We start from the raw sequence: 71,724 nt of genomic DNA on the forward strand, positions 1-71,724 counted from the left end.
GTGTCTGCCTTCCTGTGTGCCATGGAAAAAAACAATTCAGGATTGGTATTGACATTCATGGAGCAGCTGCACACTGTGGACCATTGGTATGGAGCTTGGTAAACAAGCACTGAGTAGTAGGATCACATCATGATGCAGGTTTGGGATGACGAGAAGTGGCAGGAGAACTTTCAGATGTGCAAATCCACCTCCTGGAACTGTGTGCAGAGCTCACCGCTGCCCTCCAGCACAAGGACACTGAAATGAATGCTGCCCTCATGGTGGAGAAGGGAGTGGTGATTGCTGTGTGAAAGCTGGGAATTCCGGACTGCTACCGATCAGTCAAGAATCAGTTTGGAGTTGAGAAGTCCACCGTGTCAGCTGCAGTGATGCAAGTGTGCAGAGCCATTAGTCACCTCCTGCTACAAAGGACTGTGACTCTGGGCAATGTGCAGGAAATAGTGGATGGCTTTGTGGCAATGGGATTCCCTAACTGCGGCGTGATGATCGATGGCATGCATAGCCCCCATTTTGGCCCCAGACCACCTTGCAATTGACTACATTAACAGAAAGGACTACTTTTCTATGCCAATTGTAATCCTGGGAGACCCAGCCTATCCCTTGCTCCCATGGTTCATGAAGCCTTACACCAGAAACCTTAACTGCAGGAAGGAGCACTTCAACAACAGGCCCAGCAGGTGGAGAATGGCTGTTGAATGTGCCTTTGGCAGATTAAAGGGTCGCTGGTGCTACCTTTTTGCCACGTTAGACCTCAATGAGGAAAGTATTCCCATGGTTATAGCAGCCTGCTGTACTCTGCATAACATTTGTGAAACTAAGGGAGAGACATTTCTGCAGGGGTGGAGCATTAAGGTGGATCAGCTGGCAGCTGCTTTTGAGCAGCCAGATAGCAGGGCTGTTAGGGAGGTTCAACAGGGAGCTATTCGTATCAGGGAGGTTTTGAAGGAACATTTTGACAATGAGTCCCAGTAATATGCCTTTCTGTAATACATTGAGAAGGCACTTCTGTCTTGCATCGTAGCATGACCTCTGTAATGATTGCTGTTTGTGTTAATTGTACTCTGCAAATGCACAGATTGCCACTGTGTATGAATTTCAGCAGCAACCATTGTATGTGGGAGACAAATAAAAATTAATTTTCTTTCTATACATACATTTTTTATGTATACAGCTATACAAACATTTCCATTTCTTACCAGGGACATGACAATGAAGAGCACTTTTTTAAATGAGATCTTCCAACAGGGTATATGTTCAGCTGTCATTATGAAACATGTCCCTAGGGGTGGAGTGCATGGGGTAATGTGACAGCTCGGGAACACATGAGGAATGTGTGTGGGGAGTTTGGGGAGGGCATGGAAGGCAGTTCTGTACGGGCTGCAGGGGGAGGCGAACATGTATGTGTTCCACCTGCAGCACAATCAGGGACCTCAGCATGTCTGTTTGGTCCTCAAGCAGCTGTATCTTCCACTCCTGCCTGATTCTTCTCCTGGCTATCCATTCTCAGTTTTTCATTGACAGCTTCTCTCCATGCTCTCTGATCCCTATCAGCAGCATCAGATGGTTCCAGCACCTCCCTGAACGTGTCTTCCTTACTCCCCCTGGTTCATCTCCTTATCAGACAGAGCTGCTCAGCCAGTGTGTAGGAGGAGACCCTCAAGGGCACATCTACAGAAGCTAAAGAAACAACAGACAGAGAAACTATTGTGAGTGCACTCACAGCTTTGATTCATACAAGTTACACACACCACTTTCTCACTTTCCCTTGGCAGGCATACAGCTCAGCGAAAGTCCTAACTATTGTGAGTTTGGCCCGGGGGGAAAGAGGGAAGTTGGGACAAAAGGTTGAGGCTGTTCAGAGGGGAATCACTACAAATGCCTAGGGACCTGTGACGGAGCATGCATGCCCCTCACTGGGACTGCGGGGGTTAACCCTTCACTGTGGGCTGAGGAAGCCATGCCCCCACGGCCCTATTGGGCATGCTCAAAGTGCAACACCAGTATAAGAGGGAGCAGCCTGGCTCACTCTGGATGAACCACCGTAGGGGAAGGAGGTGTGCTGCTGGCCCCTGCTGAAGAGCCATGGGCACTCCACGACGTGGAGGCCAGCCAGCTGACCGCGACCTTCAACCCCCAGGTGCTGGACGCGACTGAGGGAGAAGGAACCAAGGGAACTAGGAAGTCACGAGATGCGGAGAAGCAGGTAGGAAGTAACCCAGAAAGACTTTACGGGGAGTTGGTTGGACAACAGGAGGCTAGCTCAGTGTGTTTTGGCCGTATCCCCGCTGAGCTGGTGGCAGGCAACCCTGCCACCAACAGGGCCCTGGGTTGGGACCTGGTGGAGAGGGAGGGCCTGGGTCCCCCTATCCTGGCTGCCACCCCCTGTGAGGTGGCAGCTCATCCTGACAGTGAGTGACTCCAGCTGCTAGGCCACACAGCCCCGAGCCCGGCAGCAGCCATGGACTCCGGCCACTAGGCTGCACAGCTATTATCAGTTTGCTAGCATCGAAAACAACTGTAGAAGGCTTACAGCTCATACACCAATGGGCTCTACATAATCATTGTTGTGGAAGTCTAACAGCCATTCAGTTAAGCAATAATTGAGAACTGATTCATTATAAGGAGACTAATTGGAAGCAGAGGAACACATGAGAAATTATTCTTTCTTTTATGAGAAATTCTGTGGAATGAAAATCAAAAGCAGCTACTCATACAGTAATGGATGAAATTCAGAAACCTGAATCACTCATGAACCTCTCATTAACAATTCATCACAATATTGTGAACAGAATATGCCACAGGAGCGTCTGGACACTGGACTTACCCCACATCTTTGCCTAACTTTCCCTTTTATTCTTCTCTTTTTTTCTATCTGTTTTGTTTGGTGCCCTCTCTAAACTCTGTAAAAAGACTCCATATATCTTGGAAGATGTATAAAAAACAAGCTCAGGCTACAAACTATTTTGATAACACATTCAACACAGACACTATGATATGTCAGCTTCTCTTCTATTGATTGTTTTCCCTGATCAAGTTGCCACAAACACTATTTTTAATCTTTATTTTGTCACTTCTTCACGTAGATGAATAACAGATTTCCTCCAATTAAGGGAGGAAAAATCCTTTTGAAGCCTAAACAGTAAGGTAAGAAAACCTGTTTCACAAGAATTGCAGACAGCCTTCACAAAGGAAGTGACAGATTTTGATTCTTTATTCCTTTACTGCTTCAAATGGTAAAGCCCTCATTAAGAGTAACTTTTCCATTGTTAAAAGCAACAGAGGGTCCTGTGGCACCTTTGAGACTAACAGAAGTACTGGGAGCATAAGCTTTCGTGGGTAAGAACCTCACTTCTTCAGATGCAAGTAATGGAAATCTCCAGAGGCAGGTATAAATCAGTGTGGAGATAACGAGGTTAGTTCAATCAGGGAGGGTGAGGTGCTCTGCTAGCAGTTGAGGTGTGAACACCAAGGGAGGAGAAACTGCTTCTGTAGTTGGATAGCCATTCACAGTCTTTGTTTAATCCTGATCTGATGGTGTCAAATTTGCAAATGAACTGGAGCTCAGCAGTTTCTCTTTGGAGTCTGGTCCTGAAGTTTTTTTGCTGTAAGATGGCTACCTTTACATCTGCTATTGTGTGGCCAGGGAGGTTGAAGTGTTCTCCTACAGGTTTTTGTATATAATGGCAATATACAAAAACCTGTAGGAGAACACTTCAACCTCCCTGGCCACACAATAGCAGATGTAAAGGTAGCCATCTTACAGCAAAAAAACTTCAGGACCAGACTCCAAAGAGAAACTGCTGAGCTCCAGTTCATTTGCAAATTTGACACCATCAGATCAGGATTAAACAAAGACTGTGAATGGCTATCCAACTACAGAAACAGTTTCTCCTCCCTTGGTGTTCACACCTCAACTGCTAGCAGAGCACCTCACCCTCCCTGATTGAGCTAACCTCGTTAACTCCACACTGATATATACCTGCCTCTGGAGATTTCCATTACTTGCATCTGAAGAAGTGAGGTTCTTACCCACGAAAGCTTATGCTCCCAGTACTTCTGTTAGTCTCAAAGGTGCCACAGGACCCTCTGTTGCTTTTTACAGATTCAGACTAACACGGCTACCCCTCTGATACTTGATTTCCATTGTTGCATACCCCTCTCCTTAACTCAGATCTTTAAGTATGCTTCCTAAATCTGGTAATCTTGGAGTCCTGACTTTGGAGTCCGCCCACATCTCCTTCTTTGCTCCCATGTCTCCTTTGCTTATTAACACTTGTAAAATATTGAGTGACCACTACATCTGTTTGTTGGTGCAGCCTGCTCCAACCCTGTCCACCCAACATACACTGGTCTTACTGTGTGCTCCTGGAAAATTAGGGAAGGAGCAGTCTTTGTGACCCTGGGTTTTTAAGTGCTATAAATCTGTTTTACATCAAGCAGATATAGTAAATACCAGTGTGAAGTCTCTGGGTTTTGGTTAATACACTAATGGTACATCTACACTAGCAATTGTAAAAGTGTCCATGTGTGGGCTTGTCCATTATCCATATGTAAACCCCTGAAGCATATGTCTTAAGGTGAGTAAAGGACAAGTCCTGTACCGGTCAGATGGTGGGTAAGAGGCAGGTCTCAAGTATTAATAGTCCTCCACCTCATACTCACAATTTACTGAATCCTTTTCTCTTTGACCCTTACCCAATCTTTAAAGGTCTCTGTCCCCTTGTTTTCACCAGTGGAAGCATGCTGTATTGTCCACATCAGAACAGATTTCAACTGTACTCTTTACAGATCAATACAGGTGACCATGGTTACAGCTCTGACAGCAGCCACTTGGCCTGCTGAGCATACCTCGGTAATGATCAATGTCTGGGAGGAATATTGTATCCTCCTTGATTTTTTGGCCAGAGCAGCAGAAACATTCACCCGTACTGGGATATTTCATAGAGGCTGCAGGAGGCAGGTGTTCTGGCCCAGGACCAGGACCAGATTAAGCACTTGAGGAAGGCCATTCAAGGTGTTACCTCTGTAGTTATAGAACAAGAAGGGGCAGAGGGTTAGTGGGTTACAGATTGTTATAATAAGCCATAAATTCAGTGTCTTTATTAAGACTATGATTTTTAGTGTCTAGCAAAGTTAAAAATTTAAGCTCCCAGGCTTGTCTTTTGAAAATGTTATGCAGGTTTCCTTTGCGGATGAGGACTGATAAGTCAGATATAGAGTGATCGCTTTGTGAAAAGTGCTCACCCACAGGTGATAGGGTGTTTTTGTCTTTTATCATTTCCTGTATGAATTCATTTGAGAGCATAGTGATAGTCAGATTTCACCTATATAGTTATTATTAGGCATGTACTGCAGTGGATCAGTTACACCACATGTCACAGACATGTGTCTGACCCATGGGTCTTGAAAGATGTCTTGTAGGGGCGTTTATCATTGTAGCAGTGGAGATATGTCTGCAGGTTTTGAATCTGTTGTTCTAGAATGGTCTGGTGCTGTTTTGAATTGGTGTCTCCTGGTCTGTGGGGAACTTGCTCCTGATGATGAGCTTGGAGAGGTTGGGGGTTGTTTGAAGCCAGAAGAAGGGGTTTTGGAAAGATTTATTTCAGGATGGGGTCCCCATGGAATATGGGCTGTAGATGTTTGATACCCCATATGGGTCCCAGTGTGGTATGGTAGGTGACAACTAGAGGTGTGCAGTCAGAGGGGGTTTTATTTCTGTATGGAAGCAGGTTCTCTTTGGGATTTGGATGTTCCGTTCCATTCCATGATGCAATCTTCTTCTCTGGTGGCATGTTCTTGTTTGGTGAAGGTAGTTTTAACTGGGTTAAGGTGCATATCCCAGACTATTTCCTTCGAGCATATTCTGAGGTATCTGAGTGACTGGCTGTAGATAACAGAATTTGTGGCATGTTTGATGTGGTTAGTGGATCTACAAAGGTAGAGGTGATGATCCATGGGTTTCTTGTACGTAATTGTTTATAGGATTCCATTGTTGAAGTTAATCATGGTGTGCAGGAAGTTGAAATAGTGTGAGAGTTTCAGAGAGAGTTTAATGGACAGGTGGTGGCTGTTGAAGTTGTGGTGAAAATCTGAGGGACTTTAAGTTCTCTGTCCAGAGGATGAAAATATCAATCAGTATATCTCAGGTATATCATTGGTTTTGTGGTGCATTTGTCCAGAAATTGTTCTTCGAGGTGGCCCATAAAGAGGCTGGCATATTGGGGAGCCATCCTAGTATCCATGGCTGTTCCCATGGCTTGGACAAAGTGTGTGCTATTGAATATAAAATTGCTATGAGTGAGGATGAAATGGATGAGTTTGATGTGGTTAGGGTGGATATCTGAGGGTTGTCCACTGTCCTGTAAATAATTGAGGCAGACATCATTATGAAGGATGTTGGTGTATAGGGAAGTGACATCCATGGTGGCAGGGATGGTGTTCTGAGGGAGGTTGTTAATATTGTGGAGTTTGTGGAGGAAGTTCATTGTGTCCTGAAGGAAACTGGCTCTTTGTGTGGTGCGTGGTTTGAGGATGGTTTCAATGAGTCCTGATATTCCTTCACTAAGAGTGCCATGGCCAGACAAGATGGGTATGCCTGGGCTCCTTTGTTTAACTTGGGAAGCATGTAGAAGATTCCTGTGGTGAGTTTGTGGATGGATGAGTTTATAGAGTTTCTCCCGGAGTTCTTTGGGGAAGGATTATAAGGACAATATCCTTAAATTCCTGGGTAAATTGCAGTGTGGGGTCTTTGAGTTCTTTATAGACTTAAAGTTGTCAGTTGGCCTTAATGCACTCATCATGGTTGAGATTATGAGGAGCCCCCTTTGTTTGCTGGTTTGACACTATATGGTGATTTCAGGGACTGTATAGCTGGCCTCTTTGCAGTCAAGAGAGAAATCATGTTGGATGTGATGTTTGTTAAGGATTTCACTATCAATTTTTTTCCTGACATAATCAATGTAATGATCAAGAGTGTGATTTTATTCACTCTGTGGTGTCAGATGATTCTTTTTTCTTGTGATTGTTGGCGGGGACATAGTAATTGTGAGTGGTATCATCACTGCTGTTAAAGAGAATTCTTTCACAACAATATCACCACTCACATGGAAGCTAGACAATAAAAATCATGGTCTTAATAAAGACACTAGATTTATGGCTTATTGCAAGTATCTCTAACCCATCTTCTTGTCCTATACCATGTGGGGGATGGGAGGGGAGGAAAGAGACACGCAAGAACTGAATGGTACAAGTGCAGCCCAGTGGACACTGCTATTTAAAAGATTCTGATCTCATACACATGAGCACCTGAAGTGGGATCTATATGGACAAAAACTCTACATTTTGGGTGGTATTGTTTGTTCCATTGTCCTAGAAATTTGACTAAGTCATGCGAGTGATATTACATAGAAATGGCTTATGTTTTCATTGGGATCCACTTTTCATTTTCAATACTTTATGGAGAAAGGAGTGTTTACAGCTTTGGCTGAGAGGGTTGCAGGAAATGCATCATTCTGTCCCCTGGGTAAGAGGGCCCTGTATATGCAGAGCTTGCACAAAGGGCAGCAGTGTTTCTCCTGCGGGTTTGCCCTGATCAGTACAATTAGCCACCAAGTTCGCGAAGACCCTAGTCCCACTCTTCCCTTCTCCACCCAACTCCAGCCCCGCACTCCTCCATCCCCCAGGTCCAACTACGGTTGCCAATTCTGAGGTACAAAAAGGCAGGACCTCCGCCTTCCAGGTTTCTGTACTTCAGGACATCCATCTGCCCTCCACCCCCCACCGCATCCACCCTTGGGTAGCGCCTGCTCCCCCACCCCAGACATTGCCTCCCACCCCACCCCCTACGTCGTCCTGCTCCTGGCACTGACCTCGCCAAGCAGGACACGGTGCCTGGCGGCTCCACCCCATTCCCGCTGGCGGGGACCCCCACAGCCTGTACCTGTGCGGCAGTGACTAGGCGCTATTGGGCCAAGCTCCCCCCGTCCCACCCACTGCTCCCAAGCCGCCTCGTCCCCCTACAGCTCCCAGTTACCCCAGAGCTCCCCCGGGCCGGCCCCATAACTCCCCTGCCTCTAAGGGGCGGAGCCAGCGGGACCAAACTGCCACACGTACCAGAGCCTCCCCACTGCCCCCCGCCCCGCTTCGCCCCACACCCCTCAGCGCCGCCCCCGCCTCCAGCCTCTCCCGCCACATCCGTGAGCCCCGCCAATGAGCTGTGTACACGGGGCAGCCGCTGACACGTAGCTGCCCAACACGCTGCCTGATCCAAGAGGCAGGGCTGGACCCGCTGAGCTGTCCCGCTGCTGCTCCAGGGTCGCGGTGGGGTCCCCTGAGATTTCGATTCCCGCCTTGCGCTCGTCTGACAACAAACGGTTAGGCAGCTCTATAGACCCTTCAGAGAGGGCCTCCCTCCGCGGGTAGCTTGCGACGGTGGCATTCTGGGAGTTGTAGTCCCTCCACTCTGCTGTTCCTTGCGCGGTACTGGAGGAGGATAACGAGCTGGACTACAATTCCCAGGGGTCTAAGCGAGCCACAGAGCTCTCCCACCTAGACCGCCAGCTCTAGCGGCGGGAGAGCTCTGTGGTCAGAGGGATGGGAGGGGCTGCCTATAGTCGCCGCGGCCCGCGGCGTTTTGGGGCCCTTTTTGTGTGTGTGGCCCGCAGGCTCCCCCCGCTCAAACCCCGCCCAGCGTCGTGACGTTTGACACAAACCCCGCCCAGCGTCATGACGACAGGCCCCCGAATTCCGTCCCTCGCTTTTTTTGGGTGGTGGTGGTGGTTTTTCAAGCCAATCAGGCTTTGGGGGGGGCGGGTCTCCTGGCAACTCTCGGCCGGGCCTGGGGGCTTCGTTACAACTGCAGCCGCCCTGCCTCTGCTTCTAGGGGGAACTTGGGGGGGCTTAACCTGCCGCCCTCACCGTAGCCAGGGGGCTTAGCCTTGCCCCACGCCCTGTGCGCCTGGGGGAGTGGGGGGACCTGAGTGGCTTAGCCTTGCCCCCGTTTCTTGGGGTGCAACCCGACGGGCTCAGCCCTGCCCCAGCCCCGCAGCTGCTAGGCGGGAACGACTGGTGGGGTCCCCCTCGCTCTGGTTTCCTGCAGCCTCCCCCATTCCCTCTCTTTCTTTCCCTTGTGATTGACACCGCAGAAGGAGCTGGCGATGGACGTATTCGGGGACTTGCGGCGAATGAACAAACGCCAGGTAAAGGCATGTGTCTGCAGATGTGGTGTTGTCTGATGTGCTTGGGCCGTGTTGCATTCTCCTGGTTTCGTGGCAAGTGAAGGCTGCGGTTTGCATGCAACGCGTTATTAGCACCTAACCCTGCTGGGTATGTAGCATCTGTTGTGCAGTTGCATGGGTGTAGTGATGTCTGCATGTTGGGCCGCTCAGTCTTTTGTGTTGCGCTGCATTCAGCCTAGAGGTCTAGTGTTGAGTGTGCAGTTCATGTTTGTGTTTTGTAGCTAGCGTACCACGGAGTGTCAGACCGAGTTGTGGGTATCTCGGACATGGTTGTTACATGTGTAGGATTCTCAGATTTTCACACTAAAAATATAAACCCTGGAATATCTGTCCTAAGCAATAACCTTTGTTTGAGGACTGGGAGGGTTGCACCTCAAGGTTTTTGGCCACTGGTGGAAGGAAAGAGTGCCTATGCCTCCTCCTTATCTCCATACTGATTTATACTTGCCTCTGGAAATTTCCATTACTTGCATCTGAAGAAGTGAGGTTTTTACCCACGAAAGCTTATGCTCCAATACTTCTGTTAGTCTTAAAGGTGCCACAGGACCCGCTGTTGCTTTTTACAGGTTCAGACTAACACAGCTACCCCTTTGATACTCTTTTACAAAGTTACTCACCTCTATCTCCTTCCCCTGCCACTCAGGAGTGAGCAAGTTTGAGACAAAGTTAATGGGCTCATCAGGGCCTTTGTGGATGGGGACGGTAAAGTGGCAAATGTGGCAATCTCATTATTAATATGGAGTAGTCCTCATGTCACATGTGCCCATGGCCAACTTGTAGTCAATATTACTGGTTCAATTATTTAGGTATTGAGAAGCTGTGGAGGGTGGTACCAAAATTCTGGCCAAAGCCCTGTTTTCTTGTAAAACTGCCTAAGGCATTGGAACAGGCCCCAAAAACTAGGACATCCTTGGTTTTCAGCTATACAGTCATCTTACACATGTAGCATAACTAGATGCCCAAGTTCTCAACCAGCCAATCTACTTTGTGCTTGTTATGTGGCAAATTGGCAATGTGTCCTCTATCTTTTGATGTTTCCTTCCTGGTTGTTCTACTTTGTGAAAGTCCATCATGCTGCTATTCTTGTTATTAATACGGGATCCCTGCACATATTTACTGTGGTGAAACAGCTAATACACATGAACGTCAGTGCTTTTTCTAGTATATACCTCAAAGTTCAGCTTTGTTTTTGTAGCTTCCTGTCAAAAATTTCAGGTTTTTTAACTCTGAGTTCTGTGCCTAGTCTTAGACCACTCTGTCTCTTGTAGTAAGCCAAAAGATATGGAGAGGTGCTCCTGGTCACTGCTGATCTCTAATTGGAGTATCCCTAAGTAAAAATTGCTCTGTGAGGTATCCCCCCTCCACCCTCCCAAAAAATAAAATATCCTACCAAGGCTACCAAATCAGGCTTTTTTGAGGGATGACGAAAAGATTAAACCTAAACGTCTGCAATATTTTGCAAATGTGAGTTTCACACATGAGGATAGCAGAGAATGATCTACACAACTCCCAAATATTCTTGCTGAACAAAAGTACCACTTGCTTACAGTACAGTGGCTCTGAATGCTGATAGGTTCACAATAAAGGGCCTAGTTTCTTGTGTATGTGTGCAAAAAGCTCTCATGAACAGTAATAGGAGTGATATAAGTGCAAGCAAGGAGAGAATTAGCACTTTCCTAAAGCATATCTTTCTGTTTTCTGTTTCTCCACATTACAAAACCACCTCATGGTTTGTCAGTGGAAGTGTTGACAAGAGAGATCCAGGAATGGGAGTGGTAAACAGAGGTGTTGTAAGCCACAACTGAAGTGCATTGGCACAGATATGGGGACACTTAAGCCTGATCTCACATTGTGATCTGCATAGGTGTGCAGCTGTACTTTACTCCTGGGGGAATTCTGCGCACTATCCGGATTCATGTCCTGCAGAATATTTTCTCTTCAGAAAATACTGCCTGAGAGGTGCTGCAGTTACACCTTTTGCCCACCAGGGGTTGCTGGGATATCCAGAACAAAGGGGCAGCTGCTGCCAGGCAGGAGCAGCCAGCTGCGAAGAGGGGATAGAGAGGAGGCTATCACAGTGCCCTGTCCATGGGACCTGGTGAGGAGGCACAGGATATTGGGGGGGGCGGGGGGGGGAGGAGGGGATGGACAGCATAGGGAACATGAGACTGCTGGGAGCTCACACAGACTGAATTCAGACGGGTTAGTGGGGAGGACAAACGGGTGGGGGTGGAATGGGAGTGGGGGTGCAGGGCTACATAGGGTTTGGGGGGTGGCTGAGTGAGGGTACAGGGACACATGGGGACAGGGGCAGATGTGCCTGACTGAATGAGAGGCTAGGGGTCAGCCAGGGTCTGCATGGGGGAGGTTCCCCAACTCCCTAACAATTCTCTCCCTGGGGGAAAAAAAAAAAACTCAATCTGTTCCATACTTCTCCCACCCAAACCCAACAGCCCCCTGGTTCACTCCCAGGCTTCTTCCCAGCAATTACTTCCAGCTTCCTTAGCTCTGCCGTTATCCCTGACTCTCCCAAGTCTTTGCACTGCTTCTGAGTGGTGCGGAAAATATGTTTTTTGTACTGTAGTTTAAATGAATTATTACTCAGAATTCTGTATTTATATGCCTAGTAAAGAATCTATTTGTCAAAAAACATTTCTTGAATCTTTTATGTTGTCTGTATTGTTACAGCCATATTTGTTGACAGGTATTTTGAAATAAATTACCAAAATAATTAAAACTGGCCTGATTATATTGTGTTATTTTGACAAAATATGCAGAATTTTAAAATATTGTGTGCAGAATTTCTAATTTTTTGGTCCAGATTTCCCCCAGGAGAAGTACTTGCGTAGAGCCCCATTGACCTCACTGGGGCTCTGTATGGCTTCAGAAGTCCACGCGTGCAGGTCACAGTGCAGAACTGAGGCTTTAATCACAAGGTCTGAGATTGTGTTGCAGTGCAGTATAGTGCAGCACAAAATTTGCAGGTAGGGGTTAAAATGGTTTTAAGCCACCATCTTGCCCTCCTCATCCTTTAGTGTCTCTGGTGGTGTCTGAGTTACAGGAGCCTCCCCAGGCTGCTCTAAGGACCACTTTGCTGCTCAAATTTCCACTGTGCTGCAGGCCCTTCTCTGACATGCCCTCATCCCTGCCCACCACATGCCCCCCTACTCCAGAGCTTGCAAGGGGTCCTCAGGAAGCTACATTGCTGCTGTCTACCACCTTGCCTGTGCCCGGGGAATCTTCCCCCAGTTGGTTATGAGGTTTTTAGGGCTCCCTTATGGTGCTCTGGCCTTTTCATGTGGCATAAAGAGACCAGAGTAAGGGTGAGGATGTCATCCGGAGTGCAATCCTGGCTCCATGGAAGTCAGTGGTGAAATTCCGATTGACTTCAATGGGGTCAAGGTTTCACCCTAATCTACTTTAGTATGCTTGTGTCAAGACCATTGTACCACTATCATGACTGTTAATGCACAACATTGTTTTTAAAGAAAAGCATACCAGCTTTGTTTTCTGGTTTCAGAGGTGTTCCAAATACCATATGTATTTACATTGTGTACCTAAAACATCCATGTTTCATACATCACATAGTTTTGTTTCGCAAAATAAAATAGGTTAAGCATTGGTTAAATTTTCATAGTGTCCAGGTGTGACTCTGGTGAAGGAATTCCACGTTAAAATAGTGAGGTTAATGAAAACCTGTTTGTAGCAGGGATTTCTGCTTTTGTACTTCTAGTCTGTACTTGTTAACTGGACAATTTTATTTTTGGGGGGGGGCTTGGTTTGTTTGTGTCTTTGCAGCTATATTACCAAGTATTAAATTTTGCCATGATTGTGTCTTCTGCGCTTATGATATGGAAAGGTCTGATTGTCATCACGGGAAGTGAAAGCCCTATTGTTGTGGTACTCAGGTATGTCTGTTTAAATCACTACTTGTTTTGTTATAACAATAGAACCTAACTTTTTTCTGGTGCAAATATACCTCAAATTATTTGTTATCTAATAGTAAAATATTATCACACGGGTAAATAAGCACCCAGACCAACATTTTCAAACTGGGGTGCCTAAAGTTAGGCTTCTCAATCCATATTTGGGTATCTAAATGAAACATGGCCTGATTTTTAGGGCTGCCAGATGCTTGCAGTCTGTGACAGCTCTGGGTGCTTGACACTTTTGAAAGTCCAGATGTTTTCGTTATAGGCCTGAATATGGAAAAGGTGCCTAACTTTATTATTATATTCCCAGAATGCCTAGGAAGCCTGGTTATGGAGCAGAACCCCAAAGTAGGGACCGGGTGTGAAAATGTTAGTTCCAGTAGAGAATTGCCTTCTGAAGCTAATTAAATTATGGCATATTTTGCCTGCTGAAAAGCTCTTTAAAGATAATATATATTAGCTATAAATATTCAGAGTTATCAACTGCCTCTCTACATTTTTCACCATCAAAATGGCATCTTTCTCACTCAGATTTTTTATGATCACATTATGTTGATATTAGAGTGGGCAGCAATTGTGGCAAAACTCCTTTTCTGGACAACTATTTATAAACGTCTGCGCTGCTTCCACCTCTTTCAGTAATGACTACATTTAATGTAATACTTTATTGTATAAGGGCCCCATCCTGCAAACCTATTAGGTTTGGTCAGACGTGTAAAGTGAAGCACACAAGGATTGTGCCCTACGAAATTGCATCAATAAGGATAATATGTAATAGTAGAATTAGGGAATATTTTAGGCTTTAGGTACAACCAAAGTTCTGTGTTAGCTTTTAGCAAATCCTTAAATAACACTTTTTGTATATCTGTTTTAAGATCCATTTTAGGTTAAGCTATTTTGCAAAGAATGCAAGTTTACTGAAGAAATTTGTTTTCTCCGTGATCAGATCCTGTACAACTTTATTGTACATAAATATCTTCTTAGCTTTTGACCAACCGACATGGTGATCTTGTTTCCATGAGCAGTGGAACAATACAGCTGTAAAGCACCATATTAATTTATGAACCATGTAAATATATGTTGGAATCCTTCGTTGCTTCTGGGGTGCCCACTCAAAACATTCGAGAAGTGACCCTGCTTTTGTAGCACTGCAGTCAAAACAAACTAATCTCAAATTTTAAAACAAAATGTTTTCATTTCAAGACAGTGTAAATTTTGGAGTTACACTGGCAAATGTATGTTTCTACATTGTTCAAGAGATTGGAAATGTGATCTGTAACCTTTATCTCCTGTAGGTTGCTGCCACTGAGTCAAAAACTGTGTCTGGCTTTGAAAAATGGCTGTAAACTTTTCTGATGTGTAATTATGCAATTGAAGATTAATAATCAGATATCCTGCTTCCATAAGCATGAGACTTACCTGCATGAATTATCCCTGTCTATGTACAGCTTTGCTTCATAACATATGGTATTTTTTTGGCCCATCATTGAAACGTAAGGTATTGGCCACTGCTTTGCTGGTGGCTCGTTAACCAGATTTGATGGACCAAAAGTCTGATCCACTCTGGTAAAACCTTTGTTCTTCATTATAGCAGACAGTACTAAATATTTTTCCATAGAACCTATTTAATGAAATCAATCTGTTAGCTTGTTCTTGGAGACTGGGGTTTCATTTTTCACAGGATCAGTCACTTGGATCTTTCAGAGGCAGGTCACATTTAAATAGGTTTTTATAGTTTTTTAAAGGTAGTGTTGTTAATGAAAGGGCAAAACTCAGGCATTAATTAAAATCACAGATTTGTGTATAGGTATTAAATACTGTTTTTACTTTTCTTTTTAGTCCATCTTGCATACATCATTATACCTCCAGTAAAACCTTTCTCTGTTTGTTTGTAGTGGCAGCATGGAACCAGCATTTCATAGAGGAGACCTGTTGTTCTTAACAAATTTCCAAGAAGACCCTATTAGAGCTGGTGAAATAGTTGTTTTTAAAGTTGAAGGCAGAGATATTCCAATAGTTCACAGAGTAATCAAAATCCATGAAAAGTAATTAAACTTTTTTAAAATTATTTTTAAGTATGCTTTTGCTTTGCTGTGTTTTCACCTATGTTCTAATTTAATACTGTCTCCTGAAAATGGCAAATATGGTACACTGGAAGAGAAACCTTTATTTCTAGTATTTAAAGAAACATTTTTCGCTCTAATCCTGCAATAGGCTCCTTTCAGGCAGACCCCTGTACCTGAGTGAAGCTCCACTGACTTCAGTGTAGGTACATGTACACACCCAAAGACTATTCTGATAACAAAAGCCCTGATCCTTGAAGTCCTGGGTCTCTGTGTGGGGCTAGGGGCCCACCTGCATAGTGTTTGTTGCAGACTTGGGGCTTTTGTTACTAGGAGAGTGACTTTTACCGCATGAGCCTTCAGAAGTCATAATCTTCAAAAACGGTAGTGAAGGCAGTAGTATAAAGAATTCATTTACAATTCTGTCAAATCCATCCCCATAAATAAATGGAGTTTGTCAGAATACAGATTTGACCCAAAATGAATGAAGAAAGTTTTATTCTTTCTTCCTATTGTACAATAATAGACATCCCAAAGATGATTCATTATTAAAAACAATAATAGAGCTACTGACAGATGGATGTGTTTTACCTTTAAATGTTATCTGACACATGTAAAGGGAATAACTGAAGAGTGATGTGTAAAAAAAGCAGACACCCATATCCTTGTATATGTTGGACAACTTCTTCCAAAAAGAATGTAAGTGGTTTATATCATAACTCCATAACAGCAGAAATCTTCCACTGATGCTGCAGGTGTTTATCCAATTGTCCGTCTGTGAGTTGATACAAGGTGAACTAAAGATGTTGGTGGTCCCCCACATCATATCTATTTAACTTATGATTCCAGTTGAAGGGTCCATTCTTTAGCCTTTTTTAATAGATATTCATATATCCAAGTACCTTCTTTAATTTGAATAACTGCCTAAAATTCAGCGTGACCTTCTGGAAGGCACATGGTAGTGGGAAGAATAAGAGAAGGTTTTCTGTAAGGCAAAACAAGCCACAGCACCATCACCTTTATCTTGCCCCCTTCCCAGATGTGGGTGATGCTAGCTGGAAAGGGAGTGGGGCAATGGAGGCACTGATTCCACACATCCCTAAGCACAATTAGGCTATGTCTACACTACGGACCTTACAGTGGCACAGCTGTACTGCTACAGCTATGCCACTGTAAGGTCTCCTGTGTAGCCACTCTGTGCTGGCAGGAGAGAGCTCTCCGGCTGGCATAATTAAACCACTCCTATCGAGCGGCCATAGCTATGTGGGCAGGAGAGCATCTCCCACCGACATAGCATTTTCCACAGTGGTGCTTTTGTCAGTGAAATTTCTGTCTGTCGAGGGTGTGGGTTTTTTTTCAGACTTCTGATTGACAAAGTTTTACCAACAAAAGTGCTAGTGTAGACATAGCCTAAGACAGCAAGATTTCTGTGGAAGTATGAAAGCTGTGCAGCATGCCTGGCTGCTGCAGGGCAGCTGATGTTGCCTGTACCTGGAAGGGTAACTTTTCTCTAGGTCTAAGGAGCTGCAAACTGACTGCTTAATCCACTGCCTCAAAGTGGAGCAGGGCTCAAGTGCCAACATGCCTTGTGCTTCTGACAAAAATCGAAAGGCTTTCTCCTTGTCTCAGATGTGGGAGGATTTGTGCCTGTATGATGGAGGTGACAGTCAGTTTGGTAGGATTGTGCTGTGAGGTTGGCAGCACATCTTCCCTAGAAGAGGTTTTAATGACTGGGAGGAAGGAATGCACAGGCAGAGATTGAGGTTTACCCCCTTTATGCTAAGGTTGATCTGTGTTTCTCAGTGCAACCAGGTGGCTTTCAGCTCGTAGTTGGGTACTGGGGCAGGTCAGATTTCAATTCTCCAGAGAAGAGGTTGAAAGAATTAGGCTTGTTAGTCTAGAAAAGAGAGAGCTGAAGGGGGCCTGATAGGTCTTCAAATATGTAAAAGGTTGTTATAAAGAGGATGGTAAATTGTTCTCCATGGCCACTGAAGATGGGACAAGAAGGAATCTGCTTAGTTTGCAGCAAGGGAAATTTAGGTTAGATATTAAGAAAAGCCTTTTATAAGCTTTTGTTTAGGTTAAGCTCTGGCATAGGTTACCTGCCGAGGTTCTGAAATACCCATCATTGGAAATTTTATGAACAGGTTGGACAAACACCTGTCAGAGGTGTCTAGCTTTAATTGGTCCTCATTCTCATGGCAGGGGACTGGACTAGATGACCTCTTACAATCTTTTCCAGTCCTACATTTCTATGATTCTGTGGTAGTTTTCTGGAAGACCAGAGTTCACCAGATAAAGCAGTATATTTTCTTTTATTTTCAGTCTTAATATCTCTATAAATCCATGTAGAAGCAGGTTGAGCAATTACATGCCATTGTGAATGTTGTAAAGTTAATAATTTTACATTTGTTTTAATTCTGATCCAAAGTGCTTTATATACACTTCAACTATACATGATATCACTTCACCCACTGCTGAAATGAAGCCATCTCTAGGGTGAAACATGGCAGCTGTTTAACAGCAGACAGCAAATATGCAACATTCAGGACAAAGCAAAAAATATCTTTTCCATTTGAAACTACAGGTAACATTTAGATAGGCAGAATATAATGATCCTCAATAGAATTTTGCCAAGTCACTGGGCTTAAGACTCCTGCTCTTACAAAAAGAATCAAGGGCTTTTTGATGCCCACAAGTGGTCAGGACTTCAGTTTTGTGGCTTGTCTGAAAGTTGGTATCCGTAGCACTATGGTCCTCCGTAATACTGTGCTTGGCATTGATTCAGTTCTATCTGGGAGGGAAGAGTGCCACCTACTGAATCACCAATATAACTTCTGTAGCACCTGGGTGTTCCTTAAAGGTCTTGCATCTGAGTAGTGTCTCCATGAAAAACAGTGAAAGCCCTTTGTAGCTTGATAGTGCTTCATATGCTTTTTTTAAACAAAACATAATTGCAATATACCAGTCTTTTATCATTTGCAAAATGATACAGATCTAACGTAACTCTGATTCAGCCGGGATGCAAATAATTGTACCACTTAGCAGTTAACTTTTATGTGGCTCTGTATTTCCAGTGCTGTCTTGCTATTTTATTAACTGTGTTTTGATTTTTATGTAGCTGTACCGTTTCTCCAAATTTAAAAACACATCAATATTTCTTTTAATCAAAAAAGGAATATGATAGAGCCATTTTATCTTTGAAATAGCATATAATATCTATGTTAATCATAGTGGTGAGTTGAACAAGAGCATGGAAGTTAAAGATGGAAATTACCTAGTGTATTAGTCTGTCAAGCCCATGCTGCTACCAAGAGGCAGGAGACAAGGTCTGACCCTTCCTTCAATGGAACACATGATTAAACTTTTGTTAACTTCATTGGGAGTAAGATCAATCCTCTAATCCCCTGATAGGCAATATATCTGATACTTCACTGGATGTTGTTGCATTCTTTTTCCTTCTCAGAGACACCCCCTTCCCCCCCCCCCGACCTTTCAAAATCAATAGTGCATTTTTCTTGATAGGGCCACTTTCAGTATTTTAGAACTATATACTTTACTGTAAATATGTTTGGCTTTACATGCATATAACTGCTGTTGATGCTAATAGAAATTACATAGAATCATAGAAGACTAGGGTTGGAAGAGACCTCAGGAGGTCATCTAGTCCAACCTCCTGCTCAAAGCAGGACCAAGTCCAACTAAATCATCCCAGCCAGAGTTTTGTTAGTTCGGGCCTTAAAAACCTCTAAGGATGAAGATTCCACCGCCTCCTAGGTAACCTATTCAAGTGCTTCACCACCTTCCTAGTGAAATAGTTTTTTCCTAATATCCAACCTAGACCTCCCCCACTGCAACTTGAGACTATTACTCCTTGTTCTGTCATCTGCTACCACTGAGAGCAGCCTAGCTTCATCTTCTTTGGAACCCCCCTTCAGGTAGTTGAAGGCTTCTATCAAATACCTACTTGTATCTGGTGGAAAACATCTCTCTAATGTTGAATGGTTGATGTAAAAACTTTGTTATAGCTACTAAATCTGTCAGTGAAAACCATAAATGCCTTGATGATACTTATTAAACAAGTAGGACTGGGTGTACAGATTGGTATCTAATCTTATAGTATTTTACTTTTCATCTTCAATGTGCTTTGCCAGTATTAATTAATGAGGTTGTAAATGAAGTGGAAATTAATTTGTCACCCTGTTGCCTTCCAGAGAAAATGGAAACATCAAATTTCTGACCAAGGGTGATAATAATGAAGTTGATGATAGAGGCTTGTACAAAGAAGGTCAGAACTGGCTAGAAAAGAAGGATGTTGTTGGAAGAGCGAGAGGGTAAGCAGTACTTTTCTATGTCTTTCCTACCTCAGTAATACAGAAAGTACATTCTAGAAAGTATTTTGAGTTCTAAGTTGGGATCAATGTTGGTAGAAGCACAGGGATTAATACTATATCAAATCCTTTGATCATAAAAAGACAAACCCACCTCGAGAATTAGTTCTCTTTCAGGTGAATCACATTAGCTCTTTGTCAGAATACTAACTGCCTGAGAACTTCTCTAAAGACTCCCAAAATATTCAGTCAAAAATATGCAGTGGTGCGGAGTGTTAAGGTCTCTGGTTATTTCACTATTCTTATTTGGAAACTTGCTTAAAGCTACATAAGGACCTCACCTAAAGTCCACAGATGTCGATGGGAGATCTTCCATTGAGTTAGTGGACTTCGGATCAGTTACTAAGTGTCTGCCGGACCAAGAGTCCTGGCTGTGTTTTGAGCCATCAAGAAAACTCTTGGTGGAAGTAGAGTTCTCATGTCAAATGTCACCCACTCTCCTGAATTGATTTGCCTTGTTCAGAACAGCCAGAAATTGGCTTGCCATTGCCATAGAGTTTTTTACCCTGGCGTTATAGATAATGCCTCTTTTGAGGAAATCCTTTGGTATTGCTGGAGGTTTTCAGTCATTATCTCAGCATTCAAAATCAACTGTTTTTAAGCCCTAATATGAAAAATGAACTACTAGAACTTAAGTTACATCACTCACCAATGGTAGACTAAGTTGCTTTTGCAGCTGTATAAGAAGGTGGGCGTGTAAACCTTGTCAATCTTATTTTCTTTTTTTGACTACCTTACCAAGTTTTAAGTACTATGCAGAAGGATGAAGCCTTTATTTGATTGAGAGAGAGAGGTCCACGTTACACTTTCTTAGGTTGTATTTCAAATACATGCTCTTTGGAGCAATACTAATTAAAAGCTCTTGCTGTATGGAACATAGATTTTTCAATTAAATGTCTAGCTCTAACATGTATATTTTGGAAAATATTTAGGTATCTTTAACTGTGAAATTATTTCACATTTGTCTGCTTTAATTTTTGTCAATTAGCTTTTTGCCTTATGTTGGGATGGTTACCATAATAATGAATGACTACCCAAAATTTAAGGTAAGAACATTATTTTGAACATTAACGTGTTAGGGCTTGTAATTTGGTATTTACATGATAAAGGAGCAATTTCTACACCTAAGTGAAATACGTAGTTAACTGATAATAGATTTGTATATATGGATTTGGTTACCACAGGGAAAATTAGCCATATGTCTTGTTTTCAGTCAATTAAGTAACATTTAATCAATTAGCCTGTCGGCTCACATTTATGTGTAATTAAGCATGCAATTAAAATGCATATTTAGTGTTATGATCTCAGATTTGAATGTATAATTCTAATAATTATAGAAATAAGAATAAACTATTCATCAGCTGAAGCTCTTTTTCATTCAAAATATGCCAATAGCATCTCAAATATGTCTAATTCTTACAGTTGTAAGCCAATCCAAGAGTTGTTAACACTGAACAGAGACTTACTCTGAAATAGTGTCTAACTGTTTCAAATCTTTTAGAAGGCAGAACTGCAATAATTCTTTGTGTGTTTTTTTCACAGTATGCTCTTTTGGCAGTAATGGGAGCATATGTATTACTGAAACGTGAATCCTAAAATAAGAAGAAAATGGCCTTGCCCAAGATTGAAGTTAAAACTATTGGAAAAACTAATATATTTCAAATGTTCCAATTTCTTTATCAGGTTACGCAAAACCGTGCAAACTTATTTTTGTTTCGTCCAAATAAATTGAGTAATGAGTAAACTTGTTGGCTGTTTAATTATATAATTTAAATGTACTTATTTTATATGATCTTAAGCAGTTACTTATAAACTGAGGAGACTGGCTAACTTAACGGTAAAACTGGCCGATTAAGGAACTCGGTGGTAAAAATTCTTTTGTCCGAATTTATCCAAATTATAGGCTTTATTTACAGAACTTAACTAAAAACAATGGTTAAATGTCTAATCTAGCAACTTAATATAGTTGTGTCCTGAGCAGTATTGAAGAGGGAAAAGATTTTACTTTGTGACCTCTTTGCTAGCAATTCTTGACATTCCTGGTTTATGGGAGGAAAAGTGTAGTTGTGTAAGTAAAGGACTGAAAGCCAGGAGCTTATGAGTCTATTCCTGGCTTTAAAATGGACTCTCATTGTGGCCTTGAACAAGACACTTATGGTCTGATTTTTTCAGAGGTACTGAACATCCATCTATCTGAAAATCAGGCCATTAATCTCTCTGCTTCAATGTTCCTATTTGTAAAATGGAGCTAATACTTTCAAGCCTCACAAGGGCCTTTTGAGGATTTATTAATATTTGTAAATTGCTAAATGAAAAGCACTGTAGGTACGTGGGTGATACTACTAATAAATACAGTACCAAGAGAGATTACATATTCCTGTCCTAGTGTATTGTTCTCTTCCTATCATGTTATATCATAAGAATATTACAAAAAGATCAATGTGCCGCTCTAACATTTCCTCTAATACCTGTCTTGTAATGTGAAACTTCTGGGTTTTTCTTTCCTTGCTTGATAATGTTGATGTTGTATCTTCAATAAACAAGCGATTATTAAACTGCAGAAAGAAGGCCAGGGAAATAAAAAACAGCATGAGGTTGTCACCCTGCCCCCACCAGGAGTTTTACTTCTGCTTTAATCCCTTGCCTCTACAAAAGTACGCTATTACTACAATAATGGCCCTCCTTCTGTTAAAATCAGCAGTGCTAAAAAGCAGCCTACAACTGAATACTTCTAAGTAGCATTATTTATTTTGTGCCCCTTAAACCATTGAGCTATTTTCCCAACAAATTGAATGAAAAAATACAGCTTTCCTTTATTTCAGAATAATTTAGATATTTTTAATGCAGTCTTCCTAAAGGGGTGCCTTCAAAGGCCTGGTCCCCACTAACCCCCCACTTCGGACTAAGGTACGCAAATTCAGCTACGTTAATAACGTAGCTGAATTCGAAGTACCTTAGTCCGAACTTACCGTGGGTCCAGACGCGGCAGGGAGGCTCCCCCCTCTCGCCGAGCTGGAGTACCGGTGTCGACGGTGAGCACTTCCGGGATCGATTTATCGCGTCTAAACCAGACATGATAAATCGATTCCAGAACATCGATTGCCTGCCGCCGGACCCTCCGGTAAGTGTAGACGTACCCAAAGTTAGGAGAACTCAGTGTTTGAGGGCAGCAAATAGTGTGGTTATTGAGGAGTTTCATTTTTCAGTTTATTGCTGACACTTGATTTATTCGCCCCTCCATACACTTATGTAATTGCCTTCAGTGCAAAGTTCTGGTTTTCTGAGTTGAGTTTTGGATATAGGGGAGTTTTGTTGTTGTTTGTGTTAACAGGGAATGGCAAGTGGGTCCATGTAGGGACATTGCAGGATGGATGAACTGGATTGGAAAGGGAGGTGGGGTCTAATGGGTTTGAAGATATCCATTAGCTGACACTCTATAAGGGAATTTTTAATTCTTGGGTTTGGTAGCAGGTGCCTCATTTTAAGCTTTTTAAACAAATACTTCATTGAGAAGTTCTGAAATAGCTTAGATGGAATGGGAGAGTCAAGGTGAGTGAGGTCTTTAAGCTTTCAAAATGTCACATTTTGTGGTCTGTCTATAAATGTGATCAAATCTGGTAATGCCTCATTTTCCCATTTATGAGATTTTGACCTATTGGTCAAAATCAATATAATCTTTATCTTTAAAATATAAATTTTTATTGGACCAACTGAAGCTGGAGAAAGAGACAAGCTTTGAGCTACACAGAGCTCTTCAAATCATCTTCAACTGGAATAGAACATTCTGTGATATTTCAGGGAGTGTCACCATCTAATATGTGCATATTACTGATATTTTGCTGGTTGATGCTGCATGTCCAATTTTCCACACTGCTTTCGTTTGAGTACTTGGTGATCCATTAAGTGCACCCAGTTTCCAGTGCAGCAGTTGGTGTACCATATATGCTAACTCGTACTGCTATGGAAGGGGTAAAATGTATAATTCTGCTTGTTTATAGACCACCAAGTTTTAGGGATGATTTAACAGGTAAGTTATCTGAACTGCTGTGAGCACTTCTGTTGAAATCCACACAAATTGTTGAAAAATCCTCCAGGGCTATATGCATGTGGATGTGAGCTTGAATGAACCGCATGTGTCTCACTGGAAGTGATGGACTCTGAACTGTACTCTGAAGGTCAAGGAGGATCCCCCATAAAACTGGCCATTTGCTTGACCTTGCCTTTGTATCTGGTTTGGATATTTTAAATTCTTGGGTCACCCTTTTGAATAGGCCTATCATCTTCTCGCTGTGTTTCAATGCAGGGGATTTCCCACTGCTATATCAGCACCAGAGTTAATCTATTTCAGTATAGACTCCAACATTAATAAATCCTATTGCACCTTGTGGTTTCTCTTACTGATGCTGAGGGCTGATCTACACTACCGCAGTAAGTTGACCTAAGTTACACTACTTCAGTTACGTAAATTACATATATAGCTCAGGTTGACTTACCACAGTGTCTACACTGTGCTGTGTCAACAGGAGATGCTCTCCTGCCAACTTACCGTACTCTTCTCAGGGAGCTGAAGTACTAGACTATGCTAGACTCTGCAATCAACTTAGTGAGTCTTCACTACACCCACTAAATCGACATTGCTGCATCAATCGCAGCAGTACCGCTCTACCAGTAAGTGTAGACATGGCATTAGGCCAGGTTGGCCCCTTTAGGTGGTATACAGTCCTGTTTAATCCAGACTGCCTCATGGTATTAGGTAGGTTTATAATTTTGTTGGTTAACCACACTGGCATGTGGCTGGTGTGTTCAGACCTATTGTATAGATTATTAATGAGCTGTCTGCCCTGTTTGCTTTAGACTGTTTTTAATGTGGATGCCCATAGTCATTTGGTTTACTTCAGGCCAGCCACCTGCATTTCCTATCCTTACCCATCTTGGCGGCTTAAAGCAAGTGGTATGGCATAAGTGTCACTATTGATAGGCATTATAAATGCCTCACATAGTGAGGAGAGGATGCTTCCTATCCTTAATCATAGAGAAGTGCCATCCTCTATGCCTCATGGCAACTACTGTCCAGTTGATTGAGAAAGCTGCAGCTAGTCTATTGTTACCGTGCAGTGCCATTTGTTTTTATCCGCTATTGTTTCTTGTTGAGGCAGGGGCTATCTTTCCAATATGCCTATACAGCACATGAAACAACAGGACTGGGACCTGTAAGCCCTACCCCAATACAAATAATTGATCTTCAGTTCCAGGTCCGTCTGGACACTGACACCTTGGGTAGATTTTAGTTCGGGTTCCAGGTTGTAAGTTGGAGTGAACTTTGACACAGTAATGTATGAATGTTATGAAGCTACTGGATTTCCATATTAAGGAGGGAGGTAGAACTAAGGTGGGTTAATAATAGAGCTGGTTAGAATTTTTTAAATGAAAAATGGCTTTTCAAAAGATACAAAAATATTCATTTTGTTTCCTTCAATCTATCCAATTCTAATAAAAAATATTTCAGTTTGAATAGAAATCCTTTTTTCATTTCCTCCCCCTACTGAAAAACTTGGTAGGGGTAACCCAAAAAAATCAAAACAATTTTTCATTTTGATTTATTTCCTCAAAAATATCAGTGAAACCATTTTGTTCAGGTTTTTCACCGGCAATACAGTACGTTCTTTTTTTTTTTTATTATTATTAGTCCTAAAACTGGTAACTGATTGCCTTCTGTGGAGAACAAAAAGCAAGGAAAATATTTGCACACAAACTGCAACCACATCTAGCGGTTATAATTTGGTCAAAATCAATATAATGTTTATCTTAAAGACGCTATGCTACACTTTCATTAAGATTAATTTAGTACTGTGTGTTTATGTTTTATATTATCTCTGGATATGTGCTCCAGTTGTATTCACAAAATCACACTTATTAATACTGAGTGACTTATCAGGGCAAGTAAAATAGGTCAAAATCTCATAAATGGGAAAATGATGCATTACCAGATTTGATCACATTTATAGACAGACCACAAAATGTGACATTTTGAAAGCTTTAGGTCTGATGATGCAGCCCCATACATAAATTTTCTATAGAAGTCTGTCTTGTTTGAATAAGGACTGCACCCTGAAGTCCTACATTTTTAGTCATCCTTTAAAAGTAAAGTGCAAGGTTAACAATGAACTTATTCCCTTTAGATTGTTGTTGCTGTTTCATTCTGATGTATAAAGAAGTTTGAAAGATTTTTTTTTTTTGTTGGTTTGTTTGTTTTTTGTTTTTCTCCACACATTAGAAATTCAGGTCTTGTGTGCACTTGTTTTTCTACCAGGGAACGGCATAGAAGATTTCAATTCTTACTTAGATTTTCTGCATCCCCAGAATGTTGACTTGGTAATAGAGGTAAATTAAATATGTTAACTAGTTTTCATGGCAAAATAATCTTGAAACTCACATTAGGAGAATGTTTGTTTTCTTGCTGCTGTGATTAAATCACTGTATTATAATTTAATGTCTACTTAATATCATTTAATACTTGCAGTAGAGAGGGTACTCTTTGCTATTGAGAATACTTGGTGACTGAATGTTAGAGGTTTTTCCCTGCTAGCAGTAAGTCCTATTTATCACATTTACTTTGAAAATATTAAATTTTGTGTTAGTAATTAGTAGATGTTATAGCAATTACTTACGAGCCATAGTCTGAAAATTGTTGCTTTTGAGAAGATTTTGTCCCTTGTACTATAGACTTAAAGAAGAGGGGGAAATATAGCAGCACAGTCAAGTAGCAGGATGGAAAATCCTTTCCTGGACTGAGAGCTGTCAGAGCAGGGTTCTAATATGGCCTGATAGTGCCATAAACTGTATTTAGACACTGAGGCCAGGTCTACACTATACTCTTCTCACACCCATGGGTGACGCTGTTATATTGAAGTAAATGAACACCCCGAGCAATGCTGTTATACCAACCTTAGGCCTCTGTGTAAACAGCGCTATGACAGCGGGAGAACTTCTGCTTGACGTAGCTACCACCTCTCATTAGGGTTGCCATACGTCCGGATTTCCCCGGACATGTCCAGCTTTTTGGTACTCAAATCCCTGTTTGGGGGGAATTTTCAAAAAGCCGGACATGTCCAGGAAAATAGGGAGGCATAAACTAGGGTCCGCCCAGCCCCAGCACGACCCACTGGGTCCACAGCGCAGCCCAGCCACCCCGGCTACATTGTAGCGAGCTCGGGCAGGGGGGGGGAAAAGGGGGAGCGCAGCTGCAGAAGGCAGTGGAGGGGCCACTGCTGCCCCCGCAGGCCAGGCAGACCGCGCGCCCCAGCCGAGCCCGCAGGACCACGGGGAGGCCGGGCCCAGCCAGCAGCTCGGCCTTCCCTCGTGGATGGGGACCCCCCGGCCACTGAGGTACTCTTCCTGCGGCCCTGTCGCCCCGCACGGCTCAGAACCCGGCGCCGCTGGAGCTGTTTCCAGCGGGGACAGACAGGCCGGGGAACGTGCTCAGCGGCGGCAGGAAGGAGGCTGCGGGGCGGGGAGTGCGGCGTGTGCCAGGGCTGCAGGGACCCCCGCCGCCCCGGCTGAAGCCCCCACCAGGCAGAGGTTGCCGGGGGAGCAGGACAGGCGGGGGGCGCAGAGGCTGCAGGGCGAGGAGGAGCAGGGCAGGCAGGGGCATAGAGGCTGCAGGGGTAGGGGGGTGCAGAGGCAGGGCAGGCGGGGGGGCGCAAAGGCTGCAGGGTGAGTGAGGAGCAGGGGTCACAGAGGCTGCAGGGGCGGGGGGGTGCAGGGGCTGCAGGGGTCACAAAGGCTGCAGGGGCGGGGGGGTGCAGGGGCTGCAGGGGGAGGGGGGAGCGAAGAGGCTGCAGGGGGAGGGGGGAGCAGGGAAGCACTTAGCAACCCCCAACCAAGATCAGAGTGGGAGGGAGGAGGGGGAATGCGGGGTACTCAGAGGAGGGGGCAGAGTTGGGGCAGGGACTTTGGGGAAGGGGTTGGAATGGGGGCGGAGTTGGGGCAGGGCCAGGGCCCCTGGGGAGTGTCCTCTTTTTTTCAGGGTTGAAATATGGTAACCCTAACCTCTCACGGAATTATTAAGCTGCCAAGAGAACTCTCTCCCATTTGCTTTGAGCGCCTTCACCAGAAGCACTACAGCAGCGCAGCTGCATTGGTGCTGCTGCGCCAATGCAATTTGCAGTGTAGACTTGCCCTTAGTTTCTGCCATGCTCTGAAGATTTAAGATGGAAGACACTCTCTTGGCCCCACCCACCACTTTTCATTCTGTTTCCTGTGTAATAACTTCTTGTTATAGATGTAAGCTGCATTCTACACTGACATGGCCCAGTTTGAAAGGTGGCTGAGCTATGCCTTCCAAAAAATACCACATATCATGGAGACATTTTATTACACAGGCAGCCTTGTTGCAAATGGCACTTTCTCTTTTTTTTTGGGGGGGGGGTTCTTTCATTTCACACCACTTAGCTGTAGCAAGGTGGAGGAACTATCCCAAGAGTTAATGGCAGGTTCTGAAAATACAGAGTTGGGGGTGAAGGAGAGCAGGATGCAGAGGTGTCTGTTTTTGTGTCTAGCATGCAAAGCCTGAAAGCAGCTTAATTTGCCCTTGTGCATAGCTTTGAGCTTGGAATATGTCCTAGATCCTTTTACAAATTAGATCATTTTAGCTGTATGATGGTGACAGATCTCAAATTGCAGTAAGTGAAGTGTCTCCCTGATCCTTCTGTGTAGATCCAATAGTATAGAGTGTTATTTCTGTGTCAATTTACTGTTCATCTCAACTACAGTCACCAGTCACAAAGTGTGTGTGTGTTGGGGGGGGGGGGGCAGAGTAAGGCTAGTTTATAATGTGATGCTCATGATGACTGAGTATGAATGGTGAGATAGTAAAGTGGACTTGTCTACATGTTTTGCAGAAAAAGTATAGCATGTATAGTACAGGTCATTAAAAATAAATCTGCCTTTCTCAAACACTGTCCACAATGTTACACTGATCCTGCAGGGGAACATGCACAGACTGTTTTTGGATAGATTGGGGAAGCCCTCAGTGTTATAATAATAAGTAATGGAGATATCCCATCTCCTAGAACTGGAAGGGACCTTGAAAGGTCATTGAGTCCAGCCCCCTGCCTTCACTAGCAGGACCAAGTACTGATTTTGCCCCAGATCCCCAAGTGTCCCCCTCAAGGATTGAACTCACAACCCTGGGTTTAGCAGGCCAATGCTCAAACCACTGAGCTATCCCTCACCTCTCTCTCTTCTATCAGGGAGCAGATGTCTTCAGTCTATCTCATCTCTTTCCAAACCATGTTCTTCTTCGAGTGATTGCTCATGTGTATTCCACAATAGGTGTGCATACTCGCCACATGCACCGGTGTTGGTGTTTCCCTAGCAGTACCTGTAGGGGAGTGCCTCTAGCGACCCCTGGAGTGGTACCTCCATGGCACGGTATAAGGGGCACTGTGCGCTCCCCCCACCCTCAGTTCCTTCTTGCTGCCAGTGAAGGTGCTTTGGAACTGCTCTGCTCCAACGTTGCTGCAGCTTGTCCCCAGAGCTCTTGTTCATTCAGTGTGCGAGATCTGTAGTTAGTACTCGATTAGTTTTAGTTTAGCTAGTGCACCCAGGCCAGGGCATGCCCCGCGTCCCAGGTTTTAAGTCATGTGACACTTGTAGGCACCCAATGCCAGTGAGTGATCCGCACGCGGACTGTTTACATTATTTGGGTGAAACTCATCTCAGCGATCGCTGCAAGATTTGCAAGTCATTTAAGCCTTGGACTGAGAGAGAGACATTCGGCTCCAGGCTATCCTCATGGAGTCGGCATTGACCCTGACTCTGGTGCGCTGCTCCGAGTCAGCACCGGGCACCTCGATGTCAGTGTGCGGCGCCTCCCCCCCCCCCCAGCGCCATCTACTAGTCGGCACCGCTCCCCATCCACGGGGCACGCCAAGAAGGCTAAGAAGAGGCCTTCTCCGTCGTGGCACCAGAGTAAATCTGGGGCAAAGACTAGACCAGTGTTGTGCAGTCCTCGATCCCCATCGGCCTCTAGGCCTCCGACTCAAGTTGAGCGGAGTAGCCCGGCCCAGTTGGAGCAGGCTTCCCCAGATGCCTGGATGCCCTCCACACCAGAGGCCCTTCAAGCGGCCCGGGATGTCATGTCCATGCTGGTACCAGGAGCACCGCCAATGTTGGCCCCACGCTTCAGAGGCAAGTGACTTGTGGCAAACCCTGGTCTCATTTGCCCCCATCTCTAAGAGAGCTTTCTGTGCCCACCAAGGAGCATGAATACCTATACACCCACCCTGCCCCTAACTCCCTGGTGACCGAGTCGGTCAACCACATGGAGCAGCAGGATGGCTCCTTGGCCTAGGAGCGGTGGAAGTGGTGCCGGCGGAGTTCAAACGCAAGGGGTACTACTCCCGCTATTTTCTTATCCTGAAGGCCAAAGAGGAGCTCAGGCCCATCCTGGACCTGTGAGGCCTGAATCAGTACACGGTGAAGCTCAAGTTCCGCATGGTCTCCCTGGCCTCCATCATTCCCTCCCTGGATTCTGGGGACTGGTACGCCGCCCTCGATCTGCGGGACGCGTACTTCCACATCCATATATTCGAGGGGCACAGATGCTTCCTCTGTTTCACGGTTGGGCAGGAGTACTACCAATTTACGGTCCTCCCATTTGGTCTGTCCATTGCCCCCAAGGTATTTACAAAGTGTATGTCGGTGGTAACAGTCTACCTCAGGGGAAGATCTGGACCCCCCAGCGCCTATCTGGAGGACTGGCTGGTCAAGGGCAGCTCCCGGTCGCAGGTGCGGGATCAAGTGGCGCTCCTTCTGTTCATGTGTGCCACTTCGGGCCTGTTGGTAAACGACACCAAGTCCACGTTAGTCCCAGTACAATGCATAGAGTTTAGCGGGGTGGTCCTGGACGCCATGTCAGCCAGAGCCTCCCTCCCACCAGACAGGTTTGAGACCCTGAAAGGGCTCATCAACACGGTCACAAGGTTTCCAGTGACAATAGCCAGAGCGTGCCTCCAGCTCTTGGGTCATATGTCGGTGTGCACGTATGTGGTCCGCCACGCCAGACTCAGGATGAGGCCCCTCCAGCTCTGGTTGGCCTCGGCGTTCTCCCGGGACAGAAACACGATGGACAAAGTCCTTACTGTGCCTGAACTGGTGATCGTCTCCCTACGATGGTGGTCCTCCCTGGGGAACATGCTCCACGGGGTCCTGTTCAGAGGCACTTCCCTTGATGGATGCACAGACCTGGGGTGGGGAGCCCATGTGGGGGTCTGCACAGACCTGGCCCTCCACATAAATGTCAAGGAACTCAGGGCGGTGTGGCTGGCATGCATGGCCTTCCGCTTGCACCTGGAGGGCCGGGTAGTCAGGTTCTCACGGATAACGCGGTCTCAATGTTTGTTTTACATCAACAAGCAAGGCTGGGCCTGATCCTCTGCCCTGTGCCAGGAAGCCCTCAGGTTGTGGGACTTCTGTATAGCCCACAACATTTGCCTACAGGCCTACTACCTACCGGGCGCCCAGAACTTGTGGGTGGATCGCTTGAACAGGGACTTCTCTCAGCACGAGTGGTCTCTCCACCCAGAGGTAGCGCACAGACCTTTCCAAGAGTGAGGAACTCCCCAGGTGGACCTGTTTGCGACTCAGCAGAACTGTCACTGTCCCTGGTTCTGCTTCAGCGGGGGGGCTGGGACGGGGCGCTATCTCCGATGCCTTCCTCCTGTCCTGGTTGGGCCGGTTTCTCTATGCCTTCCCCCCCATTCCCACTGATTAGTCAAGGTCCTGGAAAAGATAGACGGACAGGGCCCAGGTCCTACTGATTGCCCCGGCATGGCCCAGGCAACATTGGTACAGGACCCTCACGGGCCTGGCGGTTGCCCCACCGTGGCCGTTGCTGTCCCGCCCAGACCTGCTCTCCCAGGACCAGGGCTGCCTCCTCCACCCCAACCTAGCAGCACTCAACCTCACGGCATGGCTTCTCAATGGTTAGGCCGGGAGGAAAGGACTTGCTCGGAAGGGGTTCAGTGCGTCCTCTTGGAAAGCAGGCGACTCTTCACGCGCTGAGCCTACTTGGCAAAGTGGTCTCGGTTCTCCTGATGGGTGGATGAGCAGGGTGTTTCCCCTGTGGCTGCCCCGATCCAGCTCATTTTGGACTACCTCCTTCACCTTAGGGCCCAGGGCCTGGCGCCCTCGTCCATCAAGGTGCACTTAGCGGCCATGTCGGCCTTCTGCCCACCAGTGCGGGGCCACATGGTATTCTCCGATGCTATGACTGGCCGATTCTTTAAGGGATTGTATCGTCTCTTCCTGTACGTCAGGCCCCCAATCCCACAGTGGGACCTGAACTTGGTGCTGGCCCACCTCACGGGCCCCCTGTTTGAGCCGCTCGCTACATGCTCCTGGTTGCACCTCTCATGGGAGGTAGCCTTCCTGGTGATGATCACATCAGCTGGGTGGGTCTCGGAACTCAGGGCCCTGACCTCCGAGCCCCCGTACACGGTGTTCCATAAGGATAAGGTCCAGCTCTACCCGCGTCCTTCGTTCCTCCCGAAGGTGGTCTCCGCCTACTACATGGGTCAGGACATTTTCCTGCTGGTCCTCTGCCCCAAGCCCCATGCGTCCAGTGAAGAGCGCTGCCTCCACATGCTGGATGTGCGACAGGCTCTGGCTTTCTACCTGGAGCGGACAAAACTGTTCAGAAAGTCCTTGCAGCTGTTCATCGCCTCAGCTGAACACATGAAGGGTCGGCCAATCTCCACTCAGCGGCTCTCCAACTGGATCATGTCGTGTATCCGTACCTGTTATGGCCTGGTGGGAATCCCCATGCCATCAATTGTGAAGGCGCACTCGACTAGGGCGCAGGCTTTGTCGGCCACCTTTTTGGCCCATGACATTTGTAGGGTTGCTACGTGGTCTTTGGTTCACACTTTCACCTCGCATTATGCGATCATCTCCCAAACCAGGGAGGATGCTGGGTTCGGCAGGGCTGTGCTCCATCCCAAGAACTTGTGAACTCCTACCCACCTCCAACAGATATAGCTTGGAATTACCTATTGTGGAATACACATGAGCAATCACTCGAAGAAAAGACAGTTACCTTTTCCGTAACTGGTGTTCTTCGAGATGTGTTGCTCATGTCCATTCCGCATCCCGCCCTCCTTCCCCTTTGTCGGAGTTGTCGGCAAGAAGGAACTGAGGGTGGGGGGAGCGCACAGCACCCCTTATACCGTGCCATGGAGGCGCCACTCCAGGGGTCACTAGGGGCACTCCCCTATGGGTACTGCTAGGGGAAAAACTTCTGACACTGGTGCATGGGGCAAGCACACACACACCTACTGTGGAATAGACATGAGCTACACATCTCGAAGAACACCAGTTACAGAAAAGGTAACTATCTTTTCTACCACCCAGTGATTCCAAGCCCATGTTGAGCCTTGCTTATTGTAGTGACCAACTGATAAGGGAGCTAGAAGCAGGGCCGGCTCTGGCTTTTTGGCCGCCCCAAGCAAAAACAAAACAAAACAAAACAAACAACCTGTGGCGCGGCCAGAGCACGGGTGCAGGGGGACAGGCTGGGGGGGGGGGGGGGGGGGGGGGGGGGGGGGGGGGGGGGGGGGAGAGAGGGAAGGGGGCGGCCAGAGCTACAGCCGGGGCGCTGCCACACGGCCCCTCCCACTGCGCTGCCACCTGCCGCGAGGGCTCCGCTCCGGTTGGCGGGGAGGGAAGGAAGAAGACTGCCCTGCAGGACCCTCTGGTTCTCCGCGCCGCCGCCGCCCCCTACAGGGCGGCCAGAGCGGAACAAAAAAAAAAAAAAAAGCGCCGTGCTGCCCTAGGATTGGGCAGAATGCCGCCTCGAACAATCTGCCGCACCAAGCACCAGCTTGCTCAGCTGGTGCCTGGGGCCGGCCCTGGCTAGAAGACACTTTCACCCAAGCATCTGTGCTCAGCTTTGGGTCTAGCGCCCAAATGATTTCCAGCGCTTGTCTATGTGCAGAGTTGCACCAGTTTAAAGTGATGTTTTTTAAACTGATTTTAGTTAAACTGGTGCAAAAGGCTGAGGAGTCTCTCTTATTTGGTTTAAACCAGGCTTATTTAGGTTTAGGTTTAGATTGTCACTTTGGAACAGGTCTAAATCAAACTGAAAGAAGCTGCTCTTTAACTGGAATAGTGTCCACATAGGGTTTGGATTGTTTTAATTAAACCTGTGCAAATTTGTGCATAAACAACCCGCTAGACTCATAATATGCATAGAATGTGCTGTGTTTTACAGGTGCTGTAAGCACTTGCCTAGAGGTTCAACAGTACTAGTCCTCCACTACTCTCTGACCCTTCTACTCTCTGACCCTTCTTCATCCCAGTCTGTCAGTGTTAAAATATCAAGATTCTCTAGGAGGAAAGGTTCCAGTTCTAGCAGAGATGGTTAGACCAGTTCCTTCTGAGAGAGATTTTCTCTCTAGTTTTACCATAGGTGGGGTCTCTTGTATGAGACGTTAACAATGAACATCCTCTCTGCTCAGGATATTAAAGATCTCCGGGTACTTTTCTGAGAGCTTTGGCCTGGTCAGCTACCAACTTTTGAGATCAACGGCTTATAACAGAGGTGAAATAAGACAGGGAGCTACTAGAGAGTGAAGATCATCAGAGATGTGCTTCTACAATTCACTGTGCTATGTCTAGGGAGCAGGCCAACCAAAATTGAAAATATTGTTTGTTACAGTAGCAGCTAGAGATCCAAACAGAGATGAGAGCCCTATTGTGCATACATATAGTAAGGGACATGCCCTGGCTGCATGGGAGTAGCAATAAACTCTTAGGATTCTAAGACTGTGCATGACTTTGAATATCAGAGGACAAATGACTGCAATGAAGGGTGAGGTCATCGCTCCTCTTGGTTCCTCAAAGTGCTTTCTCCTTCCTACTCATAACCTCTCTCTCTCGAACAGGCTGTTTTTCATCTAGCTTGCAATTTCCCTTAGATGCTGGGACAGATCAGAGACAAAATTGTCTGCACTTGATATGAGAGATTGGAGGGTGGGGGGAGCTGCGTGCCATTAGCATTCTAGTAGCTTTGAAGTTAATGCTGTCTCAGCCCAACCAGTGGTCCGACATAAATGTTGAATAAGGATGGTGCGGGGGCAGCTTCAGTACTTTGTGAGTAGCTGTCCATCATGATCATTAAGGATCTATCAGAGAGAAATGAGTGAAACTATTTTAATAGAACTCCCTCTATTCCAGGTGGATTGGGGCGGGCGCTGGGGGGAGGGGAGATTAAGAGTGATAAAGATGCTACAGGCATCAGAAGGAACTTTTTAATTGGATAAATGAAAAACCCTAATGCTTTAATTGAAGCTGTTTTCCATCTAGCTACACTTCTACAGAATGGTGAGAAAAGAAACCTTATAGGCATTGCAGCCTTGAGTACTCTGGCAGACGGGGGGGTGGGAATACTGAATCTGACAATAATCTCTAGGGGAGACGGGGGAGACTCTCTTACTGTTCTCCACTGGAAGCCAATGCTGGAATGAAAAAGAACCTTGAGACAAGAAAAGAATTTGGGCAGCACTTGCTGCTGTGTGTATTGCCCTTTGGCTAAGTTGGCTGGAGGGGCTGTTTGTAAAAACCGGTGACTTTGACAAGAGATTTGTTTTCCCACTTTTGCTTATTTTAATTTAGTAAGAGACAAAAGGAATAATATTAAGACATATTACATGGGGCAGAGGAACGAGTCCGTCCCATTGTTAAGTTGTGATCATTCCAACACGGAAGTCTAATCACAACTAGATGATATTGTGGGGGGATTGTTGCGTTACTCAGCGTGTTGCATGACATTTTTGTTAGTGATGTTTTGTCAGGAACATTTGGTTTCTGACATTTCACTTTCAGCAGCATGCACTGTAGACTGCCGCTGGCCATTCATGTCTAGAGTTATGCCAGTCATATAGCAAAGGAGAACAATTAATCATCCCAGTTGTCTTAAAATGGCTAGGTACAATAAATCCCCAGGATGTGCTGGTTTTCTTCTGTTTTTATGCTGCTGCTGTTGCTGCTACAAAAATTTAAAAAATAAAGCTTGAAACAAAGGGGAAAGATGGCTTTTCAAAACACCCCATCACCTTAAATTAAATTTGGTAATGCATCCCACAACTGGGGGACTGTGAACCAGACAAATGCTAGGGTTTAATAAAATAACCTCAGCCTCACTTGCAGGGGTACTGGAGATATTTATTTGAAGGGAAATGGAAAGTCCAGTATAATTTCTTCCTGCACCCTCTTTTGAGGAAACAAGTCAAATGTTCTCTGACCTACATCTGCCACTGTGGGTCCCGATACAGTCTTCATCATGATATAATGGGCTTTATTTGCAGATAGTGGTTTTCTGATTCTAATGTGGGTCTTGCTAACTGTTCAGTACAGGACACGATAGTTTGTTCTGTGTTTGTACACCATCTAGCACAGTGGCATACTGGCCTGTGCTTGAGGCTCCTACGCACTATGATAATACAAATAATAAGCAATGATCCTCACAGAGCAGAAAGTGCCTATTTAACTAACAAGGATATATTTCTAGTTTCAGAGATTTTTAAAGCCATAAGTGACCGTTATATTCATCTAGGGTAACACTTTCAAAAGTGTCTAAAGGTACATCTCCATTTACAGCGGTGTGTAGAGTACAGACACTGCACACCCAGCTAGCACAGGTATAAAGAGCAGTAGAGATGGTGAGGCCTGGCTTAGATGGGTAGAGTAGAATAGAGTGTCCCTCACACCTCAGCCCACAGGCTATATACCCTACGCAGCTCTCTACATGCCCAAGCAGTGCCTTCCATGTACACACTGCTATTGTTAGCAGTGTGGTGTCCTGCTGCCCCATCCTTTCCCTGCTGCAGCGAAAGGCTCTGGAAGCAGGGAAAGGCTCCACGGTGGGGAGGGGTGACAGCTGGAGCCGTTTACTATGGTGTGTATCTAACACACCACAGTGACGAGTATGGATGCAGCTCTCCTTTCACTGCACTGCGTAGCTACCTGTGTAGTGCCTGTACTCTACACACCACCATAAGTGTAGCTATAGTTTAAGTGACTTAGGAGCCCATCATAGTTTCAAAAGTGAGTTAGATACTTGTGGCTAGATATTTATGGGATGTAGGCACTGGTATCCACCATGTGGGCGCCACTGACATTTTCAAAACCCAAGCTCCAGACTTGCCTAAACTCCCCTTGAAGCCTAAGTTTCCACTGGTTGGCATTTTCAAAGCAACCTAAGCCCTGCTGTTACTCCATGGCTAATGAGCTGCTTGAAGCCCTAGCTCATGCCAAAGCCCCAAAGTAGAATCTTCTAAAGTAGGCAAGGGAACACTTATCTTGCCCTCGGAGCCTGACCCCTGGCTGTGCTCTGAGCATGTCTAAGATCTGATACCTGTCATAGCCCACAGCAGGAGGACCAGATGCAGGCCATCGCTAGGTCGAGGAGCAGTACAGCATCTGCAACAAGACATCTAGGAGAACAGGGAAACATAAGGTGAGCATGAGAAAGCTATTGAGCATGAGCAGGGGAGAGAGAGAGAGAGAGAAAGAAAGAAAGTTTCAGCTGCTAGGGCATGGGTTACCTAAGTGACTGACCTGGCTTAGATGCCTAATTCCAGGAGAGGGTTCACAATTGAGGATCCAAAGAAGAAGGAAGTCTCTATCTCTGCCCCATCAGCCAGGCTTAGCAGGTCAGCCACTTGGGTGCCTAAACTCCTCTCATCTCCCCCACCCCTTTTCTCAGCCTTTCACTCTTGGCTAGCATAAGAGGCTCTCTGTTCAGCTGGCCAGCTTCTGAAAATCCTGTTCTTAAGCACTTAACAATCCCCATGCACAGAACCGCCTAACTCAGGGCTGAAAATTCCAATAGGTAGCAGGCCCACTAGGGGTTAAACCTAAATCAATGAGATTTAGAGTCCTACGGGCAAAATTTTCAAAGGTATTTAGGTGCCCAGTGGGATTTTTGAAAGTGCCTAAACAGGTTAGGTGCCTAAATCCCATTGACACTCCTACTAGGAATCTATCTGCATCTTCAGGTGCTTAAATGCCTTTGAAAATCTGACCCTAAATGGCTGAGAGAGTTTTGAAAATGGGACTTGGGCTATTAAGTCGCTTAGATGCTTTCAAAAATTTTACCCTTAGTCTGATTTCCAGCATAATATAGGCCAAAAGACCCAGTAACTCCTGCATCAAGCCCATAACGTCTGGTTGAGATACAGCATAATTTTATTAAGAGGTAATATAAATACATGGAATAGATAAGTTTAATTTCTACCTTGTTTGTTCACTATTTGTCTTTATTGCCTCTTATCTTTATTAAACTTAGTGTTGAAAAAGACTATCACCACTATTCCTACAGACTCTCCCAATGTTTCTTTGTGTGTGGCACACTTTGTCCAAAAAAAAAAAAAAAAAAAAAAAAGAGAGGGGGGAAAAAAGAAAATTCAAGCCAGGCCCATGATAAATTTAATATATTTCTCTGATAGATTCAGGGTTTTTTTTACATTTTTGAATATGTTCAAATATTTTTATATATAATTTATATATTTTTTTCTCTGTTGCTACCATTTTATATTGAATACAGTCCCAACCACTATCTATCTATCCATATAAAAATACAGAGATGTGGCTGAAGCTTTAACTACGCCTGAACATTGGAAGTGTTTGAAATATGAATCTAGATCTGAACTTTGCAAATGGCAGAATTGCTGCCCAAGCTGCCTACTTCATGGATAAATTAGGACTTCAGATTCTAGGTCTGTGGCTAAACACCATTCAACCACCCTAAATTTGTATATGTAATCTCAAAATGGCATATCCTCGGTATCCAGCATCTCTGAGAATACATCATTTGTATATATGCTACATTTTAATGAAAGAAAATATTTTTAAAATAATGAATGAGGTCATGGAGCTGCCGGCTGTATTTTTGCATGGAGTGATGAATTCTATCAAATACTTTATGTGGGATGGGGAATAAGAGGACCCCTTCTGTACCAGTGCAATTCTGATCTTGCCCTTGTTTTTACAACACTCAACTCCAGTGACTTCAGCGGAGTTATTCCTGTGGTATGCAGGTGTAAGTGAGATCAGATCCAGAACCCACATGTTTTAGTTGTGAGTTGATGCTGATCAAAGGGATTTTGTGGGAGGAGGGAGTTATTTGTTTTTCTCCTCCAAGGTTTCTGGGAACAGCTTTGCAGGTGGAAGCAATGAAATTTCCAAGAAGTCATGTGTTCCTTTGATAGAAAACCACTCTTCTCAAGGAACACAGATTACTCTACTGATTCTTACCTAAAGCAGCAATCATGCTGAATGTGTTTGTGAACTCTGCTTTTTATTTTTTTGTTTCTCCTTTGAGTTTGGACCTCCAGATAATTCTCCAGTTTTCTAATTCTGTCCTTGCTATATCACCTGTCTCTCTCCTACTTTTGCCCATAGCTATCAAAACTAACATCACACATTCTACCCATCTATTTCCCTAACATATTGGGTGTTTCTTAACTCAGTCCAGGGGCCTGCTCAGGAATTTAGATTTGACTGATTTTGGAGAGGCACATTAGAGCAGCCGCTGGTGGTCAGCTGCTGGGGCTGGAGCAGCAGTTGGGGTTGGAGCAGAAATACATATGTTTTTAGATTAATGTTGGGGGTGAGGGGCTGTGGTCCTGCTTGGCCTCCCTGCTTGTGCACGCCCTTGACTCAGCAGCAGCTTTATGTGGAAGAAACCTGAGATTTGGAAAATTCTAACCCATTTATATGCATTTTATCTAGACACCCATGACCCTAGTTTTAAATGAAAACTAGCAAATGCCACATGAGTCACCTACCTCGATGACTCATTAAAATCACTGACCCTGATTTGCTACACCTGGGTCCATAGCTGTTGTGTGGAAAGCCTTCAATGGCAAAGTCTTACACTGTGTCTTGATTTTGGCCAAACTCAAGTTCAGAGGGAGCGATTGCTATATCTATCTAAGCACTTACACTGTGCTCATTGCCATATCTTCTGAGCATCTTCTACAGGAGAGTTCCCTCAGCTGAGAACACCATGTTGCCAAACAGATCTGGACTGTCCTAATGAGAGGGGGCGGGGAGAAGATGGTCCTAGCCCATGCTTCAAAGATAGCTCAGTTGAAGAGACTGGGTTCTTGGAGGTGAAAGAGTAATCATTTCAGAGCCCAAAGCATCGGTCTTATCTACTCAAAGCAACCTGTGCTAGTAAAAATGAATATTTTGACATAGCTTGCATGCACACCATGAATATTCTAGCTGTGAGCTTGACCTAAAATTTCCTATATTTTTCAAGGGAGGCATTTGAATATGATAAATAATCATCAAACATAGAGTAACTGCTTCTGAGCTGACCTTTCAAGATGTGGATATTCTACTCCATTCCTGCAAACTATGAAATGTAAGAGACAGGGGAAACCCAAAGAGAGTCTGTCAAATCAATACCCTGCTTAATTGCTTCTTTGAAATAGAATACACTGGGATGTATGCAGGCAAAGGGATACATTTTATGCTTGTCACATGTCATCTAAATCACCAGAAGATAAACTACTCAGGTGAACAATGGAAAACTTTTGGCATCCTCTAAGGTAAGTGTGATTTACTGTATAGATGTTGCTTAGATTTTGGCAGAGTGGAGAACTAACTCCAGCTGTCTGTTTCAGAGGGTGCCAAATCTTCTGGAGCTCTTGACAATTCTGCATCACCCTGAATGTGGGACAGTACCTAACAGGCACAATCTGGCCTTTTATTTTGCACACAGCTGGGTTTTGAGCAGTAAAGTTCAGATCCATTGTTATAACTATTACAGCAATGCACAGAAGTCCCAGGCAGGATCAGAGCCCATTGTACTAAATGCTGTGCAAACACACAGGGAGAGACATTATCCTAGCCCATAAGTGTTTACGACTTTAGATCCAAACTTTGGTCAAGGGGTGCAGTGTTTGGATCTGTGAGGTTGATTCAGCTCATTAGTCAAGTTCAGGCCTGTTATGAAACTTGGATCCAGATGGGAACTTTCTTCAAGTTTCAGGATGTCTGTATGCAGGCATACAGTTTGGTCTAGCGTTTAGCCCTGCAGTAAGTACATGGTAGATGCATCAGACCAGTAACAGCTCTTGAGAGCTTCAGAAAGTAAACCCTGCCCACTTGGAATCTGCAAATAACATTTCACCTCCATAGTTTTATCAAAATTGAAGAAATAAATATGGCACATCTAATTAAACAAAGACATATACACAGGTATCATAAGAAACCCCTTTTGCCGGTCTTGACTTGGATAGATTTAGTACTTTATAAAATATAGCACCAATCCAAAATTTAAAAAATGTTAACCCATCTATTGTTAAATAAATGCTTTATTACAACATACTGTTCGGTGGCTGCTGATTTATCTTGTGGTTCTTTTCTCACCACTTCTTAGAAGAATAGTGATTCTTTAGGAAGCAATTATTGCAGAGGGTCATTGTGCAGGTTATTTGGAAAACCCCTAGTATGCTCCCAGATTCTGAAAACTGCACATCAATCAATTGGGCATGTTACACATTTACAAAGTATTCCTTAGCGATTATGCCTTATTATTCTGTTGCTGATAGGTTCAAACCATTATCAGCTCTGTACATATATTATAGGTGCCTCTAACATTTCAGGATCTGACTGCAAACAGGATGGTGAAAGATATACAGCATTTTTAATCTTTCGTGCCTGTTATTTCCATAAAATCTGCTTTAATGGAAGAACAATCATATTTGCCTGAAATGCAAAGGAAGCAAATGAAATAACAGTATAGTAATAATGTTACTGAAATTAAAAGCCATTAATGTCTTCCTGCCATAAAGCTTAATTGTGACTTATTTTGCCAGTGTGTAGACATACGAGAAGTATGAACGCTGTTTTAAAATTAGGGGGATTATGTCTTGAAGTTCATATGCAAATATTATTGGATTTCTGCTTTAGCAAAGAAAGGCTGTCTCAAACGAATAAGAGTGAGTCACTTAAAAATAGATTAGCCGTACTTCTTGTACCGGGAATCTTCCCTGAGTTTGAGGGGTTCCTGTGTATTATCTAATTATTTTGTTCTGAAAAGGTTAACAGGAAAATACAAAATGTGGTCAGGAACTATGTTAACATTCTTATCCTCAAAGGCCTGTATAAAAGAAACACTAGCAATGTGCAAAATAGCACAGATATGTAGGGTTGAATCCTCAGCAGTGTCTGAGATACGCTCAGTGAGGCTGAGGGACGAGGGGACAAAAGTGGATCTAAAGTCACTTTGTGTTCCTCCAGTCTTAAGGCCTATTTGGTCCCAGGCATAACTCTTGGAGTCTCCTGAGGGGTCCGGCTTTTGAACACCTCAAAGTTTTGGGATATTTATGTGGAGAAAGTGGGAAATTTCTGTATTGTTTTTATGAAAAGGATATGTGTCTCAGTTTCCCCAATCATTTTTATTTGGTATAAAGGAGTTTATTTCTTTCCAGAGACTGGAGAATGAACAATGAATTGACTGGGTGTGGGTCATGTAGATGTGTCCGGGTTGGTATGAATGGACTATCAAGAATTGTCCACATGTGAAAGGAGCTCTCTGATGGAGACCAACCACTGGACCATTAACTTTTAATGACTGTGGGCCAAGAGGATCTGTTGGGATGTGGATGGGTAATTATCTGTCTGACCACAACTCATCCCTTACCTCAATCTGGAGGGGCAGTGCCTGTGAAAACATCATGACTGGAATTTGGGACAAAGGACTTGAGTGTTAGAAGATGGATAAGAATCCTGCTTTCCCAGCCGAGGAGGTAATTCACTCTTGGATAGTTAGGCAAGGTCAGGAAGGTTTGCTGCAGATGTGCAGTCTGCCTACCAGGCCCACCTAATTAAGCAAGGAAAAGCTGGCAAGCTAGATGAGAGTCATGTGCAATGTCCCTAAATACTGTATTCTGGTTGTCACATAATGTCTTGTTTTGTCACTGCAAACGTCTGCTGATTGCACCACTCCCAACAGGGATCCAAGCTCATTTGGAAATGCTGAAGGAACTACAGCAAGAAAGAGAGGTGCTGAAGCCAGAGATCCAGGCTCAGAACAGCAGTGTCATGAGGCTTGACCTTGATAAAAGCAGAGGCCCCGGTGCCTATCCCTAAGAAAGGTATACTCCTAGAAAGACTGTATAAAGGTTGGAAGCATAGCATGCCCTGTGGATTCATGACAGTTTGTAACAGAAGTGTTGGTGCAGTGTATGGAAAATTTGAATCTGGTTCCAGGTTCAGATTTCAGATAGTCCCTAAATTTTGAGATTATTAACATCCAAGTTTCTGATCTCTGTTTAGAAAGGGTGGGGTGGGGTGCGGGGGTGAAGTATCTAGTGAAGTCCCACAGCTTTCAATCTGAAATAGAACTAGGTGTTCAGATAAGCCTTTGATGGTGGGTGCTAACATAATTTAGGTAGTGAGAGAGAGAAACCAGGACAGGTGTTTGAGAAATGATTTTATTTCCTGTGAAAATTAAATGGGAAAATCAAAAACTGAAATGCCCTATGTTTTTTTGGCACCCCCAAAGTGAATATTTGGGGGGGAGGTTTATACCAAAAAAGTGGGATTTCAACAAAAAACCTGGGGGAACATTTTTTTTTTTAATTCACCAAAAAAACCCTCAATGAAACATTTTAACCAGCTCTATATACCAGTATTGTTCACTGTAGTAATATATGACCTAAAGGATGAATAAATTAAACTTTCATTAAATGTATGAATGACACAATGATAATATAAAAAGCAAATGAAGGAATGGTGTAAAATTAACATAACTTGAGGGACACTTAGATGAGATTTAATGTAAGGAAGTACAATTTAATACTTTAAAGGACTGTTAATATTTATTCTCATAGCTTCTGTGAGGAAAAAGGACTTGGGGCTAATTGTGCATAATAAACAGAATATGAACTCATAGTGTGATACTGCTGCTAAAAGATTAACAGAGTTCTGGGAGTGTTATACAGAGCTATGGGTCAGGAGGTTATAACATCACTGTGTACTGTAAATATAACAATAACCCTCCACATTACAAGGAAAGACATCAAAACGCTGGAAAGAGCTAAAAGAGCAGCTAAAATACTAATGATAACGAGACTAGAAAATGGGCATTATCTTCCTAACTTAGTTGTACAGCTTAGAATACTGAAGCTTTAGGGAGAACTTGGCTACCTCCTTTGTCTTGCCAATGTTCCCAGCCTTCACCTTAGTTCATTTCTCCTACATGCGCCTCTTTGCTTTCTCTCATGTCACAACTTATATATGGAAGAATTTTTTGTATAGATTCTGAAACAAAGAGATATGAGACAAGAAACTACAACTTCCAGAAAGGATCGCTGCAGCTCAGCCACTTGAAGACCATAGTGCATCATGGAATATGGAGACCAGACAGGGAAAAGAGCCCTCAGGGGATAATGTGAGCAGGAGGGATAAAGAACTACAACTCCCATGAGGCAGCATGGTGGATAAAGTAAAAACAGAGATTCTGAAATGACTCCCATGGCACTGAAGTAGTAAAGGCAATAGGAGAGATTCTGAAACAAAATGGGGAATGTCAAAACATTTCATTCTGATTGTTTCAACATTCTTGAATTGAAATTTTTCACCTTTTCATCCTCAATTGAGATAAAAACAAATGTGAAAATATTAAATTTCCCATGGAACAGAAATCCTATTTTATGATCAGCTCTAATTGTAAATATTTTAGGCTAGGAGACGCCTCTTTACTATATATTTGTACCACATTTGGCACAATGGGGCCCTGATCCCTTGCTAGAATCTCTAAGCTGATAATTAATTATATTAATTATTTAAATTATAAACAAAATAAAAAAATGATTCACATTCAAAAGTAAAGGAAGAAGTGATGGACTAAAATTAATCAAGGATACGAGTTAGCCTAGACAACAGAAAACACATTTGTTGCCACAGCTGATTGCACAGTGACACACTTTATGGAGCAATATAATTGTAGCATATACATAAGGAGTGTTCATCAAGGCAAGTTTAGGTCAATTTTGGTCAAAGTCATGTAGGATTCTTCAGCTGGATGATTTGGCAGGGCCCTTCCAGTCAACCCTATCAGCTGTGCATCCTAGGGCCAAATTTTTAAAAGTACCTTTAAAAATCTGCCCCCCTAACAGATATTTGTCCAGGTAGGATAATCACCACACAAGCCACAACAATTACACATGACTGCATCATTGTGTTTGTTGGTTCCTGAGTCCAGGCTAAATAGCACATCAAGTTTCTATACCCATGTACCTATACTATCCTTGACTAACGTGCTTAAAGTTAAGCTTGGGCTTAAGTGCTTTTCTGGATAATGGCCTTTAACGTCATCTGCTAGACTCCTTAACTTTCTACTTCACTGCATCTTTCTTCTTGCAATGTGGTTGAAATTGTTTCATCTATTAGAATATTGGCCAGTCCCAGAGGATCTTCAAGCTTTGGAGAGCTTGCAGGACCTCTGTGCCAGGTAGGAAGGAGGTTCCTTTAGCTCTCTCATAATCCCTGTAGTGAAGACATGGCCTATAGCCTCATAGATATGGCACCATAGTATAGATGCAGCCTACAGCCATGGAAGGGTTTTTTTCCATTGCTGTAGGAACACCATCTCCCTGAGTGATGATAGCTAGGTTGATGGAAGCATTCTTTCATTGACCTAGCTGCCTCAATACCCAATTTCCCAGGCCTTCTCCCTGAGTCTTATGTGGACTTTTTGAGTTGTTCTGTTTTACAGTGAGCAGGTCAGTCAAAACTGATTTTCAGGAAAATATTCATGCCTGTTTTCATTGTCTCTCATTTGCATGAATTTTTGTATAATCCTGTGTAAAGCTGTTTTGTATTTTTAGGTATTATTTTTATTGCTCCTGCAACAATTTCTGTAGCCATTTTCAAATTTCATGTTCAGTTGTGAGGTTCCTTTTAACTACAAATGTCCTTTGATGAATCCAGCCACACTCAAAAACATAAATCATAAATAAGATTGTGTGGTTACAACACATATCAGTTTCCCAACCCTCCCCCTTCTTCCTATTATTTGTAAACCCCACTTGTGTCTCGTCTGATATTTGAACTGGAAACTCTTCAGGGCACAGGGTGTCTTTTATTCTGTCTGTGCAGTGCCTAGCACATTGGGGTCCCAATCCTTATTGAGTCTCTAGGAACTATTGTAATAATAATCAGTAATTAATCAATTCATACTCAACTTAGAAATGCACACAGGCACCCCAATTGTAAAGATATGCAGAAAACCACTCACAGTGCGCTCAGACATTCACATCACATGCTTGGAGGGATACAAAACACAGAGCCGAGTAGAAAGAAGTAAAAAACAGCAGAGCTAAACTGAATTTTGGGTTCAAATTAAGTTTCAAAAGGAATTTGAATTCAAATGAAGTTTGCCAGTTTTGGATTTAAATAAGCACTTGTGATTTTTTTTTTAATTACTTATCTAGCTGTGCAATTTGTATTAGTTTGTCCATTCAGGGCATACAGTTCAGTCATAACCAAAATTCAGAAAGGTGAAATTCAGGCAAGAGAAAAACAGAACAAGAGCGCGTACAAGGTTCATAATATTTTATCCAAAATGAAATTCTGCCTCCTTTGTTCACCACTCCATCACAGGTCTAAAACCACACCAGACATTATATACCTGGCTAGGTACACAACACAACACAACACAACACACAGCAAATATGGGTGAATGGCACAGAAACGCAAGAGCCACATGTAGACACAGAGATATGCACACAGCCCACACACTAAGTAATTCACCCAGCAAAATGAACACAACACAAATGGCAATGAAAAGCGTGAAAGAAGAGAGTCAGAAACAAACACAAAGAGGGTGCAGACAGAACACAGCAAACATCTGGTCAGCCGATGGTATGGAACCTTGATACCCCTGAAAGGGACTCGATAAGTGTAAAGTCACTCACACAATATAGCCACGCACGTGCAGCCACAGAGATACTGTCCGAATCCCCTGCAGCAGTGCAAGTGCGTGGGGCGAGGGACGGGAAACCACCACATGAAGGATGCACTAAAAGTGTACAGCATAGAACCGGCTAATGCGAGCCAGTGACAAATCGGGCCATGGGGTGGGCGGTAGCATGGGTGTGCCTAAATGAGCCTAGAGTAAGGACGCGTGCACGATACAATGACAGGGGGCCATCAATCAGAGGGCGCCTGTCCCGGTGTGAACAGCCCGGTGGTTATCAGCGACAGTAACTGGGGAAATAAAGCCCACCCCGCCCCCTCATCGCCCCCTGCCTTGATAAGAACGTGCTGGTGGGGGCGCATCCAAGGGCTTATCAAGTCTCACAACCCACAGAGGAAACAAAGCTCCCCGGTTCAATGAGTGTGCGGGGAGGGGCTGAGGGGCTTTGTACGACCTGGGAATTGCAGGGAAGGGGCGCAAGGGCTTGTTGATCCAGGGAACGGGAAACCTCGATAACATGCAGTCTGGTGGGGAGGGCGGCTCAGGAGATCTCAGTACCCAGCAACTCGCTCCCGAGCCCTGGAGTTACTTTGGGAGCAGGGCTGGAAGGGAAACCACAATGCCAGGCCCCTGCTACCCAAAAGGAGGAGTAATGGGCGAACGGGTTAATCCGTTCCAGAGGCGGGGGCATGGGGGGGGGGGGGCTGAGGTGTTTGATTCAGGGGAACCCCGTAACACCGAGATATTCCCCAGAAGCAGCGATATTGCGCGGGGGAGGCGGGGGTTGATGCAGGAGAACCAACACCTCCTGCTCCCCAGAGGCGGGGATATTGGGGGACTGGGGTGTTTGATACAGCAACACCCAACTGTTCCTCAGAGGCGGGGATATTGGGGGTGTGGGGTGTTTGATACGGGGGAGCCCCAGTAACACCCCCTGCTCCCCAGAGGCAGCGATATTGGGGGACTGGGGTATTTGATACATAGGGACTCCAGTAACACTCCCTGCTCCGCAGAGGCGAGGATATTAGGGGCTGGGGTATTTGATACAGTAACACCCAGCTGTTCCCCAGAGGCGGGAATATTGGGGGTGTGGGGTGTTTGATACGGGGGAGCCCCAGTAACACCCAGTTGTTCCCCAGAGGCGGGGATATTAGGGGGCTGAAGTGTTTGATGCAGGAACACCCAGCTGTGCCCCAGAGGCGGGGATATTGGGGGTGTGGGGTGTTTGATACGGGGGAGCCCCAGTAACACCCAGTTATTCCCCAGAGGCGGCGATATTGGGGGCTGAGGTGTTTGATACAGGGGGACTCCAGTAACACCCCCTGCTCCGCAGAGGCGGGGATATTGGGGGGCTGGGGTATTTGATACAGTAACACCCAGCTGCGCCCCAGAGGCGGGGATATTGGGGGGCTGAGGTGTTTGATACAGGAACACCCAGCTGTTCCCCAGAGGCCGGGATATTGGGGGGCTGAGGTGTTTGATACAGTTGAGCTCCATGCTCCCCGGGGGCGGAGATGCAGGGGTGGAGCTGGGGGTTGGATAACTGGGGGACTCTAGCGCTCAGAGAGGATCACGCCGAGGCTGCGGCTCGGGGGTGGTTGAATCCTGGTCCATTTGGAAGGAGAATCCCCGCCAGCAGGGAGGGGGCCGGGAAGGGCTCGCAAAGGATGCGCCGCCCATCGCGCCGGCCGGCCGGGGCTGTGTGGCTCTGGCTGGCTTAGCGCTCCCCAGCCCCCGTGCTCCCAGAGCCACCTCTGGGGGAGGCGCCAGGTGCCTGAACTTCGCTGTCACCTCGTCCCGCTTCCTTATAAATTCGGGTCAGCGCTGGCGGCGGCAGCAGAGGCGGCAGCAGCACCTGGCCCGGCAGATCCCGAGCAGCGGATTCCCTCCCTCCACGCCCGGAGCCGCACTCGCAGCAGCAGCAGCAGGGAACCGTCCCGCCCGGGCAGCGCCGCGCACCATGGGGGGCTGCGAATTCCTCCTCCTCGGGAAGCCCCGCTCCCTCCTCTCGCTGGGCCTCTTCGCCCTGGTCCTGCTCGAGGTGCACTGGGGCGCTGCGGCTCCCTTGCAGTCCAACGGCGGAGCCTCCCCTCTGGCCAAGATCTACCCCAGGGGCAGCCACTGGGCGGTGGGTAAGTGTCCGCGCCGCGCAGGGAGCCCGGGGCAGCCCCGGACCCCGCTGTAGCATTTATTGGGGGCGGCCGCGGGGGGCTTTTCTCCCAGGCGCGGCCGCGCTTCGTGGTCCTGCTAGAAACTTTGGACTAGCTCGATCCTCCTCCCCGTAACGCCCGTCCGCCTGCCCGCCCTAGCACGTGTTTGTCTGTCTAGGGAGCGATCGATGGCTTGAGGTCCCAGCCTCGGGTTAATCAGCGCGTCCGCCCAGACTTTACTAGCCCGTGGGTTTGTTTTTTGTTTGACACAGGCTGTCTCAGTGAGGGGAAGATTTACTCTGTATTCAAATAGAGCCGTTTGGCGTAGGGCGTTGATTCTCCTCCAGCTCACGAAAGCAGGAGATCTGGCGAGACAGATGCACTTTTACATGAATCGGGGTGGGGGGGGGGTTAAAAAGGTTCATACATTATAATAATTAATACATGCAAAGATAGGCGCTGTTTGATGCTGGGGATCCCTGTTGGCAAAGTGGCTCTCCCCAGCCCCTGAACCGTGTCACCGCAATACTGGACAATACTTACCAGAATCCGGTAAGAAAAGGGGCGTTTGCAAGGGGCGCAGGCAATGTCTGAGCTCGAGAGCAAACCCACGACAGCCAAGCTAAGAGAAGATCGAGGCTACCTTTAAAACCCTGTGATTCATTTAAGATGATACCTGCAGTCCATGGCAGGGCTCCCACGGGCTTCAATGGGGCTCTAACCCGTCCTGATCCTCTGTACCGATCAGGATTTGTTCCTGGCATGCCCCGGAGAGCAGCACTGCACAGCCGCAAAACAAAGGACAGGCTCCGCCGCTGATCTCTGCCATTCTCTCCTAGAGCCAGGTGTGGGACACGGGCCATCTTTGTAGTCTGTGTTTGGCCAGCACCAAGCGCAAACGGGTCCTGGTCCATGACTTCTAGGCACTAGGATAATAATAATAAATAATCTACAACTCACTTTAATCAGAGCAGTGAGGTGGGGCGGAGGTGCAGGAGAGGAGCTTTCTTCCATCAGAATAGTTGGCAGGAGGGGGTTGTGAAATCCATCAGAGCTGCCCTGTGGGACACGGAACTGGGGAAAGGTGTAATTAAAAACGAGTCAAATACATTCTTAGGCGAATGGATCAATCCTTCTTACTAGAAAGACCAGGTGGGTGAGGTGATCATTTTTATTGGACCAACTCCTCTGGTCTCACCGAGAGAAAAGCTTTGGGACTAGCTACACAGAGCTCTTCTTCAAGGCACACGAGCGGGCTTCAGCCCCTAATTTCCTTGGCCAGCAAGTGCCTTTTGTGCTACTGACACTGGAGGAGGATGTCGTTTCATTTGGAAGCTGATAGTGTGTGTCTAGCTAGTCACTAGACTCCCAAAGTCGCCTCGTTTCTCTTAGCTCCTCTAGCGCGGGTGTTGTATCCATTTTGTAGTATTGGTTTGTAGGCTACTCCCCAGAGGCAGGGATATTTCGGGGCTGGGGTGTGATACTTGTTTCCTTTTGTCTGCTTCCCCCATCAAAAGCCGCAGAGCTCTGTCTAGTTCCTATCAGCCATGGCATGAGAGGTGGAAACGGAATTAAATACCGCTCCAGTGACCACAGATTAATAATAAATCTTTGCAAAAGTCAAAGGGAATTGAAATCTTGCAATGCGCGCTGATAGTGTCCGGGGGAAGAAGGGCGCTACAGTGGGGAATAAGAAAGGAGAGCTCGACACTTGGGAAGAATTAATCATTGTAACACATCCCGCTATTTCTGAATTCAAAATGTATATTCGAGAGTGAGATCAAAGGGGCAATAAGCCCCAACTGATACTTATTAGAATTATTTCCTGAAAGCAATGCCCTGACTTTCGCTCCACTTATTACAGCGATCATCATTGGCAAGTTCTTGTCCCCAGCGTTTCTCTTTTGCAGTACGAACAGGAGTACTTGTGGCACCTTAGAGACTAACAAATTTATTAGAGCATAAGCTTTCGTGGACTACAGCCCACTTCTTCAGATGCATCCACGAAAGCTTATGCTCTAATAAATTTGTTAGTCTCTAAGGTGCCACAAGTACTCCTATTCTTTTTGCGGATACAGACTAACACGGCTGCTACTCTGAAACCTCTTTTGCAGTGTAGACTTGCCCTCAGTTTGTGGACCACAGCCAATATCAATTTCACTTTCATAAAAAGGAAACCTGGAATAATGAAGCCTATCAAATGTAGCTTTTTGCCATAAAAATTGCCGTTAAAAGTGGTAGGAAGAGCCAAGGAATTAAAACTCTCAACCTCTCCTTGACCTGCTCACACTCACTCCTGCTCTCAGCCGCCTCTCTTTACCCCTGCCAGTGTGCCTTATTCTATCTAGCCTCTTCTCATCAACATATCCCCGGCCCATTTAATATAATGTGTGTGACTCTGAGTTGGTGTGACATCATCCAAAAGGCTCCACTGGCCAATCAGAATGTGGCTTTGGACATCCACACTCACACGGTAATTAATTTTTGATTAATGTCACGATATTCTGATTATTTTTATAGGACATTTAATGGGGAAAAAGAGCACTGGAGATTTTCCCTATGTTTATGAAGAAGAAAACAAGATCCCATTTTCAGCCTTACCTGAAAATGTCAAGCAGCTGGGAGAGTACCTGCAATGGGAAGAAACGTTGAAGAATTTGCTAAGGCTGTTGGAAGGGAATGAAAACAGAAGCGCTCAGATCCTAAGGGAAGAGCTTCCGTGGTATACCAAGAACACTTGGGAGACAGATGATGACAGCAGCTTTAAAGATGTAAGTTTAAAACAAGAAGGTACTGTAAATCTAATTTTTTAAAAAACAAATTAGCTCCTAACTCTGGGATTGTTGGTAGAGCTGGTCAAACAATTTGTAATGAATAAATTCAGTGAATTTATCCCTTATTCCTGATCGCAAATTGTCACTGAATAGAGTATACTTTTATGTATGTATTTATTTAGAACAGCTCAGCAAATATTTTGTAAATTTCAGCCTATGGCTTGGGTGCAGACTACTTGATGTGAATATTTTTTCAAGTATTGTGATTTATTTGTATTATACAAATGCCCTAGTCATTGCCAAACAAACACACAACTAGATATAGTCCCTGCACTGAAGAGTTCACAATGTAATCTGAAAACCCGTGCAAACAATAGGAGGGAACCAGCAGGGAGGAAGATTAAGGGTGATGATAATAAGATCACATGATGGTTAGGTAGGTGAGCTATGTTCAAACTCAGTGGTTTTGTATTTTTAAAAACACAAACAAACAAAGAAGCTATCCACAACTACTGCCCAATCTGCCTCTCATTAACTAGCTGATTTATCTGAATTGTCAGGATTCCATTTTCAATATTTGAGCTACATGAATGGCCATCTGTATCACTTGGTATTATTTCTGTCCTTTGATGTTATGACCTAACCTTGATAAACTGCTGCCACTCAAAACAAATTTCACTTTATCACAAAATGGGAATTTGGGGCTAGATTCAGAAAGGGACTTAGGAACCTAACTGCCATTTTAGACTCCTAAATCCCAGGATCAGTCCCCATTGAGAATCACAAAAACCCCGTTCAGTGGCTGCCAAACATGCAAGTGCCTAAACTCACTGGGTGAAAGTTCTCTGGGTGCCTATGTTTCTGCCTCTGTGCAGGTACAGGGCCACCTCACTCTAGGTATCTGGCCTCCTGAGCCCCAGTGAGATGCACCTGGCTGCCCAACTCGCCTGCCAGGCCCAAGCCAGTAGGCATGTTCTGAGGCCGCTTAGCAGATTGGGTCCTGCATGTGAGTTCACCCAGAACAGCTGAAGGGAGGGAGGAGGAGGAGGACCTCCTTTGTAACTTTTAGTCTGGTGGTTAGGGTACTCACCTGGGATGTGGGAGATGCAGGGCCACCCAGAGGATTCAGGGGGCCTGGGGAAAAGCAATTTTGAGGGCCCCTTCCATAAAAAAAGTTGCAATACTATATAATACTATAGTATTCTCGTGGGGGGCCCCTGTGGGGCCCAGGGCCTGGGGCAAATTGCCCCACTTGGCCCCCACCCCCGGGCGGCCCTGGGGAGATGCCCAGTTCAAGTCTCGCCTCCACCTGAGCAAGACAAGGGATTTGAACAGGAATCTACCACCTCTTTGGTGATGCTCTAACCATTGGGAATAGGGATAGTCTGATATGGGGAACTCTCTCTGTCTCTCCTGTTGAAGCTGTGTATAAATAATGAAAGAGCTATTAGAGTAGGGGGACTGGGTCTCCCACATGCTAGGTGAATGCTATAACCACCAAGCTAGGGAGTCATTCTCATGCTTGTGCTCTCTTTCACACACACCCCCAACCTGGCCCTTTGAGTAAATCCAAAGTGGAACAGCTTCAGCAGGAGGGACTGGGGGCCCCCCTACCCATCAGAATATCCGATAGCTCAGTGGTTAGGGCACACACGAAATGAGATTTTGCTTTGCATTTTTCAATGGTAGTGCACGAAGAGCTTCTATTTTTGTCATAAACAATCTGTTTAGGCCCTGAGCCAATGCTTCCTGGAGTCAGTGGAAGTTTTCCCATTGACTCCACTAAGTGATAGGGCAGGCCCTTAAAGTCAAATGTTACCCTTTTCTGAGATTTCGCTCTTACAGACAGGGAGACCCTGGAAATCTTATGTGCTTCAAATTCTCTGAGCATTTATGATACTATTTAAATAATAACAATCATTAGCTGTCTTAATAATAAACCAAGGCTAGTGTAATATACTGGTGCATTGGTCTGATAGCCAATGAGACTTGGAGCATAAAAGCTGTAATTATCAGGGAGCTGCAGGGTCCTTTTGAGTGCAGATTTTATCTCTGTAGCGTCTCTGGTATATGATACAGTCTTAGTTACCCAGACTTTGTCTAGTCACTCCCTTCATTTTAATGTGGTGCTGTAGAACATCCTTATGAAGGTGCATAGATACCCCAATGATGAATGTGTTGCGCATGGCTAGATGTAAGATGGTCAGATCAGGTTGATTTATTATTATAATAATGCTGTTGCCACTGATTCCAATGGGTGCAGGATGGGGCCTGTAAGTCGCATGAAATAAATCCCAACTCTTGATGTATTTGAATTTTCAATGGAAGCCAACTGTCTAGAAAGATCAAGACATGTTTAATCAGTCATGGTAGATTGTATCTGCTGATGAGTTCAGATACTGGGATCGAGCAATTAAATGTAAACATTCCAAAGAAAACAGCATTGCAGACTATACACGCAGGCTGAGAGAACATATATCAATTATTCTGGGACCATTGCATGGTCAATCTATTACAAGGCTGTAAATAATGGTAGATTGCGTATGTGCTTGTGGAGATGTTAGCATCGCAATGGTCCATCTAAGTATGCATCACCATAGACTGCCACCTACTGAATGTACATATAAGCACGTTTTAGTGGGGGGAAGAATCTTACTACTAACTCTTCATACTAATGTATGAACCTAAAATGTAACAAGCATCACACTTTGTATGTATTGTGCTAGGAATAGAAAACTACAGAATATAAGATCGTATTGCTAGATGTACTTTTGTCAGGGATGTTTCCAAGTGGAATTTACTTAATGTCACTTTATAAGAAGGAAGCCTATTATTATTTTATTTCCACTAGTGCCCACAATGTGTGGGGCATTTTCCAAACATAAAAACTACAATCTCTTCCCTGAAAAACTTACCATCCAAAAGACAGACACAGGGTGGGAGAAGGGTTATGACATACAAATAAGTGATGAGGTCAAATGAAGATAGGCCCCCCTCTTGAGTGGGTACTAAGTATTTGTAACTCAGTGATGTTTTCTATATGTCATATAGTAATTTCTACAGAACTTTATTGGGTTCATCCCATTAAATTCTATACATTTATTCCATAAGGAAAGTGCAGGAGGAGATCCTGTTGAGAGTATACTTAGGTTAATGCGTGTAGCATGGGCATAGGTTTACAGGATTATTAAAGGCATGATGCCATAATGTACACATAGTCACTGTGCTGTAATTTCATTGTTCCATATATATATTCAAATGTTACATTTTAAAAATCCGAATTAAAAGTATCTAGAAACAAGAAGCTGAAGGACCCTCTGGTTTCACATCTGACTCGTATGTAAGAATCAGGTCCCTACTGCTTGACTTATTTAGTCTCATTTTCTATCTGTGTAGCTGAAATCTCCCACTGCTGCTATTGTGTTCTAGGCACAATTCTTCTCTATTCCTATTGTTGCCTCCTCATATTTTGCCTGTCTGATCAGGGAGTCTACAATGCTTGTTCATTTTTATTATCTTGAATGTCATGTCCTAACAATTCAGCCTTGCTCATCATTCCCCCAAGGTTTTGATTTTTGTTTTACTGTCAAATTCTTCTGCATCAGTTAATTTAACAACCCGCAAATCAACACCAACCCTCCCACCCCTCATACATAGAGTAAATTAAAACTAAAACTAATCTGGAACAGCTGTAGAAATCTGAAGCAGCTGCTTTCCTTGTTGTTCTAAGGTTTTGCTCTTGCAAGTTGTTGCAAGTGCAATCCAAAGTAAATTATAAAATGTTTCTATGAACTCACGTTCCAACATTAATTTGATGTTATATAAATGGGACTATGAAGAAAATAACTTTGAATAACTTTTTTCTTGGACCTTGGTTGTCTTTTAGCAAGCTAACATTGGGGGGCAAGTCTTAGGAATGTATTTGTTGTATGGAATAGATGCAGAGTACAGTTATACATTTGGTTTATTGAATCAGGATGTGACTTTTGACAAGCCTGTTCTGTAAATATTATTTACTTCTCTTTATTAGATGATGGATTATCTGCTTCAAGTTCTGAATAGGAAAGAAAGCACTCCAAGCTGAAGTGAAGATCTTCCAACCTTGAAGGAATAGAATAGTATCCTTAAGAGACTATGTTTCACAAGCACTCAATTGTAACAGATAACCAACAAGGTTTCTTTTGTGTAAACAAGATTACTTTTGTGTAAAATACCTAAACACTTGTATTCTTGTATGTTCCAACACTGACTAAACTCTTCTCCTTTTTTTTTCTCCAAGTTGCATTTTCTTGTTTGAACTGCTTTGCTGTAAATAATTGTCCAGGAAGGGTCTTCCAGTTATCTGACTTCTCTGTCTAACCAGTTCATCTTTAGGTTAAAACTACATGACATTTCAACATTCACAATAAATAATAAGAAGAAAGGCCAAGTTTCTGTTTTTATCTGAGTTACAAAATGTTGACTGACGGTGTCACAGATAGTAACAAACAAACAACAGGGAGATTCATCATATGTTGGGCAAGATCCTCAGCTGTATAAATTGCCATGGCTTCACTGAATCCCATGGAGCTACACTGATTTACACCAATCAGGACCTGTCCATCTGTTCCATTGACCCTAAGGGGTGTATTTTCAGTGAGCCAAGACCCAAACTGCCTTACATATGTAAACGGGGGAATGGTCCCGCTATTGTGGGGAACTTTCCTGGCTTATATACTGCCCCAGTGAAATGGGCTAGCGAAAGGATCTGAGTCCTCGCTCCCACTTCCTTTACCCAGAGGCCTGTCTGACCCCGAAGGCTCCCCTTCCACTCTCCTGTTTGGCAGAGTCCTCGTAACCTCAACAAGGCTGACTCACTGATCATTACATACAGTTCCAAGCACATACAATTCATTAAAAAGCAATCAATTAAAAAAAAATGAGAAAGGTGAAAGGAAAACCCATCATCCTGCTCTGTGGCATGGAGACATCACAACCAGCATCTCTGAAATGTAAGGAAAGTTCAGTCTGTTCCTAACAAGTCCCAGGAGGTATCCAACAAAAACAAACCCCCCTCAATTTTAGTAAGGGCCAACAGTCCCCTTACACACAGATGGGTAAGGCCCAAACATAGTGAGGTATTTCTGCCACCCAGCTGTCCCAGGCAGTGGGATAAGCTCATCCTGATGGACCCTGTATCCCCCTGCATGATACATAAATGACATCCCCAGTGGGCCTTCAGAGGGGGATGTGGAGGGGATGTGGGATGTCACACACGACTAAGGGTGGGGTCAGGCAGGCCACACACAGTGCAGTTCCATATGGCCCTAATTCAGCACGAAGGCAGAGCATTTCCTACCAGAAGCACATACAGCTGCATAAGACAGCGACAGGCCGCGCCCCCCCCAAAAAAAACACTTGCTGGGCCTGAACGGTCCTTCCCTCAGCTGCGCTGTACTTCAGTGTGTACACTGGTCAAGCAAAGTAATCTGCTCAGTAGACAGAGGCCCTTGCACTCGATTGGGCAATTACAAACTGGGAGTCCCACCTAGCAAAAGGAAACTGCTACTACAAGTTCCCACAGTAGAACAGCCTAAAACCAGACTACAAAGAGTACAAATAATTGCTCTATGCAAATGACTAAACAATGGGTAGTGACATATGAAAATGCGTAATCAGGCTAGCCAGTGTGACACTTAGCATCTCATACTTTTACACTATAGTAGCCATATGACAAAAATAATTCCCAGCTGAATGTTTGTTTCAAAGCAAAGCAAACCCTTCCTTGAGTGCGCAGCTGAGGCCAGCCATTACTAGATTTCACTTTGAGCAATCCCCCATGGCTGGGGAATAATCATGTAAGAGAGCCAGACATGATTCTGTCCAAAGGTTACAATGCAGCGCGGTAGTGTAAGCTAGCCCTTAGTCTCATTAGTGTCAGCCAATGGCTGCTGAAATCTACAGCTAGCTTTCTAGCTAGCTTCATTTTTTAAAGAAGCCTTATGTGAAATTCCCATATGTGGCATCACACAGCAAGATGCCAGCTGCCAGTCTGGAAGTTAAATCAGCAATTCAAATTAGAAATAAGGCCTATTTCTTGTAACACTAAGAGCCATTAATCATTGGCATAAACTACCAAGGGAAGTGGTGGATTCGCCATCTCTCGAAGTCTGCAAACACATCAGACCTGTTCTCCTTCCTGTCCACTGGCTTTCTGTAGAATATTGAAGCAAGTTCAAGATGCTCCATAGGCCAGGTCGAGGGTACCTAAAAGTTACAGGATGAAGACGGGGTAGACAGCTATGCTCTGCTGGCATAATGGAACTTGCTACAATAAGGGCTACTCTGAGACTGTCAATGAACTCTTCTAGGAACTAAGGACCATCACAAACGTCACCACCTTCTGCTCCAAGAGCAAGGGGCACATCTTCGACCTTGCCTTCACTAACATAGACATATAACAAAATGTGTATATCTGCCCTTCTCTTCAGGGGAGGATGAGAGACTGAACACGTGACAGACATTAATGTTACTTAAGGCACTACCAGAACACAGGTGCCAACTTTTCAAAGTACAGGGGAGTGTTCAACCTCTGGTGCTGCCCTGCCCCAGGCCCCCCCAACTCCACTCCTTTTCCCAAGGCCCCACCCCTGCCCCGCCTCTTCCCACCTCCATTCCACCTCTTCCCGCCAAGTTCCGCTGTCTCTCCGTGCTCACCGAGCGCACCACATCCCCGCTCCTCCCCACTCCCTCCCAGCCTCCCTGAACGGCGCGAAACAGCTGTTCATGGCAGGCGTGAGGAGGGAGGCGCTGATCTGTGGGGCCGTTAGCAGGTGGGAGGAGCCAGGGGGTGGGCAGGAGCTGATGGGGGATTGCTGGTGGGTGCAAAGCACCCACCATTTTTTCCCTGTGGGTGCTCCAGTCCCAGAGCCCCCACAGAGTCGGCGCCTATGTACTGGAAGACAGGGTACAGCTAGACTTCAATAAAAGACCCACAGAATGTCCACGGTCGGCCTGGGTCAGCTGACTTGGGCTTGTGGGGCTAAAAATTGTAGTGTAGACATTCGGGCCTGAGAATCCACTATGGGGGAGTGTCTCAGAGCCTGGGCTCCAGTCTTTGCCTGGACATCTACAATGCAATTTTTAGTCCCTCAGCCTGAGCCCTGTCAGCCCGAGTCAATTGACCTGGGCTCTGAGACTCACTGCTGTGGATTTTTTATTGACGTGTAGATACTACAGTGATGAGCATGGCGGAAAAACCTTAGTAGAATAGAATAGAATAGAAAACTGGATGCATTTTTGTCAAACACAGGTTATTGGGCTCAGTACAGGAGTAACCAGATTAAATGTTATTATCTGTGGACCATACAGGAGGTCAGACTAGATAACCTAAAGGTCCCTTCTGTACTTAAAAAAAAATCTATAAATTTAGCGCATGAGCCTCTGTTACAAACTGGAGAATGACTGTATCACAGACATTAATTAATAACTAACACAGAGATTCATTTAATAGATTGTAAACTCTTTGGGGGCAGGGATTACCTTGTACTGTGTACAGTGAGGGCCTCTAAATGCCTCCATAATATAAGGGGGGAGGAGGGGAATTATTGGATGTATAAGCAGGGAACAGTGTGTAGGAGTAGGAAGTGATTATTATGTCTGTATTCAACATTATTGAGACTGATGCTAGAATACTACGTTCAATTTTGGTGTCTGCGTTTTAAAAAGAATGTTGAAAATTTGAAGATTGTGCAGAAAATAGCCACAAAACTAATCTGAGTGTTGGAGAAAATGTCTTACAGTGAAAGACGTAAAAATCTCACTCTGTTTAGTTTACCAAACTGAAGATTAAGAGGTGACTATTTTAACAATGATGGTGTTTAACCATTGGAACAAACTTCCAAGGGAATGGGTGGATTCTCCATCTCTTGGTATCTTCAGAACAAGACTGGAAGGCTTTCTGGAAGATGTGCTTTAGCCAAACACAAAGCTATGTCATGGTCAAACACAAGTTCTTGGGCTCAATATTGGGATACCTGGGTAGAATTTAATGGCCCGTGATATTCAAAATGTCAGACTAGATTAGCTAATGGCCTTAAACTTTATAAATCTGTACATTTACTTGGGCCATAACCTGTAAAATAATTCTGATGAAATTCTCCTGGATTCCAGCAGGTGGCAGACTCTGCCAAAATATGGATCCTTGACACAGGGCTTCATGCTGTTGTGTAGATTTAGATTTTCGCTTGCTCACGTTTAAAAGAAAAAGTTTATATTAGTGAATACGAACAGAAGCCTTGGGACAAAATGAAGAGCACTGAGTAGTGCCATCTCATGCAATTACAGTGCCCTTGACTGCAACCTAATTTCTAGGATTATAGGAGACAGGCTATATTCTTGGGAAAGTGAAGGTCTGCATAAGGCGGGGTTCTCAACCTTTTTCTTTCTGATGCCCCCCCAACATGATATAAAAACTCCATGGCCCACCAGTGCCCCAACAACTGTTTTTCTGCATATAAAAGCCAGGGCTGGCATTAGAAGGCAGCAAACAGGGCAATTGCCCAGGGTCCCACTCCACAGGGGGCCCCACAAAGTTAAGTTGCTCAGGCTTCGGCTTCAGCCCCAGGTAGCAGGACTCAGGACTCAGGGCCCCGGGCTTCAGCCCTGCACAGTGGAGCTTCCTCTTTCTGCCCTGGACCCCAGTTAGTCTAACATTGGCCCTGCTTCGGGAACTGCCTGAAACCTGCTCACAGCCCCCCCAGGAGCCTCCAGACCCATGGTTGAGACCCACTGACATAAGGTACCTGTCACGGACGTATCAAATTGTCCTCTTCTTCTTCATTTGTATTGAAATGTGAATGATTTTCATCCGCAATTAATAAATTCTGTTATACCTTGATACATGGGTGTTCTGGTTAAAAAGCCAGTGACTCCCCTATCCTTTGACTGCTTCCTGTGGGAGTTTTACTCAATTCTCACCCCCTAACCTAGCACTCCTCATTAGCAGAGAGTGGGTGTAAGGTCTGACAGGGAACTACAAGTGTGTTTTAGGAATTTGCAATATACCTATCACTGCAGTATCTTAATTGCAAACAAGCCCCTAGAGAACAAATATGATTTTAACACTTTATTATAACTTCTACTGATTTGTTATTATTAGTCTATTTTATTGTAAAATTAAGCTGTACATTTGCACACCACTTCACAAACAAAGATAAGATGTGTTAACTGCTCTGATCAATTTAGAATCTATTGGCTAGGTCCTGCTCTATCTACTCAGACTAGCAGCTCTGTTTACCTCTACAGGACAACTCGAATAAAATCAACAAGGTTTGGTCCTAAACTCGATATTTTTCAAACCTGACTGATAGCTTTTTATCTTGCATATTCTTTATTCCAAGGAGCTGAAATAAAGAAAAACGTTACTGTTAGAACTATCACCAATGAGATTTTATGGCATGATACAAGTTTTGAAGACTTGTATGATATTCATGGTTTTTTTTGTCATATAAATAGTGTGTCATCTGCATTAGATGACAAGCTATTATCCAAGTTCAAATATGTCTTTGATACATAATACACAGCCCTTTTATCCTTTAGCTATGTCAAGTTATACAGTTCTAATACCATTTTTCATTTCATTTTCAGTTGTATCAATACAATGCTGATCCGTTCACAGAGTAGTCTAATTACTGTCCTAATATATACACAGGACTCCCATGGCTCACTCCTGCAGGCCTTGCTCCTATTGCTGTGAATGGGAACTGTAGAATCTGACTGCATATGGCAAATATGTTTAATAAAATAATTATTGCTTTTACCAGCTTCATCTTCCTAAATATTATGGCCCCACTTCCTTAGAGTGTGTAAACCAGTGTCAATCTGTTCACCTCCCTGGAGCTATTCCAGTTTATGCCAGCTGAGGATCTGTATATTTAAACAATGGCTTTTAACACAAATCCTGCAGATCTATTTGCTTGTCTCGTTTCTCTTTCTGTGTCTGGAAATTTCCTAACAGTCAAAGCACCCTTCATCCTGCTCAACTGACCGCATGAGGCCTTGCTGGGGTTTAGGATTAGCTCAGCAGAAAAATCCCCTTTCTCGTTTGGTGCCAATGCTCTCCAGCATTGCTATGGGCCTACTGAAAGTGTCAGCAAGGCAGGGCTGGTCCAGACAAATCTGGGCTCCTCCCATCAAGCTATATAATTTGTCTCTAGCTGCAGTTTTTGACCTCCTCCTTGCTAGTCACCCCAGAACTGTTCTGCTATGACAGCTAGAGGGAAAGGAAGGAAAATATGTGGAGTGAGTTTGAACAGTGGATGGAGGTTTTTCAGTTAAACAAAAGGGCAGGGTGATGTTCCCCCAGCCAGCACCACAATGTAGACAGAGCCTTCGTGGTTCACCAATGTGGCTCAAATTATTACCCCCTGGAGCTCTCATTCATGAAGTAGCTGGTGCACTGCAGTACACAGCCATGGCACTGGGCCATGCCCAGTAATTGTCCCTCTAGCATTTGAGTCAGTCTTCTAGGGTGAGCCCCACATGAGCCAGCAAAGCGGGGAAATCCTCTTCAGGTGCAGGAATGGCAATGCTGAGTGAGCTGGAACTGAAAAACATTGAGAAGGATTTCAGAGGGGATTGAGCAAAATAATAGAGAAAAGGTGCTCCGTAGGAAGCTGTCTGGGAACTTTGCTTTGTCTTTCGTTTTCAGCTGTGTCTGTGCGGATTTAATCAGATCTCTTACAAAAACATTCAGAATAAATGAAGAAGGTGGCTGGGTGCTAACCTCAGACTTAGGAGATGTATGTTCATTACCCAGGTCTGCCACAGACCTCCTGTGTGACCTTGGCCAAGTCACTTCTGCCTGTGCCTCAGTTCCCCTCCTGTACAATAGGGGTATAGCGCTGCCATACCTCACAGGGATGTTGTAAGACTTAATACATTAAAGACTGGGAAGAGTTCAGATATTATGGTAAGGGGGGAAGGGGACATACAAGTACTTAAGATAGATTTGAGTCCCTAAATGGCTTCTGTTCTCCTGCTTGACAGACCACCTCACTCAGCTAAGGGGCCCTACATTCTGGAACCCTTGGTCCAAAATACTATTTATTTCCTGACCTTCTGGTCATGCACAGAGACCCATCTTCTTACCATCTTCAGAAGGTAGGAGCAGCTGAAGAAGCATCCAACGCGTGGATTGGTGCAGTGGACAGGGGGTAAAATGGGGCCCAGCTGGGGCCACCTCAATTTCCAGGACCTCCCAGACCAGAACTGTACATTTAACTCCCTACACGCACACACATACTGGGGACACAAGGACCCAGGCGGTGCCTCCCCATGTGGCCTTGGGGAAAACCTGCAGGGAGGAACTACCAGAGACTCCAGTCTGTAGGAGTAGGAGCAGAAGTAGCCAAAGCAGGGACCTTGGGACATTGAGTCCTGGTCTACACTAGAAAAGTGAGTTGGCTTATGTACATCACTCAGGGGTGTGAAAAATCGACACCCCTGAGCAGCATAGTTAAGTCAACCTAACCCCCAGTGCAGACGGTACTAAGTCAACAGAAGAATTCTTCCACCACCCTACCTCAGTAGAGAAGGTGGATTACTTATGCCAGTGGGAGAACTCCTCCCATGAGCATAGGTAGTGTCTACACTGAAGGCTGCACTAGAGTGGTGCAGCTGCAGCATTTCAAGTGTAGATAAGCCCTGAGACAACTTGCTACAGTTTTGACCTGACTTTCTCTGTCCTGTGTTGATTGGCTATTTGCTCCAACCGTCTCCCTCCCACTCTCTCAACTTCCTCACCTCAGCTTCACTCCACACCTGCCCTCTTACCCACTTCTCCCTTGCCCTGTCCCCTTTCCTTCAGTATCCCTTCTCCTTTCCCTTTTCTTTACATTTAATTGATCCTCTCCGAACTACACCCCACCACCACCACCATCACCAGAAAACCCTGTGGAACTAATATGTCATTTGCTGCTAACATGTTGTTCACTCTGTGAGTGTGTTCTGCCCTGTCCCCCTGTCCTATGTTGGGCTTCTCAGTTTAGATAGTAAGCTCTTTGTTTATTACTGTTTATTACTCTGTGTTTGTTTAGCATTAAGCACAGGGGAATCCCATTTTTGGTTAATCCTTAGGCACTACTTTAATAAACATGATTAATAATACCTCTTACAGGGGAAGGTGGGGCACAACATGGGATGATCTCTATAGGGAAAGAAGGTTTTACAAAAACCATGTGGACTCTTTCCCAACATATCGTATCTATTAGTGTCTATTGACACCTTAATCTGGAATAGTTCCTCAAATCCATCACCCAAAAAGAATGGCTTAGGCATGGGCGGCAGTTATAATATGCCAGGGGAGGTTCTGCCATGACCACAGCTGCCAGACCCCAGGTTGTGGAGTTTGGCAGTGAAGTTTTTGCTTTATTATGCCCCATGCAGGTTCCGTGGTGGCTGAGGCGGCACATACCGCCTCCTCAGCTGCCCCGGAACCTGCATGGGGCATATCAAAAGCGTCTTCTACAGATGCTTTTCCCCGGGCGTTGGGCGGGTTGGGTGAGGGGAGGCATGGGGCTGGGCTCCTCCGGGTGTGGGAGGCTTGGCTTGGGGCTTCGGCAAGCCCAGCTGGGGTTCCTCCAGGCGGGGAGGGGTCTCGGGGCTTCGGCCAGCCCAGCCGGAGCTCCTCTGGGTGGGAGAGGGGAGGCTTGAGGCTTTCGCCAGCCCAGCCGAGGCTCCTCTGGGTGGGGTCAAGGGGAGAGGCTTCTGGCTTCAGCCAGACTGGGGCTCCTCTGGGAGGGGCTCTCTGGGTTGGCAGGGGGGCTTGTGGCTCTGGCCGTGGGGGTGGGGGGTGCACAGAAGGTCTCGGAGCTCCAGCCATGGGGAGGGCATGGAAAGAAAGGGTGGAGCTGGGGGCTAGCCTCCCCAGAGGGGGTCTTCACCCACCACCCATGGGCTTAGATGTGGAAATCTTCCTCACATCCTCTGCAGTGTAAACCAATGCAAAGAATTCATTTAGCTTCTCCGCAACAGACTCATGTTCCTTGAGTGCTCCTTGAACACATTGATCACCCAGTGGCCTCACTAATTGTTTGGCTTCCTGCATCTGATGTACTTAAAAAAAATTGCTGTTAGTGTTTGTGTCTTTTGCTAGTTGCTCTTCATATTCTTTTTTGGCCTGTCTAATTATGCTTTTACACTTGACTTGCCAGAGTTTATGCTCCTTTTTATTTTCTCCAGGATTTGACTTCCAGTTTTTAAAGGATGTTGTTTTGCCTCTAACTTCTTTTACTATGGGGGTATACATTTAGCCATTGTGACTTTTTTTTTTTTTTTGGTCCTCTTACTTTTTTTTAATTTGTGATATACATTTAGTTTGAGCCTCTATTATGGTATTTTCCATGCAGCTTGCAGGCATTTCACTTGTTTGATTGTTCCTTTCATTTCCATTTAACTAGCTTCCTCACTTTTGTGTAGTTCTCCTTTTTGAAGTTAAATGCTACTGTTGTGGGGGCTTTGATATGTCCCCCCCTGCAAGTATGATTGCTATTATTGAATGGTTCACCTATATTCTCCTCTGGAGGTCGAATTAGGACTAAATCAAGAATGGCCTCTCCCCTTGTGGGTTCCAGGATTGGCTGCTCCAAGACGCAGTTGTTAAGGGTGTCCAGAAATTTTATCTCTGCATCGCCTCCTGAGATGACATGTACCCTGTCAATATGGAGATAGTTGAAATCCCCCATTATTATTGTGTTTTCTGTTTTGGGGGCCTCTCTTTTCTCCTTGAGCATTTCACAGTCACCATCACCATCCTAGTCAGGTGGTCAGTATGATATTCCTACTGCTATGCTCTTGTTATTCAAGGAGGGAATTTCTATCCATAGCGATTCTCTGGTGCAGTTTGATTCAGTCAAGGTTTTTTCTATATTTGACTCTATGCTTTCTTTCACATATAGAGCCATTCCCCCACCAGCAAGACCTACTCTGTCATTCCTATATATTTTGTACCCTGGTACTACCATGTCCCATTGATTGTCATACTTTCACCAAGTTTCTGTGATGCCAATTATATCGATATGCTCAGGTAACAGTAGGCATCCAAGTTCACCCATCTTTTTATTTAGACTTTTAGCTTTTGTATGCAAACACTTACCAGTGTTTAGTTGTCTGCCCTCATGCGATGTAACTGAATGGGACTATTTTTTGTTTGATTGTTCTCTTCAGTTCCTACCAGTACTTTATCAACTTCTGTCATTGCCTCTGTACTACTATATAGAGTATACTCTTTAATAAAGCCCATCAAAGGCAAGATACCTTCATTCTATATCCTAGTACAGGAACTTTCACAAGCAACTGTTTTAAATGTAGTATCCAAAACAGAGCTAAGGAAAGGTACAGAACAACAAGTTAAGGAACTGGTACAAACTGGTGAGTTGGATGTTAGATGATGTAAAAAGTGCTTTCTAACTCGTAAGCAACCATGTTATAAATATAAATGGTTTGGGTCACATATTTCGAAGCAAACCTACCGAGTAAGGTCAACATTGTGAGAACAAGCTTCCCAAAAGGATTGGTATACTTTCTGTGTTTTTCTGCTTTCATTTAGGCAATAAACTTGGCTAAGCTTGGCTATTTGGTCTCTAGAACATTTTTAATACCAAACCACAACTGTAGTTGAGCAGTTGGCTGTACAATGGAGCAATACTAGGCACCTCTGCTGGCTTCCATCACTCTAGTAACTGTGTGCAACACTGTAAGCCAGATGTGGCCCAGTCCAATGTGGCTGTGCCGGGGAGCAAAGGGCTGTATCCTCTACAACCCTCCACACACGCCACACACTCCTCCATGGTCAGCTTGGATTGATGCTCCTAATGTCGGAGAGACGGCAGGCTTGGTAGGGCTCTTACTCCTCACCTACCCATGAGCAGTTGGGCAGAGTGGAGCGTGGGTGGAGGGAAGCAGGCAGAGCCCTCGCATGGTTCAGCTGGCAGGCATCAGGAAGGAGTTGAAATAATCTGTGCCTAAAGGTGTGGTACAGATTCCTTTGGCCGATGACCAAGGAAAGAGTAGGATCACAGTTCCTCCCTGGGGAAGGGCAGCTATTAACTGTCCTATCTCAGGGCATTGAGCAAAGGCTGAATCTAGTCCATAGAACAGGGGCGCTCAACCTTTCCAGACTATTGTACCCCTTTCAGGAGTCTGATTTGTCTTACATATCCCCAAGTTTCACCTCACTTAAAAACTACTTGCTTACAAAATCAGATAAAAACTTACAAAAGTGTCTCAGCACATTGTTACCGAAAAATTGCTGACTTCCTCATTTTTACCATATCACTATAAAATAAATCAATTGGAATGTAACTATTGTACTTGCATTTCAGTGTACAGTATATAGAGCAGTATAAACAAGTCATTGTATGAAATTTTAGTATGTACTGACTTCACTAGTGCTTTTTCTGTAGCTTGTTGTAAAAGAAGGCAAATATCTAGATGAGTTCCAGGTACCCCCCTGGAAGACCTGGGTATATTCCCAGGGGTTTGTGTACCCCTGGTTGAGAACCACTGCCATAGAAAAACTCCCTAATTATTTACAACTTCAATGGCCAGAGCCTCCAGACCTTTGTGAGTAACCCTGACTCACCCAAGTAGTTCCATCACTGTCAAAAGCTCTGTATGCAGAATGGGGCCCACTGAGTGCAATTGTGCTATTCACTTGACTAAGGGCTTTGCAAGATGTGGTCCTAACTCATGGCTTTGCAAGATGTGGCCTCAACATTTTGAAAGGAAAGAAAGGAAGCAACATGATCAACTTAAAGGAGATTTATATCTTTTCATTTTTTCTCCCTTAACAGCCTTTTTTTAGTCCTTTAGAATTTGAGGTTTTTGCAAGGAAGTTAGAAGCAAACATTCAAATTACTGTCCTTCTAAGACAGTTTAAGTAAAACAGGAAATAGGTAATTCAGGAAGGGACAGGCTAAGAGCCTTAGCAATGTTATAGGAAAGAAGTGGTTAAGGATCTAGATGATTTAATCCAGTTTTAAGAAAAGGTTTTACAGTGAGCAATTAGATGCTGGTTAAGGAATTAATCACTAATGGGTCATTAACTCTGACTGCTATTGTACAGTTAACAAGCTGAGGCAGGATTATTAGACTCAGTACCCAATTAAGGAGGAGAAGATATTTACAACAAACTGAACAAGTGGGCTCTTACAATGGAACAGAACAATTTGAGAGAAACGTTATGGACACACAAACTACCCAGGGTACAAAAATGTATAGATGTGGACATCTGCAGCGTGCCTAGAGCTGTCACTTCACTTTCACTACATCTTTTTTTCCTAAATGTGGGTATTTCCCTGCTCATCTTCATTATTTTCAGCACTAGAGGAACATATTGTTTTCTTTTTAAGGACATGATTGCCCACTAACTACCCTCCTTCCACACACACATATATAAAACGTTTTACAAATATTTGTAAAATTGTGCATGAGAGAGAGAGAACTTGTATGTAGCTAGACAGTGTGCAGTTATGGACTATTTAAGGACATGACTGCACACAATCAAGCTGTCCAGCGGTGGCTCAAAAGCATGAGTACCAGCCTCAGGGCAGCCGGTTAAGAACCAATACACAAAGCCCAAATTGGCTGTGAGATCTATACTGAGCTTTCACCAACCCATGATCAAGTGTAAACTTCTCAGGCGCTCCAATAGCTTTAGCACGGAGTCACAGACAGTCCCCTTAGGTACTCCAATCTGTCTTGTCACCCAGGTAACCTACTTTTGTGATAGATGGTTCCTTACATCAAGGATCACAGCAATACTCAGGTTACTCCCAGTCCCAAAGGACAAGTCACTTACCCCAGGTCAATTGCACTTTAGATCTCACACCAAAGACTTGTATTGGCTTGTAGCCAATCCTATAATAAACTATATGCAGGTTTATTATATATGAAAAGGAAGCAAGAGAATTATTTACAAGGTTAACACGCAAATGAGTTACAATCTTAAGTTTCAAAAAGTAATAGAACCTATAATGAGCAAGCTCTGTATGAGCCTTTAGGGCTAACTCAGGCCAAGCACTGATGATCTTTTGCTTATACAGTAGAACCTTAGAGTAACAAATCCCAGAGCTACGAAGTGACTGGTCAACCACACACCTCATTTGGAACTAGAAGTACGCAGTCAAGCAGCAGCAGTAGACACACACACACAAAAAAGCAAATACAGTACAGTACTGTGTTAAACGTAAACTACTAAAAAATAAAGGGAAAATTAAAAAAAAAATTTGACAAGGTAAGGAAACTGTTTCTGATCTTGTTTCATTTAAATTAAGATAGTTAAAAGCAGCATTTTCAAAGCTGTATTAAGTCAACGTTCAGTTGTAAACTTTTGAAAGAACAACCATAACATTTTGTTCAGAGTTACGAACATTTCAGAGTTATGAACAACCTCCATTCCCCAGGTGTTTGTAACTCTGAGGTTCTACTGTACCTAATAATCCTTCCCCAAAATCCAAGCAACATAAAGATATCACTCCTCCTTGCTAGGGGGTTTTATTCCCTTCCCTCTTCTGCTTTGAGCTGCAAACTGAGCTGATGGGAGGAATTTACTTGCAAGACTAATTTTCATGGGGGACAGGGAGAGTAAAGAGCAAAGTCTTTTGTGCTCTTTAATGTTCCACTCTAGTTCATCTGGTGACTATGGGCCTTCCTTGTTAGGCAGGCAATAACACCTTGTGTTGGAGACCAGTATGTCACACCATTTAATGTCTCTCCCTGTCTGGTGATTTATACAGACTTTGTCTATGCTAGCACTTTTGTTGGAAAATGTTTTGCCCGTCAGGGATGTGGGGAAAAAACAACCCTGACCAACATAAATTTCATTGACAAAAGTGCCAGTGTGGACAGAGCTATGTCAGTGGGAGACACTCTCCTGCCAGCATAGAGCGGTTACACAGGAGACCTTAAAGTGGTGCAGCTGTAAGTTCTGTGGTGTAGACATCACCACAGTTACAGAGGCTTACAATGCAAACACTTCAATATTATCTTATAATACGTGACACAGCCGTTATAAGTGAGAGTAATGCGGGCAGCAGTTGGCAAGCATTCCGTAAAATCTAAACACTAAACAGTATTTAACAATACTAACACACAGGTAAGCCAGACAGGTTCCAGCTACGTATTCATCAGTGTTCAGTGGAGACAGGGGGACTGTGACATGAGCTGGTGCCTGCTCTGCTAGGGTCACATACACTATCTGTCTACACAAATGTATGCTCGCTCTCCCTCTCTCACACCCATAAATGTATAATTTTACAACTATTTGTTACGTTCTATGCATATATTATGTTAGGGGTGTGTTTGTACACATAGGACTAGTATATATATACTTATTAAGGCCCTGATCCAAAGCCTATTAAAGTCCTTAGCAGTTTTCCATTGACTTCAATACAGGAAGCGTTTGGATCAGGACTTCATAGAGCTAGATTTAAAAAAATTGTATGTATATATATATTTATATCTATAGATAAATGACAAACTATCATTGAAATTTCAGCAAGGTACTTATTAATCATTAGAAAGAACAGACATAGCAGTAGTCAGGCAACAATGAAATTAGGGCCTCATGCAAACAGTTACTCAGGTGCATAAGTGTTTTCAGGATCAGTCCCTTTGTTGAATTGTTGCCAGATGATGATGATTACCACTGAGGCAGTAGCTATTCATTAGTATTGTTGTCATTGTTTTGTCCTTTATTGTTAGAGCCTAAAGAGTGCTGGGCACTTTGCAAACTGATGTAAAGGTCTCAGTGCATTTCTAATGAACAGGATATTGCATATATACTAATATGTGTAATCATGCCAGCCAAGGGGGAAAATAGATGTTCTCATTCTGCAGAAGAAGAAAAAAAAATCCCTACCTGTGTAAAAGTAACTATGAATTTGTAGAATCAGGCCTTAAACATGCACAACTGAAGCTATAAACAGCAGCCTTTCCTTGGCAATCTATAGCCAGTGTTTTATTCACATAGGTTCGTTAGAAACTTACAAACTACTTTGCTTGGTCATGAAAGATAATGAAGTGCTATTGTTACCAAGGGGCAAGGGGCACCTCTGTGAAGATGGTGTAATGCTATTGACATTAATGGAGTTACTCCAGCTTTACATCGACATGACTGAGAGTGGAATTAGTACATAATGGGTCTGATCCATAGCTTCTTGAAGGCAGTGCTAAGATTAGGCCCAATCTTTTATAATGTGTTGAATTCAGAGTGGGGAAGGGTGTTTTGCTGGAAGATGCAGTCCTCAAAGGGATCAGAGAAGATTTGGGGGAGTGAATTCTCTTCCAATGCCCCTACCATCTCCCTGTTCGTTTTCAGGTCCCCAAAGCAGTGTGTGTCCTTCTACTCTGGAGAAGGAAAAGAGAGGGGAGATGGAAGGCGAGGAGGCTGTTTTCAAAATACAGCGATTTCCATTATTATTTTGCAAAAGCAGCTCTCAAGTCTGCAAATGGGCCACGTTGTTGGGAAGGGCTGTTTAGAAATTGCTGTCTAAGGTTAAAAAGCTCCCTGAAGTGAAGCTGAACAAAGCTGACGTGCTTGTTTCTGACAGGCCCCTTAAAGATACGCACAGATTGTGAAAATATAATTAGAAGCCAGCCTTTGTCTGGCCACAATGAGTGGGAAATGTTGAAAGAGGAGGTCTCCCCGTCTTTATTGACCCGTCCCCAGGACACAATGAGGGGGCTTGTGAGTCCTTCTCCTTCCCCTAATGAGAAACGTTAATTGCCACAATTTCCAGAGTGTGTAAAGCACCCTGTGCCCAGCCAGAAGAAGGGGTGTTTTCTTTAAAAGGTTCTCAGCCCCATGAAATGTGGTAACAGAGATAATGGGAAAGAAAAACGCTGTGGTTTTAATTCCTGCAGCTCGGACAATGGCGAGGGGCTCGGTGCAGATGTGTAATTTTAATTGCCGCTGATTCCCTCACGTGGAGCCTGCAGCGTCTCCCGGGCAGGGACCGGACACGGTCCGGGGGGCTGCTCCCTGCAATCTGCCTGCTCGCCCCGGCCTGCCTGCGGCTTTAGGGAAAGGGCGCTCGCGCGAGAGAGAGATTTGGGACTTCACCTGTTTTTATTTCTGAAGGGCCCAGGGTAACATTACCCGGCACGGAGCTTTTGCTCCCAAGGAGCAAACGGGG

The 71,724-nt window shown here is 44.6% G+C and overlaps 2 protein-coding genes across 3 annotated transcripts; both read left to right on the forward strand.

Annotated features, from left to right (window-relative positions):
• The first annotated feature begins 8,598 nt into the window (after nucleotides 1-8,598).
• Nucleotides 8,599-21,366, forward strand: SEC11C (SEC11 homolog C, signal peptidase complex subunit). Its single transcript, XM_034774245.1, has 6 exons — nucleotides 8,599-9,197; nucleotides 13,035-13,144; nucleotides 15,064-15,213; nucleotides 19,446-19,565; nucleotides 20,611-20,668; nucleotides 21,165-21,366. The coding sequence occupies exons 1-6, from the start codon at nucleotides 9,156-9,158 to the stop codon at nucleotides 21,216-21,218; spliced, it is 534 nt and encodes a 177-aa protein (XP_034630136.1). The 5' UTR covers nucleotides 8,599-9,155; the 3' UTR covers nucleotides 21,219-21,366.
• A 26,875-nt stretch (nucleotides 21,367-48,241) lies between these two features.
• On the forward strand, nucleotides 48,242-55,969 carry GRP (gastrin releasing peptide). 2 transcript variants are annotated; one of them, XM_034774163.1, is made up of 3 exons: nucleotides 48,242-48,755; nucleotides 51,294-51,563; nucleotides 55,578-55,969. In XM_034774163.1, exons 1-3 carry the CDS (start codon nucleotides 48,584-48,586, stop codon nucleotides 55,607-55,609), a joined length of 474 nt encoding a protein of 157 aa, XP_034630054.1. In that variant the 5' UTR covers nucleotides 48,242-48,583; the 3' UTR covers nucleotides 55,610-55,969. The 2 variants fall into 2 exon arrangements, with proteins under 2 accessions (XP_034630054.1, XP_034630053.1); XM_034774162.1 differs by having other exon boundaries at nucleotides 48,250-48,755; nucleotides 51,294-51,544.
• Nucleotides 55,970-71,724: the final 15,755 nt, after the last annotated feature.

This window comes from Trachemys scripta, chromosome 6 (assembly GCF_013100865.1).
Source record: "Trachemys scripta elegans isolate TJP31775 chromosome 6, CAS_Tse_1.0, whole genome shotgun sequence".
Lineage (NCBI taxonomy): Eukaryota > Metazoa > Chordata > Testudines > Emydidae > Trachemys > Trachemys scripta.

What these genes read in the sequence shown, in the direction of transcription:
- SEC11C (XM_034774245.1), top strand. Translation starts at nt 9,156, where the DNA reads ATGGACGTATTCGGGGACTTGCGGCGAATGAACAAACGCCAG. An exon ending in GGCGAATGAACAAACGCCAG is followed by an intron (nt 9,198 to 13,034) that starts GTAAAGGCATGT and finishes GTGTCTTTGCAG; the next exon opens with CTATATTACCAAGTATTAAA. An exon ending in CCTATTGTTGTGGTACTCAG is followed by an intron (nt 13,145 to 15,063) that starts GTATGTCTGTTT and finishes GTTTGTTTGTAG; the next exon opens with TGGCAGCATGGAACCAGCAT.
- GRP (XM_034774162.1), top strand. Translation starts at nt 48,584, where the DNA reads ATGGGGGGCTGCGAATTCCTCCTCCTCGGGAAGCCCCGCTCCCTCCTC. An exon ending in GGGCAGCCACTGGGCGGTGG is followed by an intron (nt 48,756 to 51,293) that starts GTAAGTGTCCGC and finishes TTATTTTTATAG; the next exon opens with GACATTTAATGGGGAAAAAG. An exon ending in ATGACAGCAGCTTTAAAGAT is followed by an intron (nt 51,545 to 55,577) that starts GTAAGTTTAAAA and finishes TCTCTTTATTAG; the next exon opens with ATGATGGATTATCTGCTTCA.